At 36.7% G+C, this 72,089-nt stretch overlaps 2 protein-coding genes across 2 annotated transcripts; both read right to left on the minus strand.

Moving 5' to 3' along the window:
• Positions 1-15,000: 15,000 nt before the first annotated feature.
• LOC114278421 (late embryogenesis abundant protein At1g64065-like) lies at positions 15,001-15,630 on the minus strand. Its single transcript, XM_028220467.2, has one exon. It carries the CDS (start codon positions 15,628-15,630, stop codon positions 15,001-15,003), a length of 630 nt encoding a protein of 209 aa, XP_028076268.1.
• Positions 15,631-47,818: 32,188 nt separating this feature from the next.
• On the minus strand, positions 47,819-48,460 carry LOC114278419 (late embryogenesis abundant protein At1g64065). Its single transcript, XM_028220465.2, has one exon. It carries the CDS (start codon positions 48,458-48,460, stop codon positions 47,819-47,821), a length of 642 nt encoding a protein of 213 aa, XP_028076266.2.
• Positions 48,461-72,089: the final 23,629 nt, after the last annotated feature.

Here is a 72,089-nt window from a genome sequence, read left to right on the forward strand (position 1 = left end):
CACAAATTTAGATAAAACAACATATCATGAGTTCAAGTCAAGTTCTCTAAATCCCCAGCGGAGTCGCTAGAAATCGTAGACTCGACTTTCTTTGCGCCCCCACCTTTCGGAGAGGCGCGAATTGGTCCTATAGTTCGGACTCTTGTCACGATTCTGAATCTAATCTCACAAAGTGCAATGTGAGACTGATAAACACCAAAAAGTCCAATCCGACAAATCATTTTGGAAAATTGATTTTGAATCAAATAATGCCAAAACTAGACTGCTTTGCCATATTACAAAGTCGCCACCTAAATATTTTATTTTGAAGAAATTTAGGAAACCCTGACTCGTGCCAAAGGCCACGTGTCCGTCATCACCAAAGTTGCCTCGGCTCGGGAACTTGGGTACGAGAGCGGAAGGTCCTGAAATGAGTACTCTCGCTCGTCCGATCAAAGATCGGCCTCTACTAAGCATGATATGTTGTTTTATAAACCTTATGTGTTCTTATCCAATTATTAGCAAACTTTACTATGTGACGCACACAAGCAAGTATAGACTAAATTGTGAGAATTGGAACGAATTCAACTCATGTTTGTTTTCGAAAATGGTTTGAAAGTGTCACCCTCAAGTGGGCTAAAGCGTGGATTTGCCACCCTCAAGTGGGCTTAAAACTCACAATTATCGAATTGTTTTAATTCAAACAACAAAACCTTCATCTACAGGCATTCATGCAGTTAACCACTTAAGCAAATAGCCTCATGGCAAGCGTGCTATCATGGCAACACTCACACTCACGCAAGCATGCTAAAGCGTAAAACTTACCGAGTACTCCAAGCCAAAACAAAAGCTAGATAGGAATATGCATGATCCTAACTATATTAAGATGCCTAATGCAACACATACAATATGCAACTAATAGGCTCGGCTATTCTAAGATGGTATATGAATGCAACAATTTGATAACGTATTCAAAGAAGTGTTGAAATACGTTGCAGTTTGAATGATACGCCGAGCCTCGGTGCATACAATACGAATGAATGATGCAAACATGCAAGCATAAGGTATGCTAATCGAAACATGATCCCTAATCTAACCATCAAAAGCAGATAAATAAAAGGGAAAAATAAGTGGGGTTGGAAGAAATGTACACACGCATGCACACTTATTACAACATTACGCCCTCTCGAAAGAGGGTCCAAATAAATAAGCTAAGCTACACTAAGCTAAGCTAATTATTACAAAACAAAACTAATTAACTAGTCTAAACTAATTAATTATTACAACACAATGAATAACTAGCTATGCTAAGCTAATTAAAATACTACAACGATTGAATCGAATAATTAGCTACGCTAACTAATTGAAACAATTAAATGGCCTCGAGGGCGAGGGACACATGCATGCTCGGTTGGCTTCCTTCCGAAAATCCATCGCCTTGCCTTTGGATGCCTCTGTTTGCACTTTGCTTTGATCTCTGAACATTACACCAAATTCCAGACTACTTATGCTCCACCTCAGGAACACTTTGAACAACTTTTCCACTGATGGCCGGTCGGCCACTGTTTGTGGCTGTGGTCGGCCACCATTTCCCTGGAATTCTCCTTTTTGCTACAATGGAGAGGACACAGAGGCAAAGCACTGTATTCTCAAACAATATATGTACTATCACTACAAGAAAAAGCAGAATTGGCGACTAAAAATAGAATTTTTGTCGCTGAAAGTAGCAGAATTGGCGACTAAAATGGAATTAGTAGCCAAAAATGAAGACTTTTGGCAACTAAAACAGTTTAGTAGCCAAATGTATAGTTATTAGCGACTAAAAATTAGTTTAGTCGCCGATTATATGGGTTTTAGTGACTAAAAAAATTTTAGTAGCCAAAAGTGAAGGTTTTTGGCGACTAAAAACATTAAGTAGCCAAAAGTATAGGTTTTGGCGACTAAAAAATAGTTTGGTCGCCGATTATACGTGTTTTACCGAAAAAAATAAATTTTGTAGCCAAAAGTGAAGGTTTTTGGCTACTAAAAAAAATTTAGTAGCTAAAAGTGTACAATTGGTGACTAAAATTCACTATAGTCACCAAAAGTGGAGGTTTTGGCGACTTAAAATAAGTTTAGTCGCCAAAAGTGGTTATTGTTAGGTGGGAATGAATTTTTTTAGCGACTAAAATATAATTAGTAGCCAAAACTATAGAATTGGCTACTAAAAAACAGATTTAGTCGCCAAAAGTGGTCTCATTTTTTTTTTAGTAAATAATTTATTTTTAACATAAATTATATTGAATAAAAATAATTATATTTATATATATAGTTTTATATTGATACGGGTCAATATACTATATAAATAATATATGTTGCATATATATTCATGTAGTGTTGTAATGGCATAGTGGAGAGAGTGTGTTGCTAAAGGTTTGGAATGTGGTGGGAGGTTGGTGGTCTGAATCTAAGAAAAACCATAAAAGTTAGTTTTTTTTTCACGGAATAACCTTTGGCGACTAAAATTATTGGTCGCCAAAAGTGTTTCTTTTGGCGGCTAAACGGTTTGGTCAGCGATTCATTGACTATTGGCGACTAAAAGATTAGTCGCTAAATGTATAATTTTAAAAAGTGTAATTCACTATTGGCGACCAAAACTTTGGTCGCTAAAGACCTGTTTTTTGCCGACTAAAAAAGTTTTAGTCGCCAATACCTCCGGCGACCATGTTTTCGCGACAAAACCGGCGACTAAAAAATTTAGTCGGGGAAACTAAAAATTTAGTCGCCAAAGGTGCTTTTTCTTGTAGTGTATTACCCTCCTTATCATTTCTCAAACTCAAAGGAGTGTAATTCTTGGCTCCCAAGCCACCAACCAAGCATTTTCACTGCATGATGGCCAAAGAGTCAAGCTTGTACAAAGTCAATGAATGCACAAATAAGACTCTAAGTACCACTACCCTATCATGCATGATCAAGGGTGATAGTGACCAAGAAACGTGACATGGTTCATCACTTTGAGTATAAAACGTCCCACATTTCTTGTGTTTGGATTAATGTCTGATCCAAACACATGCAATGCAACACAAATTCTTATCTTGTTCATATTTTACTTTGCTCATTTTGTTTACACATTTTACATTATCGATTAATCCTTTAATCGATTAAGTCCAATGTGAAAGTCCTCTAATTAGAAAAATGACCAAAGCCACAAGTGCCTTGAGCATGAAAGAGGCCTCATGCTGTTGGTTAGGAGGAACCCTCAAGAGGGGGTTAAAACCGCTAGGCATGAGAGCCTCCAGTTCACACTCAAGCCAACAAGGGGCTCAAGACTACTTTCAAAACAAATTAAAAAGTGAAGAATAGAGGAAGGTTGCAGACTTTTCAGTGCTGAAATGGCATGAAAAATGGCACTAAATCATGCAAGCAACACATGCACAACATGTTCAAAAGCCAAAAGCATTAAACTAGTGAAGAGCACTACACTAGAGGCATGCAATATCAAACTCAAATGACCAAACCAGCTCAAAACAGAGCTAAAACATGCCAATCAAAGGCTCAAATATGCTAGGATTGAAGCATAGAAGGCAAGAAAAACATGCTCACATATTAGGCTACAAACAAGGCTCAAGGCACAACTCTCAAAAGCAATGAAAGAGTGAAATAAGTGAGAGTGTGACAAAGCTATATACACTAAAATCACATGCTAAATGATGCTACAACATGCAAGCAACACATGCACAACATGTTAGAGACCTCAAAGCACTAAGCTAATGAGGGTATTTGCACTACAACCATGCAAGGCAAGGCTCATATGACCAAGACAGCTCAAAACAGAGCTAAAGTAGGCCAAACCAGTAGCTAAAACATGCTGAGATCAAGCCACAAAAAGATAGAAAAACATGCTCACATGCTAGGCCATCTGCACTTGCAAACAAGACACAATGAGGGGAGGCCACCCCCTCCTATTTTGGACCTCAAAACAAAGTTTTTACCACTGAAATTCTAGAATTCAGTGGTTAAAAGGCCAAAAAAATGTTGTTTTGAAAGTTTGAAAAATGGTACAAAAGGCTTCACAAGCCAAAGAGTAAAAGAGGAGACAACCCCCCTAACTCAACAAGGCTTAAACCATCATTTTGGAACCTTAAAAACAAAGTTTTTTATGGTTGAAAAACCTGGTCAAAACAGTGTAAAAAGATGGCCAAGCAATTGAATAAAACAAAGCTTTAAAGAGGTAAGCCTTATACCTTTGAAGCACAGCAACAAACAGCCAAAGTTCTGAGCTACAACCAACCTTAGAAGCTCAAACAAGGCCTCCAAGAACCTCAACTCCAAGATGAAGGTGTTTGGTCAAGGGGTTGTATGCAAATATGTAGAGAAATCTCACTTTCAAGCACAAAATACGGAGAGAGAGAGAGAGAGAGAGAGATGATTCTAGAGAGAGAGAGAGGAAATTTGCTCACAAATTTTTGTAACCCCTCAAATGGGGGAGAGACCCCCCATTATATAGAAAAATAAGCCAAAAGCTTGTATTAATCCCTTCATACACGTGTGTGGAGATGAGCATCAGTGATCAACAGCTGGCACAGCTGGCAAATAAATATCTGAAAAATGAGAAAAATGGCCGTCGGCCATCATTAGTAGCCGACCGGCCATCAATGTAGCTGATCGGCCACCACTGATGGCCGGCAAGCACAAGCCATGGACGATGGACATTGGGGGTGGCCAACAAGCCACCCTCTCCTCCAGATTCAAAGCAACAAGCTTTTGGTCCACAACTAAGCACAAAACAGATAAGATTAGGGGCTCCAAGGCAAAGCGCTTAGCCGAGACCTTCAGAGACTCAAAACGAACACGAGCGAGCACAATCATCGGGTGTTCAAACAATGACGTCCAAGTCTTGAGGACAGTCAAAAATGGGGTGTCTACAACTTTCCTTGATCAATCCATGATAGGGAAGAGGTTTAAGAGTCTTTTATGTTGCATTTATTCAATTGCACACCTTGGTTCATAGGCCATCATGCAATGAAATTGCATCGATTGATGGCTTGTAAATTGAGCTTGCCACTCCTTTGAGCTGCTTTGATGATAAGGAGAGGTAAGGTGTACAAACATACCTTGAGAATACCCTGTTTTGTGCTCTGTATGCTTTCTGTTGTAGTAGGAAAAACCAAGCTTCAGTGGCCGGCAGGCCACTAGTTCTGGACGACAGGCTATCATTTAAGGCGGCAGGCCACTATTTCTGGCTTGCCAGCCACTTTTGTCAAATTGAGCAGCAACCTTTTTGGAACAAAATAGAGCAAAGGCTGAGGTAAAAAGATGTTCTGCTATGCAACAAAAGCATTCTGGCAGCAAAACAGTGGACTTTTTGGGTGGAAATCTGTGTATGCATGAGCATTCCTCGCTTCCTGAGGCTGATTAGTTAGCTTAATTATTTATTTCATGTTGTATTCATGATGTAATTAATTAGTTAATTCTAATTTGTAATTAATTAATTAATGTACTTAATTAGTTAGTTCTGTAGACTAGTTAATTAATTAATTGGTTTTGTAATAACTTGCTAGCATAGTTAATTTATTTGTTGTTGTAATAGTTACTTAATTCATTTTGTAATAGCTAGTTAATTAGTTTACCTAGTTAGTTCATTCGGATCCTCCTACGCGAGGGCACAGTTGTAATAATGTGTATGTCCTCCAACCCATGTCTTTCTCCCTTTTATTTAACTGTTTATGATGGTTAGTTTAAGGCATCATATTTTGTTTAGCATCTCTCATGTCTTGTATCCATTGTCTTGCATGCATTGAGCTCAACGCATCATTCTAACTTGCATTGTTAGTTAATACTTCTTTGAATACGTGCTTAGACCGCATGCTATCAAATTGATTCATATGCCATATTAGTAGCCGAACGCAATAATTGCATATTGTATGTGTTGCATTAGTCACATTGCATAGTTAGGATCATGCATTATTCTAACTCTGTCATCTTTTTTTGCTTGGAGTACTAGGTGAGCTTTTACTTGTTTTAGCATATCGCATAAGTGTGGTTGTTTCCATATCAAAGCATGTTCACCATGAGGCTAAGTGCTTAAGTGATAAACTGTTTGAATGCCTGTGGATGAAGGCTAGCTGCTTGAATTGGGATAGTTTGAGTAATGTACATTTGAGCCCACTTTTTCAAATGGCACAGTCACAAACTCTTTTCAAAAACAAACATGAAATCAAATGTTTCAATTTTTGTAAATTAGTCTATACTTGTGTGTGCATCACATACTAAGTTAGTCTAATAAATCGGAACAAGAGCATATAATGTAGATAAGATTCACGTCATGATTAGTAGATGCTGATCTTTGATCGGGCGAGCAGGGGTGCTCAATTCATAACATTTCCCTCTCGTACCTAAGTTCCCGAGGTGAGACAATCTTGGTAATGACAGACACGTGGCCTTTGGCATAAGTCATGCGTTTCCTAAATTTTTCAAAAATATTTAGGTGGCGACTCTGTATCTAGCAAAGCAGTCTATTTTTGGCATTTTGATTCAAAATCGATTTTTCAAAAGATTTGGCGGATTTGGACACTTTGGTGTTTATCTATTTCACATTGCACTTGTGAGATCAAATTCAGAACCACAGGAGTCCGATACTATAGGGCTTATCGTCTTCCGAAAGGAGCGTGAAAATTTGAGCTGCAGTAATCCAGATGCCATTCATTGGAGTGGCATTACGCGGGTTTTAGGTTATGTACGCTACACCCGTGATTATGGGCTGCATTATACCAGATACCCAATGGTACTAAAAGGGTATAGTGACGCTAACTGGATATTTGATATAAAGGACTCCAAATCCAGTAGTGGTTATGTGTTTACCCTTGAAGGGGCAACCGTGTCTTGAAAATCTTCCAAGCAAACGTGTATATCAAGATCAACGATAAAATCTAAGTTTATTACATTGGATAAAGAAACTGAAGAAGATGAATGCTTTGCCAGTTCGTTGAGGATATTCCATGTTGGCCGAAACCTGTGCCTGCTATCTGTATTCATTATGATAGCCAATCAGTGATTGGACAAGCACAAAGTCATATGTATGATGGAAAGTCTAGGCATATCCGTCGTAGAGATAATTTCATACGACAACTACTCTCTAATGAAGTTGTCTCTCTAGACTATGTAAAGTCTAAGAAAAACATTACGGATTTGCTAACCAAAGGGTTAACTCGAGAGTTAGTAGAAACGTCGTCACGAGGAATGAGGTTAAGGCCTTTGGTAATGTTATGGAAATAGAAAACTCAACCTAGTTGACTGGAGATCCCAAGATCTAGTTTCAAAGGGACAACCTAATTCCGTGTAATGGGTGAGTCACTGAAGAGGTAAATCCTCTTGCCCATTCGTTTGTATAGTGATACCCTATGGGGATGGAGGGTTAAGTTAATGCTTTTAATGACCTAAGTGATATGAATAATCAACCGTGTTATAATGAGATACCTTATATAGGTCACCTATGTGAGTGTGAAGTGGAGCCGCTTCTTTAAAATTGGTAAGATCGAATTCTTTCAAACCACTCACAGAACTAGGCTAATGTTCCAGGGCCATATCGGACACCAATGAGAACAAGAACAATGGTTGGACTAACTCTTGTGTGAGGTCTATTATCTCTGTTTACACAAACAACAGAACAGTTAAGACATCACGTTCACTGGTTAGCCAATAAATCTAATAGGCTTTCACTACAAAAGGTTCAAGGCCAACAGCTATCTTTTCTGATGCAAGGTTAGTCTGTGTGCTCTCTCTCCGAGTCTTTGTTGTAAATGTTGTCCATTTTTCTTTATTCGGTCAATTTTTATTCATGTGGGGAATTGTTGGAAAAAATGGTTTTATGGTGACTTTAATGTGAAATTAAAGTAGTTCACAACCATTGGTTGAAGTGAGATTAAATGGGTTTAGATTCTTTGTAATAAGGTCTTTACACCACAAAAAGAATGACCTAAAACCATTATGATTTGAATGAAAATTTGACTTATTAAGTTGGCCTCATGAAAAAAGGTGTTGGGAAAGGTGGCGGTAAGATTATACATAATATACATGTGTATAAAACCCTGTAACTCCTTTGTATTCATGATGAATTAAAGCCATCAATTTTGCAATTTATGTCTTGGGAGTTTTGCAAAATTAAAACCTGCATTTATTGCAGAAGCCTTTTCCTGTCTCCCTTCATGTGTATAAAAGGAGACCCTCTCCTTCATTCTTCTACACAGAAATTTTGCTCTCATATTATAGTCAAGTCAGTCTTCTCCTAATATATTCTTCCTGTATGAGAGAGTGTTGTCATTGTTGGTTCGTCAAAGCTAACAGAAGGTGCTTCTGCGTTAGCCAGTCTAAATCGTCGTATTCTGGGAGACAAAAGTCGAAGTATCTCCAGCACCCACGGTGAGGAGGCTAATCTGTTTTAAGGAGATTGTGGTATCACACAGGCTTCAGTGTGCGCTTCTATTCCTTATTTTTGTTATATGTATTTCTGTTCATAAAGTTGTATGGTATAATCCCATGATTTCTTTTCCTGTAAATCAATTTCATTTCATATGAATCTATTTGTTTTATTTAATTGCATAATTTGGACAACTATATATATATATATGCAATTGGGCCCAACTCTATGAGACTATTTCAAAAACTTGACAATGAGACTAAAATAGAAGGATTAAAGTAGGATTGTAATAAAAGTATGAATACTATGGACGAAAATATAATTTTAATAAAAATATAAGGTACTAAATGTAATTAAAATTTTTAGTCCACACAAATATGAGATTCAACAATACTATCACCTATTTGTTTTTGTTAGATTTGGAAATGACATTACGCAAATAAACTCAACTATAAGGGACTCGAAATTTGAGTGACTGATTAAAACAATTAAGGCTTGGTTTGGGTACTCAAAAAAAAAGGTTAAAAAGTCAAAAAATTATTCAAAAAGTTAAAAAATTATCATTATTCATCCAAAAAAATATTAAAAAATTAATTTTACACAATCTTCCTTTTCAAACAACTCTGACGGCGGAGCTGGGGGCGGGAAAAATTGCACTTATTTAGGTGTACAAATAATACGGTGTTGTTCGGCCCGTGGGGGCCCATCACGGGTTCCTTTTTAATAATCTAAACCGTTCAATGTGTAGAACTCGTCGAGTACTATATGCCTATGAAAAATCACACCGATCAGATATCGGTAACTATATGATCAAAGTAGTTAAAATTTATAAAATGGATGGTGTTAAAGTTAACGGTTAAAAACAAACTAATCCGATCAGATAGCTATCGATATCCGATCAACGTGATTTTTTACAAGAATATAGTACTCGACGAGTTCTACACATTGAACGGTTTTGATTAGCAAAATGAGACCCGTGGTGGGCCCTCACAGGCTGAACCACATCTCCAATTCAATACTTGAAAAGCAGGAAATCATTTCCCAGTGTCTAGTCTGCCGATGCTGTCCCTCAATTCATCCTATCGTACAGGCTATTTCATCTAATCTTCTCATATACACTAATTTATATAATTTTTTAATACACATTTTTTCGTAAAAAGTCAAAAAGTTATCCCAAACAACCATCTTTTTTTCTTCAACTTTTTAGTCCAAAAGTTAAAAAGTACATTTATTTAGGATACCCCAAACAATCCCTTCTCAAATTGAAATTAAAGTACATGAATGCAAAAATAAATTTTACTCGTTAATTAATTATTAGTGTTTTAGCTTAAAAGATGCAAAAGTATTTTTTTTTTTTTTGTTTTTAAATTTGTGAGAGATTAAAGAGGGAGACCCCACAAAAAAAAAAAAATGATGGGTTCGAGCTTTAATAAAAATTAAGGATATTTTGGTCTTTTTAACAGTTTACTTCAACATTCACTTTAGTTCCAGCTTTCTTTCAAAGCCAAAGCTTACTTTCACATCAAAAGTTAGTTACTGGCATCTTTTGAAGATAGGAATATATATTATCTTTTTTACGTGGTTTTTAAAAAGAAATTAATAAGTTAGTGTATTTTTTTTATTTTCCCCAATAAACCATTATGTACTACGTAAACTAGACTAGAAATTTTATTCTGTTTTAATATACTTGTTGAAAAAAAAATCACTAAAAAACAACTTCAAACATCCACTGAAATAATTAAAATAGAGCAAATGTTTGATAAATATCTTTTACAAGCATGGAGGGTCCCCCTTTGTATGAGAAAAAGGCTTAAAATCTAAAAGGGGTCAATAAGCTCAAGTTATTAAACAAAAACCGTGAAGTTGAAAAGGGCATTCTCACTTAACACTTTTTTTATTCAGCCATCACTTAGCAGTTGATCTAAAGAAACAAGACGAAGAAAGTCTAGAGAAAATCCAGATCCAAGAAGTTGATGGGTGCAAGTTCGACCTCCTCAATTGTCCAGAGCTCTTATTTATTTTTCTAATTTTGAATGGCAAGAGATTCCCTATCTCAAAATCTTTGTCATCCTGTTCATCCCCCTTTTTCCCCCACCCCCTTTGACCCCCTCTCTCTCATTGATTACCTTTTCTTTTTCTTTTTCTTTTTTTTCCTGCTGCTCCAATCACCCCCTGCCACATGGCAAAGGGGGTGAGGGGGTGACCCCCAAAAGGGGGTCCCAAGCATTATTCTTTGAAATTAAGACCGTGAGTGAACCGAAAAAGCAACTAGGTCCAAAATTAGTAGTTCAACTATGCACAAATAAAATATACTATCAAAATTACAAAAATATATACTATATTGTCAATTTATTTTTAATTCAACTTTTAAAATTGTACGCTTTTTTTTTTTTTTTTTTTTTTTGTACAAGTCATTGTAATAAGTTTTTAATGATGCAAAATGAATAAATGGCATGAGCTATCTGTAGTTCAGTGATCGGATCATGGCCTTTCCTACTATCAAATCTCCATTTTTCTACAAAAATAATAAATAAAAAAATAGTTTTTGTGAGTGTACAATTATCTAAATCAAAACTTGAACAGCTCAACAGTTGAACCAAATGATCCAAATCAACATTAAAAATATGGCTCGTGTCTCTAACATATTCTCAACTGCATGATCATATTTTTTATATTTTGAGAATTTTACCATACCTTACAATTTGGAATGCGTTGATAGAGGGACAGGAATTTTTGCGGCAAAAGAACTATGGCCATTTTGAATAACTCAGCCAATTTGACAGGTCACGCTGACTAGTTTATGAAAAAATTAAGGGGAAATTATCAATCAGAGGTAATTTGAAAAGTTTAAAAATTTTATAATTTTAATTATTAATGTTGATAAAATTTGTTATTATTTTGTAATTATTTTTTAAGCTTTCGACTGATCTGAAATTTTCTTAAAAATTAATATAGTCAATCACATCCAAAATGATGTGCTATAAAATTTAATTTTAGCAAACCAATTAACGTTATATTAAAGGAATCTTTTCCTAAATTTGACGGGTTGGCTGTGTTTTTAAAATCTAAGGATAAGATTTTAATATCTCGAGTTCAAGTTGTTAAAAAATACTGTATTATTGATTGATTGATTGTAAGATTGTTGTGTAAATTACAGATGGTGAGGTACTAATTATATAGGAGAGGATTGGGGAGTAGGTGAGTGTGTGTGGTAGGTGAGTTGAGTGGAGGTGGTAGGTGAAGTGGGTGCTAGTGGAGATGGTAGGTTGGTAAATTCTAACAGCCCCCCGCAAACTCAAGGAGGATAGAAACTAACCAACTTGAGTTTGAAGAGAGGAACAAAACAAAAAAATACATAAAATAAGAAAATACATAAAAATAAAAATAAAAAAGATAGGGGACACTGTATGGTCGTGTCAGACCGTTGGTGAAGACTCTGAAAGGTGGTGCCATAACGTGGTAGAGGACACTGGATGGTGTGCCATAACGGTGTAGAGGACACTGGATGGCGGTGTCATAACGGTGTAGAGGACACTGTAGGGTGGTGTCATAACGTGGTAGAGGACACTGTATGGTGGTGTCATAACATTGTAGAGGACACTGTACGGGTGTGCCATAACGTTGTAGAGGACACTGGATGCTAACCGGAATCAAATGTCGGGACAGTTTATAGGGTCATGTCGGACCGTTGGTGAAAGTTGCACCCTCAAAAGGTGTGCCCAATTGTATCAAAAGGCGTGCCATCAAAAGGCGTGCCCACTTTATCAAAAGGTGTGCCGGATTCATCATGGCGAGGCACGTGAGTGCCTTGGTTGGCGTGCCCGTTTGTCTGGCGTCAAGAGGCGCGCGATGCGCGTGGCTGCCTCGGCTATAAGACGGAGGCTGAGGCGGAGGCAAAAACACCTGCGAGAGATATGCTGAGAGAGAGTTCTGAGAGAGATTTTGTAACACTCTGTTTTCTGAGAGAGTTTGCTGAGAGAGATACTGTGTAACACTCTGGTGCCCAGAAAAATGGCTTCGTCTTCGTCTTCCCGTGGACTGCTCACCCTCTTTCCCGACCTCAACGAGTCAACAAGAGAGATAACTGGTGCGGTGGCACTGGAAACTCAACCAAGCGCCCCGGAGTTTACTCCGTTGAACTTTCCGATGCGGTCTGTGGAGCAAAGAATGGCAGTGCTGTCAGATGTGGAGGCCAATCAGTATACTCTGAAGGCATGTGTGGAAAGCATGACGGCGGTCACAAATTTGTCGAACCGGCTGCAGAGTAGGACAAATGAGGTGCAGCATGTAAACTCCCAGCTGGCTCTGCTCCAACGCATGTATAAGGATGCGCGAGCAGAGATAAGCGTGCTAAGGGCAGAAAACAAGGAACTGAAGCGGAAGACCACCGTGATGTTCCGTTTTGGAGGGCCACCAGATGCGGGAGTGGAGGAGCAGGGTGTAGTGATCATGCCTGGTGGTCTAGGAAGCATGGAGGCAACACCGTCAAGGGCCGCCCAGGACGGAGGCAAAAAGAAGAGACCGGCGGTAGAGTAGGTCGGTGGGTTCTGCAGAAAAGAAAACAAAGCTGTTGTTGTTGTGATGTTTTGTGTATTTTTGTTGTTGTTTTTGTGTTTTTTTGTTTTGTTTTTTTTTTTTTTTTTTTTTTTTTTGTTTTTGTTTTTTTTTTTTTTTTTTGTTTTTTTTTGTGTAAAATGTGGATCGGGGTTGATCCCGATAAGAATAAAATGAGTGGATTGTGCAACAAATATGGAAATTGTGGGTTGTTTGTGTGTTTTTTATTATTATTATTATTTTTATTTTTATTTTTTTTTTTTTCTTTTACGTGTGCCCCCTCCTGACAAAACAAAAACAATAAAATAAAAGAAAATAATAATATATATATATATATCTATATATATGGGGTAGTGTAAAAGATGGGTTTGAAAAATAATGGGTATGAAGGATGTGATTTTAGTGGGAGTGATGATTATGCTGGGTTTGTGTATCAGTGGCGTGCGTAAAAGATGGGTTTGATTATTAAAGAGAGAGAAAGAGAATGAGTTGTGGGATGAGGATAATGGCAGTCCAGTGAGGAAAAACAAAATTAAAAAAAGAAAGGTGTTGATGGGGGAGGAAAGTGGACCTCTCTCGGTGGGACTATTAAAAAAAGAAAAAGCAAGATGGGGGATGGGTTTCGGCACTTTGATAGCCTGACCAGGGGCCTTATTGACCAGAGCAAAGCTGGGAAAGCCCTCTTCATCCGTCACTCGTGGACGGATCTGCTCATCGTTGATCCAGTGCTGGAAAGGATCGGAGTGATTGGAGCGGACAAGGATGACCTGGCCGTCACGGATAGTGAGAGAGAAAGTACTCTCTGCTTGGGGGACAACCCTAACAGTTGGTATGGTTCGCCTGGGCCGCCTCCATACACAGTTGGTGGCGGTGGTTCGTAATATGACGGCGGATGTGGTGGTGGAGGCCCGTCGAAGGAGGGTGGCGCTGGTGGTGGGTACTCTTCGTCTCGTTCTTCCCTGCGGATTGGGCACAGAATCGGTCGATCATTGTCAAGAGGCTCAGTTGGGTGTTCAAGGGGTTTAAACTCAACTGCAACTTCAATCCCATGAGCAGCAGTTACTGCTGCACCAGTAATAACTGTAGCTGCACCTGGAACCTCTGAATTAGAGGGCAAAAATTCCCTCTCATCAATTGCACTTTGGGTTCGTCGGTGAATATTTCTGTTGACAGAAAATCTAGAGAAGATACCCACCATTCTCGGCTCTTCACCTCCCCAACAACAAAACAGTTCACCTAAAAGGTCGAGCTCTGATCGTGTCTCTCTCTCTCTCTCTCTCTGTTTTGAGTGTAGAGAGAGAGAGGGGAGACCATGCCCGAGGGAGGGGCTAGGACAGTGACTGAGATAGAGGAAGCTAGAGAATGTGTAGAGGTCCGGCGGTCGGCCAAGGCAAGGCTGCCGCCCGCCGGTGAAGCAGAATGACCAGGTTATTAACCTTGCTCTGATACCATGTTAAAAAATACTGTATTATTGATTGATTGATTGTAAGATTGTTGTGTAAATTACAGATGGTGAGGTACTAATTATATAGGAGAGGATTGGGGAGTAGGTGAGTGTGTGTGGTAGGTGAGTTGAGTGGAGGTGGTAGGTGAAGTGGGTGCTAGTGGAGATGGTAGGTTGGTAAATTCTAACACAAGTCTCTCAATGGATCATAAAAAGTTTGATCAGTTGTTAATTTTAGAACATCAAAGGATCAACTGTCCAAATACATAATTCAGGCCTAAATAGATTAGGCTCGGCAAGAGATAACTGTCAACCAAAAAAAAAAATCTTTTATCCTAAACAAATGAGTGCTGTCTATTCACTATCTTCATCTCTGGTGTATCAAACTTTCAAACTATAATGCTATGAATTTAAAGATTTTTCCTTTAACATTCAATAAGTTGAAATTTAATTAGAATGCAAATCACAAAGTAAAGAGTAGTCATAAGAGGGACTATAGTACCACACATGTACCCCCTCCCTCTCCCCTACCCTCCCTATGAAAAACAAAAGTACATATATATTTTGAAAATCAAAAATCCAAACACATAACATGAAACATATATATATATATATATATATATATCACTTAGCAGTGCACATCTTGAAGCTGTTGTGCTTTGATATTGACAATCGTGGTGCAATTCATTTGGATAGACCTCTTTTTCTTCATTATCAACATTAGTTGCACTTTTCCACTCAGATTAGATTGGCTTCTCAGAGGCAACAAACCTAAGCTTACTTCATTTGCAAATTGTGAATTGCTCGCTAGGCTAGTCGGTGCAATAAGGTCCACAGTAACATTGAACTTCTTGGTTGTTTTCAGACCAGCTTTCGACTCAGGAATACCAGCACTCCCAAATAGTGTTTCTCCGTAGTAGAAATCAATAGTGGTGTTGTGGAATTTATAGGGGCCGAAATTGGGATTCTTGACCCCAATTTCTGCATACATCTTCATGTTAAATGAAGGGCTTGTGACATTAATGGTCTCGAACGTTGCAGACATAACCCTGAACTTGGGAGTTTTGACTTTCATTATGGTTAAGCCAAACACTATTCCCATAACGATTTGTGACACTGTGAAGATAATAAAAAATGTCAAACGCTTGCGTTTCTTGAGGCGAAGCTCTTCAGCCTCTGCTGATGTTAGTGCCTCTTCATCGCTTCGGGCAAAACCATTGGCTGGGGCCAAGGGATATTCTACTTTCTGCTCCACCATTCCTGCCATAGAGAGAGAGTGAGAGAGAGAGAGAGAGAGAGAGTTTAGCTGATTTTGTAAGAGGGTTTAAAGGAATGAAGGGTGAGTTGTGGCTATGGAGTTTGAGTAATATATATAGGTTCCTTGCATGCTTGTGACTGTCTCAAGAAAAGTGATGTTGAGGATATAAATATTGAACACTTTGTTGGACCGCTTGTTAATTAAATTTAAAAAAAGGACTAAATGTTTGAAATTTTCTAGTATCTGTTGAATCACTTAAAATTGGAAAAATTATCTTTAAGTGGTAATTCCTTAAAAGGATTTTTATTGATAAGTTCAATTTAGAAGTGTTTTAATCCAAGAAGTCCATGCAGGAATTTTTAAACCCATTTAGTCCCATGTATGTATAGTTTTATTCCATAAAATCCATTTTCTTGATTTACACTATTTTCTTGGACACTTATGCCCTTATATTTAATTTTGATACCCTTATAAATATTTTTTCAAAGATTAGCAATTTAATGATGCGAACATTCATATTTTAAAATTCACATTTGTAGGAATGTAAATTGGCCCGTGGGCGGCCCGAAACCCGTCCGCAAGCCAGGGCGGGCCCCCGGCCCGTTGACAATGTGAATATTCACATTGACATATTAAAATTCACATTAATAGGAGTGTAAAATTGGCCCCCGTCCTGTGGCGGCGCGAAACCCATCCGCGGCCCATGGGCGGCCCGGGGCGGGCCCGGTCCGACCTGTTGACAATGTGAATATTCACATTAACATGTTAAAATTTACATTGATAAGAGTATAAAATTGGGCCGCGGCCCATGGGCGGCCAAAAGCTCGCCCGCAGCCCGGGGCGGGCCCGGCTCGACCCGTTGACAATGTGAATATTCATATTGACATGTTAACATTCACATTGATAGGAGTGTAAAATTAGCCCGCGCCTCGTAGCTGCCCGAAACCCGACAACGGCCCGTGAGCGGGCCCGGCCCGGCCTGTTGACAATGTGAATGTTCACATTGACATGTTAACATTCACATTGATAAGAGTATAAAACTAGACAGCAGCCCAGGGCGGGCCCGACTCGGCCCGGCCCGGCCCGGCCCATTGACAATGTGAATATTCACATTGACATGTTAACATTCACAATAATAGGAGTGTAAAATTGGCCCCCGTCCCGTGGCGGCGCGAAACCCGCCCGCGGCCCAGGGCAGGCCTGGTCCGGCCCGTTGACAATGTGAATATTCACATTGACATGTTAACATTCACATTGATAAGAGTATAAAATTGGCCCGCGGTCCATGGACAGCCAAAAGCCCGCCCGCTGCCTGGGGCGGGCCCGACCCGGACCGTTGACAATGTGAATATTCACATTGACATGTTAACATTTACATTGATAAGAGTGTAAAATTGGCCCGCAACCCGTGGGTGGCCCGAAGCCCAACCGCAGCCCAAGGCGGGCATGGCCCGACTCGTGACAATATGAATATTCACATTGACATGTTAACATGCACATTGATAGGAGTGTAAAATTAACCCGCGCCACGTGGCTGCCCGAAACCCGTTCACGGCCCGTGGGCGGCCCGGGACGGGCCCGGCCCGGCCTGTTGACAATGTGAATATTCACATTGACATGTTAACATTCACATTGATAAGAGTGTACAATTGGCCCGTGACCCGTGGGCAGCCCGAAGCTCGACCTCGGGCCAGGGCGAGCCCGGCCCGTTGGCAATGTGAATATTCACATTGACATGTTAACATTCACATTGATAGGAGTGTAAAATTAGCCCGCGCCTCGTAGCTGCCCGAAACCCGACAACGGCCCGTGGGCGGGCCCGGCCCGGCCTGTTGACAATGTGAATGTTCACATTGACATGTTAACATTCACATTGATAAGAGCATAAAACTAGACAGCAGCCTAGGGCGGGCCCGACTCGGCCCGGCCCGGCCCGTTGACAATGTGAATATTCACATTGATATGTTAACATTCACATTACTAGGAGTGTAAAATTGGCCCCCGTCCCGTGGTGGCGCAAAACTCGCCCGCGGCCCATGGGCGGCCCGGGGCGGGCCCGGTCCGGCCCGTTGACAATGTGAATATTCACATTGACATGTTAACATTCACATTGATAAGAGTATAAAATTGGCCCGCGGCCCATGGACAGCCAAAAGCCCGCCCGCTGCCTGGGGCGGGCCCGGCCCGGCCCGTTGACAATGTGAATATTCACATTGACATATTAACATTTACATTGATAAGAGTGTAAAATTGGCACGCAGCCTGTGGGCGGCCTGAAGCCCGACCGCAGCCCGAGGCGGGCTTGGCCCGACTCGTGATAATGTAAATATTCACATTGACATGTTAACATGCACATTGATAGGAGTGTAAAATTAACCCGCGCCACATGGCTGCCCGAAACCCGTTCACGGCCCGTGGGTGGCCCGGGACGGGCCCGGCCCGGCCTGTTGACAATGTGAATATTCACATTGACATGTTAACATTCACATTGATAAGAGTGTACAATTGGCCCGTGACCCGTGGGCAGCCCGAAGCTCGACCTCAGGCCAGGGCGGGCCCGGCCCGTTGGCAATGTGAATATTCACATTAACATGTTAACATTCACATTGATAGGAATGTAAAATTGGCCCGCAGCCCGTGGGCGGCCCGAAGCCTGATCGCAGCCAGAGGCCGACTTGGTCCGACCCGTGACAATGTGAATATTCATATTGACATGTTAACATTAACATTGATAGGAGTGTAAAACTTGTCCGCTACCCGAAGCTCGCCCGCGGCCCGGGATAGGCCCGGACCCAAACCTGGGCCACCCCGGGCCTCCCACGGGTTTCGGGCCGCCCATGGAATGCGAGTCAATTTTACACTCTTATCAATGTGAATGTTAACATGTCAATATTAATATTCACATTGTCAACAGGCTGGGCCGCCCACGGGCCGTGGGCGTGTTTCGGGTAGCCACGGGGCACGGGCTAATGTTACACTCTTATCAATATGAATGTTAACATGTCAATGTGAATATTCACGTTGTCAACGGGCCAGGCCCGCGTCGGCCCGGGGCCGGGCTTCGGGCTGCCCACGGGTCACGGGCTAATTTTACACTCTCATCAATGTTAATGTTAATATGTCAATGTGAATATTCACATTGTCAACGAGCCGGGCCAGGCCCGCCCTGGGCAGCGGGCGGGCTTCGGGTCGCCCACGGGCCACGGGTCAATTTTACACTCCTATCAATGTGAATGTTAATATGTCAATGTAAATATTCACATTGTCAACGGGCTGGACCGGGCTCGCCCCGGGCCGCCCATGGGACGCGAGTCAATTTTATACTCTTATCAATGTGAATGTTAATATGTCAATGTGAATATTCACATTGTCAACAGGGCGGGTCGGGCCTGCCCCAGGCCGCCCACGGGCCGTGGGCTAGTTTCGGGCAGCCACGGGGCGCGGGCTAATTTTATACTCTTATCAATGTGAATGTTAACATGTCATTGTGAATATTTGCATTATCAACGGGTCGGGCCGGGCCTGCCTAGGGCAGCCCACGAGCCGCAGGCAGGTTTCGGGCTAGCCACAGGCCGCGGGCTAATTTTACACTCCTATCAATGTGAATGTTAACATGTCAATGTGAATATTCACATTGTCAACGGGCCGGGCCGGGCCCGCCCCGACCCGGGCCCGGGCTTCGGGCTGCCCACGGGTCATGGGACAATTTTACACTCTTGTCAATGTTAATGTTAATGTTAATGTTAATATGTCAATGTGAATATTCATATTGTGAACAGGCCCGCCCCGGGCGACGGGTTGGTTTCGGGCCGCCCACGGGCCGCAGGCCAATTTTACACTCCTATCAATGTGAATGTTAACTTGTCAATGTGAACATTCATATTATCAATGGGCCGGGTCAGGCCTATTTTGTTGGCTTGTGGGCCGGCCCAGCCCGACTGAATTTTTCCGGACACCCACGAGGATCGACATGAGCTGGGCCCCTACACATTTACGATATAAACATTTATATTGACGGTGTGAACATTTACATTAAGGGTATTTTGGTAATTATGTCACCCATAGGACTTATTGAAACATAAAAAAAAATGTGAACTAAATGGAACATAAGTAGATGAAAAGGGTATTTTGGTCTTCTTATCTCAAATTGGACCTAATGGAATAGTCAAAAAGAATATGGGTTGGATGGAATAAAGCTCTTAGAAAATGGATTTATCAAAAAAACTCCCTTTCTTAAACCCATTACACATTTATAAAAAAGTTTACAATTTTTATTATTAATATTTATAAAATTTATCACTTTTTGGTAATAATTTTTCAAAGGACAAAATTCACTTTACCCTTATCTAGTTTGAGGCCAAAGCACTTTGCCCCATTATGGTTCAAATATAGCCTGAAAATTCTCAATTGTTATAGACCAAAGCGTAATTGTTAATAATGTTAACTATAGATGTAAAATAATTTTAATACCTTCAAATCTTATACATTTTTTGTTATTTTCTTTCTCTCTCACCACTCATACACATAATTTACAATGTCTAACATTAATTCAATTAAATCACAATTAATTATAAATTATAAATTATTCATTCTAATTTTTATTTAATTATATTTAAGATCAATTCTTAATTAATATTTATTTATATTTTTATTTAATTATATCTTAAATCAATCTTTAATTATATTGCATATTTTCAATCAATATTTAATTATATTTTAATTTATTTTATTGTAATTAAGATATTAATCTAATTTTAGGTTTGGAAAAAATAGAGGTAAAATTATCTTTTTATTGTATTAATTTCACTTTATTTTTTCAGAAAACCAAACCCACCCTAAAAAATGGCTTGTGTGATATACCTTCCGCTAGTTTGAATAGAAAAATTAATAGTGACACTTTAGTCTAAAGCCACATGGGGATTTTCTCGCTATATTTGAACCGTAGAAGAGTAAAATGCTCCAATCCCAAACCGTGGAGGGTATAATGAAGAGAAAATTGTTGAAAAGTGCCATCTAAGAAGAGTATAAGGAATTAGATCTAGTGAATATTTTCTGTGAGTTTTTTTTAAGGTCCCTAATATTACAATTTTAGGAGATAAAGGATATCTCAAACTTTCATACTATCTCAGGTCTCTCAAAACACATGTGCCTCTTCCCTCCAAAATTATTGGACCAAAATATCTTTGCATTTTACATTCAAACGTCTTTCACTTTTTGAAAAATTTTAAAACTTAAAATTCAATAACTTTTTATTTAGATGTCTATTTTAACAAATATATATATGGAATGCTCTTGTCGAGATCTATTAAACAAGATTCATAACGAATGTAAAATTCAGAAGAAAAAAAAATAACAAAATTTCACTAAGTTAGAAATCAACATGAAAGTAAATTTCTCTAAATACATTTACATAAAAATTTTGACGAAAACCAAATATGTTAGAGAAAATCAGCATGAAAATAAATTTCTCTGACTACACTTGCAGAGAAATTTTAGAGAAAATCAAATGTGTAGAGAAAATCGACATGCAAATCAATTTCCCTTACTACATTTCAAAGAAATTTTATAGAAAATCAAATGTGTAGAGAAAATCAACATGCAAATCAATTTCTCTTACTACATTTGTAGAGAAATTTTAGAGAAAAATTAAATGTGTTAGAAAAAAATCATCATGCAAGTAAATTTCTCTAACTACATTTGTAGAGAAAATTCAGAGAAAATCAATATGACAGAGAAATTTCAGATATAGGTCTAGTGAAATTTCATATTGCAAGTGCGTGATGGCCAAAGAAGATCAATATTACATAGAAATTTCAGATATAGGTTCAAGTGAAATTTCTCTAATATAAGTCCGGTGAAATTTCAAAAAAAATTCTCTTCACGAATAAATTTCTTTGGTATAAGTCCAGAGAAATTTCAATAAGTCCTCCAAATTCTCTATTATAGGTCTAGAGAAATTTCTACTAAGTTTAGAAAAATTTCAGCAAGTCTTCCAAAGTCTCTGGTATAGGTCCAAAGAAGTTTCTTCTATAGGGCCAGTGAAATTTCTCTGGTATAAGTCCAGATAAATTTCCACAGGTTCTCCAATTTTTCTAGTATAGGTCTAGAGAAATTTCTGATATAGGTCCAGAAAGATTTCGACAGGTCCTCCAAATTCACTGGTATAAGTTCAAAGAAAATTACCTGGTATAGGTCCAGCGAAATTTCTATGGTATAGATCTAGAGAAATTTCAACAAGTCTTTCAAATTCCTCAATATTTGTGAGTTTATTGTTGTCCATGATCATCCACTCTTTATTCTTCAACAAATAGATCAAAAACTCATCCTCATAGTAATGGACAAGGTCAACGGAGCGGACGTGGTCGCAAAAGCGGCGGAGGGGATTCGGAACTTAGCGTCAAAAAGATGGACAACGTCGGTGGTGATGAAACGGTCGTCGGAATGGAAGGAGGCGGATGTGGCGATATCAAAGAATGAGAAAATAGTGGATTTGGGTTCTATGGTTTGGGAAGAAAAGATTATGAGGTAGTGGAGATATCCAAATCCGTAGAGAGAAGAGAAAAGATAAATGGAAAGATGGTACCAGAGTGGAAGCTGGCAGCAGTAATGAAATAGCCGTCGGAGTGAAAGAAGGCGGAGGTGGAAGTGTAGGACAGTGAGAAGATGGTGGATTTAGGTTTTAAGGTTTGGAAAGAGATAGATTAGAGATGGATGAGAGAGAAAGAGAATAAGAAGAAATACCCAAATATATAGAGAGAGAAGAGAGACACAAATATGTAAAGAGATGAAAGAGAAGAGTGAGGGTAAATGTCACGACCCAAACCCGCCCCTGTAGGTTTAGCATCGTAATCGGCCAGTAATCTATGGATTACCGAAGGCCTCTGAACAGATTAGGAAATAGTAAGGGGCTGCGGAAGCAATTATACAAAATAGACAACATCCAATGAGCTGTGATAACATACATGAGACAGAACATTTCAAAACTTATATATATACATAAGCATGCTAGTCAAGGACCCCAATATTTACAAAATTTTTACAAAAGTGCACTTCCCAAGACCTGACTTTACAAAGTAGTCACAGAGACTAACATAAGCACAAAAATAACCATGGAAATAGACTTCAATCAGGACCTCCTCGGGATGCACAACGGTTGGCTGACAAAAACAGAAACCAAGGCCGTCAACTCTGGCCATGGTCACACGCCAACTCACCTACATATATAATATAAATTGTGAGCGAAGGCCCAGTGAACAACAATAAAGTAAAGGGGTTTCAATGAATGAGTCCGAAAAGATTCAGAAATTATAATTTTAGTTTCATATCAAAATCATAATTTGTCCAGATCATATACAGACAGAAATCATAAGTCATGCGCAAGCATACGTGATACATACATTAGCTTTAACTGAACAGAACAGAACGTATACAGGTGAGGTTACGAATAACCAATTCCATAAAGGAACCTCCGAATCCGGGTAACAGAACAGAACAGAAATATACTGAGCCCCCGTGACAGGGCCTCCAGTACGAGTAACAGAGTGCTAACAGATTAAGTTCCCTAAAGGAACCTCTGATACCGAGTAACAGCCAACAGATATCACATGATGCTAAGGATGTCACGAATACATATCAGAAATTGGACAATCATTCATTGAACAAAACATATCATTTCAGAAAACCGATCTCATTTTATCACACAGAAAATAAATACAGTTGAACATAACTTTACTAAGTTATTACTCACAGTTGGCCTTGAGACAGACAGACGGAGCAGATTGGTTAACAGTGTATGGCGCGTGACCTACAGAACACATAACAGATACACACTTAAAACATACTTTCGAATTGAACACAACCTGTTTCGTTTGCTCTTAATGTGTTTCTAACCTTCAATCTTCATTATGGAGTCTTAAACATGGCCTAGGAATGCCTAGGATGGAATGAGGATGCAAGAATGCATTGGAAAACATTTCATAAAATTTACTGAAATAAGGTCCACGCTCGAGCGTGGCCCCATAAAACAACATGTTAAAAGCATCATTTTAAGAAATCATGGCCAAAGAGCAAACCAATTATGCACAAACTCAACTTAAACTTTATAGATGATCCAAAACATGACATGTATGTGCATTTTTGAGCTAAGGCTCTCCAAAACATGAACAAATGCTATCAAACAACATGAAACTCATTGTGTTTCCAAAATTAGAATGAAATCAGCACATGCATGAGGAAATTCTTGAAACTCATCCTTCAAAATGCTATGAAACATGCATGCATGCATGAATTAATCTTCAATTCAACATTTTAACCCAATTCCTAGCTTTAGACACCAATTAACCATGAACCATGAAAGAAACAATTCAAATTCAAGTTCAAGGGGATGAAATCTCTACCTTAAGTCTTGAATTCTAGGTGTAGAAGCTCAAATATGCAATTCTTCTTTAATTTCTTCTAAGTCTCCAAGCTAAATCTCTTGTTGAACTCAAATTCTCCTACTTTTCCTCTCTCTCTCGAATTGGTCTAAGAAAGAATGAAGGAATGATGCAAAAAGATAAAAAATCTATTAATGGCCTAAAGTGCCCACTAGTGGCAAAGATGCAATTAATTCAAGTTGATGTAATTTAACTTTATTTAATCATACCAAATCAAATTTAAATTAAATCTACCATAAAATCACATAAATCCTAATTAACACGTAACACTAATCAATTTCGGAATCGGGCGCTGATAAGGCTTTCAATTCGCAGTTCAAAGTCAAAACATGAACAGATCGTTCTACACCGAACAGATAGAACACAAAAATCAAACAACACACATGAATATTAATTCCAAATTCCTCCTAATCTACTGTTAGGCATAATTAAGTGCGAATTAACATTAATCAGAGGTCGGGTTTATTACAGTAAAGTTGGTATTTTTTTTAAATAAAATAGAAGTAAATGATGTGAGAGACCTTATCTCTCTCTCACTCATACACACACACACACACACACACACACACACACACACACAAATTGTGAACCTCTTCTACTACCAAAAATTAGAGAGGGATGTTAGACTAATTTTTCATTTTTCTTTTTTTGTTGGTGAGAGATCCATCATTTGTTAAAAAATTTGACGATCAGTCCTTTTTTTTATTTTGAAAGACATTTTATTTCCAATTTATCCCTTGATTTATCTCTTGACTTTTTTTTTTTTACTATCTGTTTAAATTTATATCTATCTATTCAAATTATTTTTTAATTGTTCAAATTTTTTTGACTATCTGTTCAAATTTATATCTATATGTTGAATTTTTCTCCCTATCTATTCAATTTTCCCCTTATATGTTCAACATCTATGGGTTTGTCTCCCTATCTGTTTAAAATCTGTGGATTTCTCTCTATATTTGTTTAAAACCTGTCCTAATTTTTCCTATCTGTTGAAATCTATCTATTCAAAACTGAACAGATCCAATACAAATTCTTTTAAATGTACCTGTCAAAAAAATTTTTAATCAGTTGCAATATGTTTTATCATAATCATCATCATTAACAATAACAGCAAGAACAACAACAATTAACAATAAATAAATTAAAAAAAAAAAAACAGTCCACCAATCTAAAAATAATCTTTGTCCAAAGCCTAGCCTAAAATTAGAAGCATCACTTATGTTGAAGCATAACATCATCCTAGTGTTTATTTGTTGAAAAAACAACACACTATCTGTTGAAGCATAACCTTCATTATCAACCAAAGATTGAAAAGATTCCAAACACATATTTGTGTTGTGATTTGTTCAAAAGGCTCAAATCTGTCGATGATCTGTTAGTTCAAAAAAAAAAACAATTCCATGATTTGTTAAAATTTGATGAACAACAATGAAACAAAGATTTGCAGAGAGGATGAGAGATCAAATATATACACAAAAAATGGAGAAAAAAAAAGAAAGAAAGATAATGAGAGAAAGGAAAGAAGAAGAAAAAAAACAATCATTTGAACAAAAATAAACAGTAACCTAGTAACACCAATGCAGAGAACAATGCCACCATAGATACATAAATATATCACATAAATCATCTAGTAGTGGTCTCAACGATCAATCAAAGAAGTGGATCAAACCACTTCTTGGGGCTAGATGGCACACACTTTATTACATATAGTTTTAACCAAAGTGAGGTTTAAGGCGAAGCAACTAGTGGTTTTCGTCGAGATCGGAGAGAGAGAGAGAGAGAGAGAGAGAGAGAGAGAGAAGCAGTAGCAACGTCCATACGAAACAAGAGTAGAATGAAAACCACGACCATAGCCTTCCGTCGGAGCTCTCTTACACCATATAATGAACCAAAGTTTGGGTAAAGAGCTTTTCTCTTCTACATCTCTCAAGTTCGCAGCTCTAAGAGCTTTTGTTTACTAGTCCTGAGTCGCCCTCCACCTGTTCGACAAAATGTCTCATTGAAAACACTACTACTGAGCTGTCATAAGATGATTAGAGAGAGAGAGAGAAATGGGGGACAAAGAGAGGGACAGAGAAAGTAGCAAGCTATCATTAAAAAAGGGCAAACTAGCCAAGAGCAAATTAGCCAAGAGTAAATCAAAATGCAAAGTTGCCAAGTGCTAATCAACCAAGGTAACCTTGAAGAAGTTTGATAATCAAGTAGATGCTCAACTATCTACCAATGAGATGTCTACTATACTCTCCCACATTCTACACCTATCCGAAGACCCCCCAAATCTCTCTTATCTAGAGATTTTGGGGGACCATGGCAAGGGCCCCCAAATGAAAACAAAAGAGGATTAAGGGATGCAGAATCGGAGGATAGCTCAATCGAGTGTGATTGTGTCGATCTATGTTTTTGTGGAAATCTTCGTACACCACGGTTACAATTGAATATGGAAATGAAAGTCTCAACTGAGCAATCATCAGAGCAGCATCAAACACCTAATGAATGGAACACACCAAATAGAGTGCTAACTGATCTTGAGCACTAGCCAAAATTGGCCATTGTCTCCACTGGCAGCAAACGAAATGATAATGTCAAATAAACTTGACTCACTCAGTGTTGATCAAAGGAGAGAACTAATGGACACCAAACAATGAAAAAGTGTTGAAAATGTGCAAGCTTGTAGCAATGAGGATTTGGTTGAACTACATATGGAAGACACACAATCTGGTAAGGGTAAATGTCTTGATGGTGATACACCTGCCATATCAGGTAAGCCTCTACAAAGCTTGGAGCTCTTTAGTTAAAGAAGAGATTAACAAAGTGTCAAAATTAAAGTATAAAATAGGTGTCCATAAAATTGAGAACGTAGTAGATGGCATATACAATGTTCCTATTAAGATCTCAAAAAAAAGGCTTTTCCCATTGGGAAAATGTCTTGGTTTGATACTTCATTGATAAAAGATTCTCTTTCCATTATGTAAAAACTTAGGCAGAGAAATTTTGGAAAAATTTGCTTGTCTCCATTGATAATGGCTTTTTTTTATTTTTAAAGTAAATAATGAAGAGGCTATGGACAAAATTTTGGAAATGGCCCCTAATACGTTAGGGCTAGATTAATTGTTGTTAAAAAACGACAACCTAGACTAAAACTAACAAAGTGTGAATTTTTGAATGTGTCGTTATGGATGTAGTTATATAATGTTCCTTTGGAGCTTTGGACTGAAGAGGGTTTGGGTTACATTGCTAGCATCATGGGAACTCATCGTTATTTAGATGAGCCTACTTTCAAATGAAGCAGACTTACGTTTGCAAGAATATGTATTGAAGTTCCAGCAAATAAAAAGATCCCTGAGTCTTTCAAAATAAATCTTCATTATGGTGACCCGTATGATATTCGAGTTGAGATTCCATGGAAGCCTCAAAGGTGTGATGTTTGTAAGACTTTTGGTCATACCATTAATTTGTGCCCTCAAAAGCCAAAGACTTTGAATCATTCCTCTTGCAAACAAGAGTGGAGAACCAAGGAGATTAAAATACAAATTTTGACTAAATGGGAAGTGGTGAAGAAAAAGGGAAGAGATGGTAGGCAAGGTTCAACGATAGTGGTACGCAAAGAGAGGGAGAGATACGCAATCTTCCACCCCCTCAACATCTAATACCTTTAATGTCCTTAAAATGTGTGATATGGGTGAGTTGAGGAATGGAGAATTAAGTCAAGAGTTGTTATGCCAAATGAAGAGCCTAAAAAATATAGAGAGTCCATTTCGAAGTGATCCCAGTAATGGGGAGACTACAAAGGAGGATAATAGAAGAAAATTCAAAGTGAAACTTCATAACTTGAAGATTGCTAGAGGAACATTTTGAATCCTTTTTGCTGTGAATGTTATGTTTGTCTTCTATAGGCTTTGTTTTGTTTATTTTAAGAGAGTAGTTTGTTTTTGTTTCTTTTTGTTCTCCCTACAAAAGATATGTATTGATCTTCATTGTATATCTTTCTTTTTAGGTTATAACATGACTTACTTATCTAAAAAAAAGATTGTAGTTTCATCCCTAGAATCGTCATCGGAATCGACACACGCTATTCTCCAGATCGTTGACAGCCAGATCTATGTGGATCTATGTCGATCCATACAAATGAGCGATCTTTGGTACTAATAAGAGAGAGAGAGAGACGGGCTGTGGGTTTAACATCTACGTCGATCTACCAAGGTCTTCGGAACTAACATCAGAGGCAATGGCAGAGAGGTGGAGGAGATGACGATGGCTAGGGTTTAGATCAGAGGAGAGAAATGATGGAGAGAGAGAGAGAGACAATGAGGGCTATTTCCCTCTACCGTGACGTAAACTGGACGTAGGCAGGAGCCATAAGAGCGACGGCCGACGAGAGCCACACGAGTGATGGCTGACAAGAGCCCCTCGAGTGGTGGCAGGCGACGATCAAAACCCTTACCACCTTTGATATGAGAGAGAGAAAGAGAGAGAGAAAAAAAAAACAGACAAACAAACAAACAAAAAAAACAATGATAATAAGTTGGGTAAATTACATTTACACCATCTGAAGTTTGGATTTAATACATATCATCTCTTGACGTTTGGAAAATTACACTAAACCCTGTCATTGTAATTATTTAGACGGAATGAAGATATTGAACTCATGTACTCTATATTTTCTTGCTTTGCTTTACTTTCTCTATTTTTTTTTTCTTTCATTTGCTTTAATTTTTTTTTTTCAATATAACTTTTTCTATTTTTCTATTAGCAGTTATTGCCTTTTACATAAGCACAGGGGGTTTGTAAAATGAGACTATTAACCACAAGAGTAGGAAGGTAATTTTCAAAAAGTCTGGAGGTGGGATGTAATTGGACCAAATCTTAAGGGGTGTTAGTGTAATTTACCCTAATAAGTTTACAATGGGTAGATAGATTATAATGGGTAATTTGGTCATTTTACATAGTTTTAATCTTTAGACAAAGAAAATTTAAATTTAGACCTTTGGACCAAAAGCCCCAAAATGAATTTATCCCTTTTTCAAAATATGGACTGAACTAAAATTTACCTCCAAGCCCTATTTGTTTTTAGAGTTGAAGGATGAGATTGAATTAATAATGAGGTGGGATTCAAAAAGATTTCTAATTGTTAGTGCTTGAACTTGAAAGATGGTGTAATAACCCTCACCATTGCTTGCCGATAAACATTGATTACCGTCAAACTGAACTTATTACGACTGATAATTGAACTGATTAAAATACTGAACTGACTGATTGGAATCTGGAATTAATTGACTGACTGTATCTGTTTAAATGCATACTCCATCTGTTTGACTGTTTACTATCTGTTCATGTTTTAGTGTTTAAACTGCTAATTGAAGGCTTTATCGGCGGCCGAATCCGAAATTGATTAGTATGTCTTGATTCGTAGAATTTATGTGATTTATGGTGTATTTATCTAAAATGTGATCTAGTATGACTAAATTAGATTAAATATTGATCAATTGCTTAAGTTGGCCTTATTTACCACACTAGCCTTAGTGGCCACTACTTGATTCATTGTGAGCTTCATTACACCTGAGCAAAACACTTCTTCAGCCCTTTCGTGGAGACCCTTAGCCGACCATAGAGAGAGAGAGACTTGAGGAGTTGATTTCGTCTCCATATTGCTTAGAATTTGAAGGAAATTGAAGTGTGGTTGCTAATCTAGTTCCCTTGCCTTTAATTGAAGACATAGGTAAAAGAAATCAAACTTTATTGATGTGTTTGAGCTTGATTCTTGCATGGTTTATGTCAAAGTTGAGAATTGAGCCATGGATTAGTTCTAGCATGTTGAAATAGAGCATAATTCATGCATGCATGTTAGTATTGTTGGATTTTGAGTTGAGTGCATGGTAAATTGTCACATGCATGTCCATGTTTTGAGTGTAGGCTATGTTTTCATCTTGTTTGTGAATCAATGGGCTCATTAGAGCATGTTTTGAAGCTTGAAAGTCGTTTAATGATCATGCATGTCATGTTTGAGGATTATTCTTGAAAAATGGTTTGAAATTGGGTTTGAATTAAACACCCTTGGGCTTTGATTTCTCAATTGAGCTTTGAATCATGTTATTCCATGTGTTTACAAGTGTTTTTCCAGAAATTAGCCCAAGAGGATTGAAAATTATGCTTTTGAACTTGGTTTTTGGCTTGGAGGTGCAATCTGGGTTTTCCAGATTTTGCACTCCCGCTCGAGCGGGGGAAAGTGACGCTCGAGCGTGGAATCCGAGCATCCAGTATCTCTGCACTGTTTTACAATCCGCTCGAGTGGAGGACTGGGTGCTCGAGCGGAGTCATGTGTCTCAAGCTCGAGCGGGCGTCGAGCGTCCGTCGAGCGGAGATTTCACCCATCCAGTACTTTTGCAGTACGCTCGAGCGGGGGATTTATCGCTCGAGCGGGTACCCTTGTCTGCATGTCCGCTCAAGCAGAGTGACTTACACTCGAGCGCGACCCCTGTTTTCTGAAAAATCTGAAAATGCTTTTAAAGGTACATCTTTGCATCCTCATCCCATTCTAGGCATTCTTAGACCTAGTTTAAGACATTTTAATGAGGACATAGATGTAGAACACACCGAGGCAAATTAGGGATTAGGTTATTATCTTTCCCAACTGTGTAGCTTAGTGTGTGTTCAATCTGTTAACTGTGTAGGATTGGCTTTCTGAAGAGATGCTCTAGCTTACTGCAGCCCAGAACTCTGTGAGTAACATCTGTGTAAAGATATGTTCAAAATGATTATCTTCTGAACAATCGAACTGTACTGCTTTCTAAACTGATTACTGTTAACTGATTGAATGTATGTCCTATATTCTGAACTGTATTGTGGCATCCTTAGCACCTACTGTTTACTGTTACTGTGACAGAAATCTCTGTCGGTCCCTCGTTGGAACCACTACTGTTACTGACTGATGGCCATCATTTACTGCTCGGTCTTTTAAGACCTACTATTTACTGTACTGTTATGCTAATGGATGTACCACATATGACTGTACTGACTGAACGACTGAAATACTGATTTAATGAACTGTTTTCATTACTGTAAGGACATTCATTCTTAACCCCTTTACGCATTATGTTATTCACTGGGCTCTAGCTCACTGCTCATATATATATGTAGGTGTACAGGCACCAGACCGCGGCTAGGAGCGTCAGGGTTACTCTAGTTTTGTCAAGCCAACTACCGTGCCTCACTGCGAGGTTCCAAGCCTATCATGCTAAGGTTTAGGGGTATTTTAAGACTCCCCCTTCTGTGCTGTCTTGTTGTTTTGTAATAACCGAATGGATTGTATAGACTGAATGTTTACTGTACTATTATATAGGGATTGAGTCCCTATTCTGAATGATTGTATATATATTGTGTATACCTTTCCACTGAATGTAAATATGTTTGGAAAGTCTTTTTTTTGCATACAGAGTGTCGCAGCTCATTGGGCATTGTTTAATTACTTTATTGGCTTCCGCCAGACCCTGTACTCTGTTTTACTGTACTACTGTTAAGCAGGTCTTCGGTAATCTCGGATTACTGGCCGGTTACGGTGCTAAACCCATAGGGCTGGGTTTGGGTCGTGATAGATGGATAGGAGCTTTAGGGTTATTTTGAAAACTGACTATTTTAATTGATTTTTTATTTTATTTATTTTATTTATTTATTTATTTATTTATTTTTGGGTACAGAAACACGTATAGAAAAGTAAGAAGACGAGTTGACTTTTTGTAATGACTTTTTAATTTTTAAATTATTTTAACCTATTATGAATAGTGATCAAGGATGCATTGAGAAATTAATTAAAAAATAAGGATATTTAGGCCATTTTATACAGTTTACCTCAACATTTGCGTAGTCAAAATTATGAATAGTGATCAAGGATGCATTGATAAATTAATTAAAAAAATAAGGATATTTAGGTCATTTTATACAGTTTGCTTCAACATTTGCTTAGTCAAACCTTGCTTTCACATCAAAAGTAAGGACTCTTTTGGTTAGTGTTAAAAAAATTAAAATTGATTTATTTAAATTATATCATAATTGATTTATTTAAATTATATTATTTTTTTATTTTTTTATATGTTTTTTTTATAATAAATAAAAATATTAGCTAATAAAGCATACCTAAAACAACCTTAAAGTAACTCATAATGTACGGCATAAACTAGATTAGAAATTGTATGCTTTTTCTTTTCTTTTTTTTTTTTAAGATAGGAGAAATTGTATTCTCTTTCATTGGCCTTTTATGACAATCTCCAACAAAGACTTAAACCAAGTCGTTCGGCATAGTCTTTCTTCTTCTTCTTTTTTAAATTATGTTAAAATTTTTAATTTTCAAAAGAATGATTCTGGTTGAATATCAAACACTAAGTTACAACTCTATATATACACATCACAAACTGAATTAGAAATATCCTTAACTAACACATCTAACTAAACTAACAATATTTAATTACAACCATACTAACTAATATCTAGCTTGTTTGGTGAGTAGGATATCATATTCCTATTCTGGAATTGAGATCATTCCAAAATAGATGAATTTTGACTGTAAATGAATTTAAAAGTTAAAGTATAAAATAATTTAAAAGGTTCACTAAAAATTTAAAAAAAAAAAAAAAAACCCAAAAAGTGAACTTTTTTTTTCCTTCTCTTTTTAAAATATTTTACTTTTCTAGTTCATCTAAGTATATAGTAGAACTCAAAAGTGTAAAGCTTTTTAAAAAATTAAAAAATTAAAAATTTCACTATAAACAAAACAAAACAAAACAAAAAAAATCAGCGCCAAACACCTATTGAAATAATTAAAATTGAGCAAATTTTGGATAAATATCTTTCAGAAGCATGGAGGCTCACGAATGCGAAAATGGCTTAAAATCTAAAATGGGTTAGCAAGGGCTGATTATTCAACAAGGATCAACAGAGTTGGAGAGAAAATTCCTTCAGTACTTTTTTTATCCAGTTATCATGTTGCAGTTAATCCAAAAGTAATAGATGATGGAAGTGTTAGAGAGAATTCGAATCCGATAATTTGTTGAGTGCAAGTTCTACTCATCAACTTTTCAAGAGTTACTATTTAAAAAATAAATAAATAAAATAATAAAAAAATTGAATGGCATGAGATTCTCTATCCCAAAATCTCTATTCAATGTTTTGAAAACAATCCTTGAATAAATTGGAAAAGCAACTAAGTACAAGATAAGTGGTTCAACTATCAAATCAATTAAAATTAAACGGTCATGTCATAATTATCTTATAAATATATTAATAATTATACACAAATAAAAATATACCATATAAAAATATATACCTATATAATCAATTTATTTTTAATTCAAATTGTAAAATTTTACGAACTGTGGTTTGTCCGAAATCATTGTAATAAGTTTTTAATAATACAAAATAAATGATATAATATATATATATATCAACTTATTTAGCATGAATGGTGTGTAGTTCAGTTAGTGGTCAGAGCATCGCCTTTTCTACTATCAAATCTCCATTTTTCCATAATAATAATAATTTGTGTCTTGTTTTTTTTTTTTCAAATATAAAAATTGTGAGGTCAAGGGATTATTGTATGGATGTAAGTTGCAGTAGCAGGGGAGTTTGTTCAATCGTCGAACTTCTCTTGGTGCATTTCACCATCTTATATCTTTGATTTCATATTTTTAATTAATTTTTTCATTGAACAAAAAAAATAATTTCTATAATAATAACTAATAAATAAAATAGTTCTTGAGAGTGTACGATTTTAATAGTTTTATCTGAATCAAAACTTGAACAGGTCAATAGTTGAATGCCAAAAGAACGATGGCCATTTTGAATAACTCAGCCCATTTGACGGGCCAAGCTGACTAGTTTATGGAAAAATTAATATACGTCACATCCAAAATGATGTGCTATAAAATTTAATTTTAGTGAACCAGTTAGGGTTCCATTAAGGGAATCTTTTCCTAAATTCCATGGGTTGGCTGAGTTTATAAAATCTAAGGGTAAGATTCCAATGTCGAGTTTAAGTTTGGAGATGTTACGATGGTCGAGAGAAAGTGAGAAAAAGTTATGTATTTTATATATATTGAATTGAATTGAATTGAATTGAATATAATAGGAGAATCTGTATTTATAGGCTGAACACAAATTTAGATAAGTATAGAAAGAGATAGAGATAGAGATAGAGAGAGATAGACTATATCTACAACACAAAATGATAAGTATAAATCTAAATCTAATATATACATTAACAGACCCCCTCAAACTCAAAGTGGGTAAGTATCAACCAACTTGAGTTTGGAAACTAGATCACCGAAACGACTAGGGGAATGAGCAATGGTGAAAATATCAGCAAATTGATCAGCAGAAGAAATAGACACTACAACAAAAACATACTTTAGTGGCACTACACTAGTGGCATATTTTTAGAAAATGCCACAAAAAATGATATTTAGTGGCACGTTTTTTAAAAATACCACAAAACGACAAACATAAAAGGCTCTAGTGACATTTCAATGAACAAGTGTCACAAAACTACAACAAAAACATACTTTAGTGGCACTACACTAGTGGCATATTTTTAGAAAATGCCACAAAAATGATATTTAGTGGCACGTTTTTGAAAAATGCCACAAAACGACAAGCATAAAAGGCTCTAGTGACATTTCAATGAACAAGTTTCACAACACTACAACAAAAACATATTTTAGTGACACCATACTAGCGGCATGTTCTTAAAAAATGTCACAAAAAGAATATTTGGTGGCATTTTTTAGAAAAATGTCATAGAGCCACAAACATACAAGGCTCTAGTGGCATTTCAATTAAAAAAAGTGTCACTTCACTACAACAAATTTACACTTTAGTGACACTACACTAGTAGCATGTTTTTAGAAAATGCCACAAAAATAAAAATTGGCATTAAATGTTTTAGAAAAATGCCATAGAACCACAAAACATATAAAGCTCTAGTGGCATTTCAATAAAGAAATGCCACATCAATTTTATGACATTTTATAAAATAATGACACAAAAAATTATGTTCGTGACATTTACCAACAGATGCCACTAAACTTTAGTTGCAATGGCATTTTTTAAAAAATGTCAGGACACTAGGTAGATGCAAATTACTTTTTATGGCACTTAGGTGAAAAGTGTCATAAACAAATATTTTATAGCATTTTGAGAAATACCACTAAGTCAAAAACTTTCCAAGCTTATAATGACATTTTTGAAAAAACAAAAAATGTCAATATATTTTTTAAATTTTTAAAATGCAGTAAATGATTAAAAATAAATGAATTAAACTCAATATACATTACAGGAAAAAGCATATTCGGCGACTAAATTTCCTGACCAAAAAAATTTGGTCACTGAAAGTATAGCTTTCAGCGACCAAAACAGCATTAGTTGCCAAAAGTAAAGCTTTTTGGCGACTAAACAATTTTAGTAGCCAAAAGTCTACAATTGGCGACTAAAACTAAGTTTGGTCGGTGATTATATGGGTTTTAGTGACTAAAAAATTTTTAGTAGCCCAAAGTAAAGCTTTTTGGCGACTAAAAATAAGTTTGGTCGCTGATTATATGGGTCTTACCGACTAAAAAAAAATTAGTAGCCAAAAGTAAAGCTTTTTGGTGCAAAAAAATATTTTAGTAGCCAAAAGTCTACAATTGGCGACTAAAAAATAAGTTTAGTCGCCAAAAGTGGTCATTTTTAGAGCGGGAGAACTAAAATCTTAAGGCGAGAATAAAATTTTTTGGTGACCAAAATTTTGGTAGCTAAAAGTGCATATTTGGCGACCAAATCCGATTTTAGTCGACAAAAGTTAAGTTTTTTAGCAACTAAAAAATAATTAGTAGCCAAAAGTATTTTTTTAGTCGCCAAAAGTGGTCTTTTTTTTATTTTGGTAGTAAATAGTTTATTTTACATAAATTATGTTCAATAAAATAATTATGTTTATACATATACTTTTATATTAATATGGATGTATGTACTATATAAATAATATATGTTGCATATATAATCATGTGGTGGTATAGAGGTGTAGTGGGAAGAGTGTGGTGTATATGGTTTATGGTGCGGAAAGTTGGCGGTTCGAGTCTCCACAAGAGCATATCAAATTGTTCTACAACGAATTATCGTCATGAATGGCACTTGATAGCGTCACGAATAGTGTCTACCATGACATTAAAGTGTCACTGAAATGTTTTAGTCTTGATGGTGTAATGACACTTACAAGTGTCACTAACTCTTTTTTTAATGGCGCTTGATAGTACCACAAATAATATCTACCATGACATTAAAATGTCATTGAAAGTTTTCAGCCATGATGGTGCAGTGGCACTTGCAAGTATCTACCATGGCACCGATAAAAGTGGCACTTGTTCAAAATGCCACAAGACCAAAAAATGTCATTAGAAGAATAGTTTTGTGGCACTTTCAAATGTCACTAAACTAAGAAAATGTTGTAGTGAGAAAGAAGACAAACAGTGCCACGTGTAACATGGTGTCGAATGAAATGACAATCAATCTCAATATGTTTGGTGCAATCATGGAAGACATCATTGTAAACAATTTGAATGGCACTCTAATTGTCACAATAAAGAAAGATGGCACCAGGGAAAAAAAACACCCATATCAGTAGGAGCCAATGAAGCCATAAAAGTTCTTGAGTAGTGTCAACAAGAGCACGATACTCATCCTCAGTACTAGAACGAGCAACAAGAGTTTGCTTCTTGCTGCGCCAGGCAATAAGAGAGTCACCCAAGAAGAAACAAATCCTGTAGTAGAACGACGACCAGTAGGATCCCCTGCCCAATCTGCATCAGAAAATGCGTATAATTGTAGAGATGAGTGTGCAGAGTAGTGAAGACCATGAAACATAGTTCCTTTGAGATAGCGCAAAATACGAATCAGAGCATTATAGTGCAGAGAGCGAGGAGCAACCGTGAACTGACTGACAATGTGAACAGCATAGGCAATGTCTGGACGAGTAACTGTGAGATAAACAAGACTGCCAACTAGCTGATAATATAAGGTAGCATCAGACAACAGGTGATCGTCAAGAGGTGTGAGACGAGTCTGAGGATCAACTGGGGTAGGGGCAGTCTTGCAATCGGTAAGACCAGTACGAGCCAAAAGATCAGAGGTATACTTGGCCTGGGTGAGAAAGTAACCAGAAGAATCATGAGAAATTTCCAAGCCAAGGAAGTAACTAAGCAAACCTAAATCTTTCATCTCAAACTGGCGACTGAGGAACTGTTTGAGACTAGAGATACCCATTGTGTCATCCCCGGTGATAATCATATCATCAATATAGAGAAGAAGAAGAATAACACCACACTCTGTCTTGCGTATAAACAGAACAAAATCATAGGCACTGGAAGAGAATCCAAAGTTACTAATGATATAACTAAACTTGGCAAACCAAGCATGACGAGCTTGTTTCAAACCATACAAAGCACGGAAAAGTTTACAGACCTTGGTGGACGGAACTAAGGAACCAAGAGGAGGCTGCATATAAACTTCCTCAGTGAGATCGCCATTGAGAAAGGCGTTCTTGACATCAATCTAGCAAAGACTCCAATGGCGAGCAACAGCAATGGCAAGTAGGCTACGAACTGAAGTAAGACGAGCAATAGGAGCAAATGTTTCCCCGTAATCAATCCCATATTCTTGAGTAAACCCTCGAGCAACAAGACGAGCTTTGTACCGCTCAATGGAACCATCAGACTTTAGATAAAGCTTATACCTGGGATGTAGTTATGTCACGACCCAAACCCGCCCCTATAGGTTTAGCATCGTAACCAGCCAGTAATCCTTAGATTACCGAAGGCCTCTGAACAGATTAACAAAATTAAGGGGCTAGCGGAAGCTAATACATAAATATAGTTCTCCAATGAGCTGTGCTGACTTATATGTAACATAATATTTAAAAACTTTATATACATAATCAAAAGTCATTCATACATTATACCCACACACATTAGAGTACCTTAAGTACAGCCAACAGAACAACCGAGTCTTATATATACAGAAACAACAGAACTTAAACACTTGAGACACTCCAGGAACCTCCATGTGAGGCACAAGGGTTGGCTGACAACAGAACACAGATCCAGATAAAAGTCTTCAGGCTCGATCTCCAGAATGCCCACCTATACATATATATACACACAGTGAGCTAAAGTCCAATGAATAACGTCAATGTAAAGAGGTTAGTGAACGAAATCCGAACATATCATAAGCGTAAAACAGATCATAGCATAATTATTCTCGTATCATAACATAATAATAGTAGATCCCATAGAACACATTACATAACGTCTTCCGACTAGAGTAATCGGTTCCGGATACCGATTAAACACATATCACCACAATGAAGTGGCTAACGAGATCTCGTAATCACATGAATGTCATGGACCCGCATTAACATGCCGTCCCCCATGACTTGGGACTATCTATGGATGCCATAATAGATTTCAAACATAGAACATTCGTTCACGAAAACAGATATCATTTCAGAAATGGTGACTTAATATAATTCATTTGAAACATAATTCATATGAACGTATCTTTACAATAACATTACTCACAGTGGTTCTCGCAAACGGTCAATCAATCTCCAGACGTTGACCTACAGACACAAAAGCACATAACACAAACATATCTTGTCATTACACATTCAGGTAGCCATTACGGCTTAGCTTTCATTACAATAGCTCATATTCTTACTTATCACATTGCTTAAAACACACTCTTATAAACTCTTAACTTAGTACATTCTTTACTTAGTGTGTTTCTAACCTATACCTCATTACTATGGCTTAACTAAGTCTTAGGAATGCCTAAGATGCAATGAGGATGCCAAAACATGAGTTAGAACACTTAGTCAAATTTCTGAAAACAGGGTCTCCGCTCGAGCGTAACTTTCCTCGCTCGAGCAGACATGCAAACATGAAAGGGGTCGCTCGAGCGCAGATTCCTTCGCTCGAGTGATCTACAAAAACATGAAACTTCTGGGAGCTTGCATTTCACGCTCGAGCAGACTCACGGTCTCTTGAGCGGAAGTGCACGCACTCAGAGCGGTCGATCAAGCGTGAACTCCTACGCTCGAGCGTAGATGCAGAATCTGGAATTTCCAGATTGCACCTCCAAGCTCAAAACTCGAATTCAACTCATCAAAACACATCTCTTGGGCCCCAAAACTTGAGATAACCTAGTAAACTTGTAAAATATGAAGAATGAAGGATCATTTCATAAAATCATGGCCCAAGAGTTTGCCAAAAGTTCATAATTCATCTTGAAATTCAAGAAACAAAACATGCGTGTAAAATCTTTTCTTCAAACCTCATGAAACTAGCAAATTGAGCTCATAAGCTCCATGCATGTAAGAAATTCTTCCCAAAACATGATTTTAAGTGAAGGAACATGATAATTCAAACATGGATGATATGAATCATGTTCAAAATAATGAAATTAAACTAAACTAAGCATGCATGTATGAATTACAACTCAAATCTTCATTCAAAACTTATTTTATGCAATTAAACTCATGATCTTGATGAAATCTCATGCTAATAACTTAGATGCACAATTTAGAGGTTGCAATCTTACCTAAAGTCTTCAATAGCTAGATATTTGCACAATCTTTGACCAATTCAAGCTATAGCCTTTAATTTCTCCTTAATCTCTACCTTTATCTCTCTAGGATTGCACTCTCACTCTCTCTAAAATGAATTCTCAGATTTTGGCACTCAAGGAATGAGGGGAAAAGAGCTAAATGTGTTGAATATATAGTTATGATGCTAAAATACATTAATTGGAACATTAGGCTAACCAAACACAACCTAATTAATCGTTCTGAATCAATTTTTAATTAAATTTTTCAAATGGTTCTAAAAATTCCAAATAACACATTGATGTAATCAATTTCGGTTTCAGACGCCGATAAGGCTTTCAATTTTCATATTAAAACGGAATTCCAGACAGATATTTCTACAAGTAACACATAGAAAGCCAAAATCATACAAAATACAGAATAAACACATAATTTCTTTTAATCCTCTCATTAGCATCATTAACTACGGATTAGCAGCTAATTACGGATCGGGGTTATTACAAGTTGACCTTCTACCTGGCAAAAGTGTTGTTAGTTGTAAATGGGTTTACAAGATCAAAATTAGAACCTCGCGCCCGTTTGTGTTGCTTCTTGGGGTATGGGATTGAACATAAAGGTTATCGTCATTGGGATCCTCTTTCTCGTCATCTTCATGTCTTTCGTCATGCAATATTTTGGGAACACAAAATGTTCTCCTCTATATCTAAGTTTCATTTGTCCACTCCTCTCACTATACCATTCTTTACAGATCCATCTCTTCTATTTGATGAGCTTGATATAGACACTGTTTCTGACATGATGACTCCGGCCCATCCTGAGGATTATGTTCCGTCTCCTATTCTGCTACTCCACTCCCTGATCCTTAGCCGATTTCTGTACCTGCTCTTGGTCCTGCTCCACCCCTCAGTGAGCCTCATACATCCCTTGATTCCACTACATCATCTTCTACACCAAAGGTACCTCTTCGTCATTCAACTCGAGTAACACAACCTTCTGTACTTCTTCTTGATTTCATTGTTGGTTCCACTGCTTTTTCTTCTCATAAGCCTACTTCCTATCAAGAGGCTTCGTCTAACCCTCTTTGGCAGCAAGCTATGAGTGATGAACTGTAGGCTTTAGATAAAGCTCATACTTGGGATGTAGTTGACCTTCCACCTGGCAAGAGTGTTGTTAGTTGTAAATGGGTTCACAAGATCAAAACACACTCTGATGGTTCCATTGAGCGTTACAAAACTCATCTTGTTACTCAGGGGTTTACTCAAGAATATGGGATTGATTACGAGGAAACATTTGCTCCTGTTGCTCGTCTTATTTCAGTTCGTAGCCTACTTGCTATTGTTGTTGCTCGCCATTGGAGTCTTTGTCAGATGGATGTTAAGAATGCCTTTCTCAATGACAATCTCACTGAGGAAGTTTACAGACTTTGGTGGACGGAACTAAGATGGTAAGGGAAGGAACACGGTTGATAGTATAGACTCCTATGAGAGCAATTTCTTCCCAAAAACATTTAGGAAAGAAGAAGAGATTAAAAGAGCACGAACAGTGTCGAGGATATGGCGATGTTTGTGCTTAGCACGACCATTTTGTTGGGAGGTACCAGGACAAGAATAATGAGAAAGTGTACCATTTTGACGAAGATATTTTAAAAAATGAGTTTCTTTGTATTCTTAAGCATTATCAGCACGAAAAATTTTGATAGTGAAGGAAAACTGAGTTTTGACCATGTAAGAAAAATCATAATATATTTGGTGTAACTCGGAGCGAGATTTCATAAGAAATAACCAAGTAAAACGAGTGAAATCATCAACAAAGATAACAAAGTATTTAGATCCCCCATAGTGGTATTAGGTGAAGGCCCCCAAACATCAGAGTGTATGAGATCAAAAGGTATATGAGACATAGAGGTACTAGTAGTAAATGGCAAGGCATGCTGTTTTGCAAGTTGGCAAGATAGATAGTCTACTTTATCATTTGGAACATCACCTAACTGACCACTTGAAATGAGAGAGCATAAACGACCAAAAGACATGACCTAACCGAGAATGCCATAAAGCAAGAGGAGAACTAATAGTAACAGAAGCAACAGTCTCAACATTAGAGGGATTAGAAGAGGGAATGCGAAGGTGGACGAGCTCGTATAGATGTCCATGTCAATAACCTATCCCAAGGGTTTGTCCTGTCTTCGGATCCTACACAACACAACCAGTAAAAGAAAATAGAACAGTGAGGCCAATATCACAGAGTTAACCAATAGAGATAAGATTATGGATCAGATGAGTGTGAGGGAGAGAGACATTAGAGGTAAAAATATGATCGACACGACTAACATGCATTTGAGAACCATCAGCAGCATGAATGCTAGGTAAATTAGAAGGACATGTAGTGGAAGAAAACAGTGTAGGGTCAGAGGTCATATGGTTGCAACAAGCGGAATCAAAATACCAAGAAGAGGTACCTGGAGTAACTTAGAGGATAGTAAAGGGTGTACCAGATGTAGAAATAACCTTTTTCACAATAGCTTTAATGTCCTGAAGAATATAGGGTGGTGGCGGGGCAACAATGGATGAGAAACCAGAGGCAACTGTAGTAAATGCAAAATGTCTCGAAGAATGATCTCGGCTGTATATTGTGGAGGGTCCAGAATAGGGACCGTGCTGAGGATAACTATCTGAACGAGCCATGAGGTGATTAAATAACAAATCACAAAGAAGATCCAGTGATGGCGGAGTAGAACTGGATAAAACAGAGTGCACCAGTGAATTCGAAACGTCAAAAATAAGCGAAATCACCAAAAAAATAGGCAAAATAAAGAGAAGGGCCAGAGATGATGTCAACAGGGCGTAGATGACGTCAACAAAAGGCGCGGCGCACATTACCATAACAGAGGCACGGCGGAGGATAACAGAGACGACGCGCGGCTCACATTAGTATGACGGCGCACAGAGAACGCAAGAAGGGCTGACGTCAGGCTAACGTGAGCGGCTACTGAAAGGCGCGTATGTCAGTGGTGATGGAAGACTTAACACGCTGACGATAAAAACGGCACGTGAGGGTGCATCTGGTGGTAACCAAGAGAGAATTCCGAGCACGAGGATGGAAAATTTGTAAAAATTTGGTCAACAACAATGACAAAACAGTATTGTTGAACAAATAATGGTATAATCTCGAACCCTGTGCTCTGTGCTTTGATAATGCCACTGTGTATGGACAACAAGGTTGCAAACGAACCGAACCAAGCCGAGCCGAGCTTTGCTGAGCTCGACCTTGCCTCGTTTAGGTATCGAGCTCGTTTATTGAGCTCGAGCTCGGCTTGATAAAAAATTAGGCTCGAGCTCGGCTCGGCTCGACTCGTTAACATTAATGAAACTCGAGCTTGACTAGGCTCGACTCGATAATTTTTTTTTAATATTATTTATATTATTTAAATAAAAAAAATTATTTATATTATTTAATATATAAATAATATATTTATTATATAATTAAAATAAAGATAAACGAGCCGAGCTTGACAAGCCGAGCTTATGCGAGTTCGAACTCGGCTCGTTTACTAAACGAGCTTAATAGTTGAGCTCGAGCACAGCTCTTTTACTAAACGAATCGAACCAAACCAAGCCGAACCCTTAACAAGCCGAGCCAAACTTGTTCATGAACAGTTCGGTTCATTTACAACCCTCATGAACAATATGTAAGAGAAAGAGGAGTTAGGATTTAAGACATGTGCTCTGATACCATATTACAATGGTTGAGAGAAAGTGAGAAAAAACTGTGTATTTTATATATATTGAATTGAATTGAATACAATAGGAGAGTCTGTATTTATAGGCTGAACACAAACTTAGATAAGTATAAAAAGGGATAGAGATAGAGATAGAGATACAAGGAGATAGAGATAGAGAGAGATAGACTATATCTACAATACAAGGAGATAAGTATAAATCTAAATCTGATATATAAATTAACAGCAGATTTGTGTAATTTTTATTTTACTGCATTCAATTGTTAGTTCTCTGTTGTTCAAATACAAAATTCAGGCCCAATTAGAGGATCAGGATCCCCTCCTTAATTTCTCTCCTTAACTTCCTACTTACTGGGCCATTGAGCCCACTTTTGGGCTCAATTTTGATAATCCGAACCGTTCACATTTTAAGATTTGTTGATTATATCATACTTGTAAAAAATCAAATTAATCGGATTTCAAAAACTATGGTTGTGTTTGGTTCAACTTTTAAATCATGATTCTACACTCAAGTTCGAGTGCGGCGTTTGTTTATGGTTTTCAAAACACATTTCCGCACCCGTATTTGAAAAATAGTGTACCCGGATGTCCCCCGGACGTCCAGCCGATTGACCGGAACAGTGTCCTTGAATTTTTTTTATTTTTTTTTTGTACTTGTTATTTTTATATGTTAAATAAAAAATATTTTCAATTTTTTTTTTAATTTTTTATGAGTTTTGAATAGAATTTTGGATTGTGTTTGGTTATGAGTTGTAAGTTTTTGTATAAAAATTATGTCACATCACTCAATTCAAAAACTCTTTTCAAAACTCTTTTCAAAATTCATTCACCAAACAAATTTTCTACACTTAAATCATAATTTCAAAACTCACAAACTCAAAATACTACTCAGTGTGTTTGGTTTGAGTCTTTTGGATTAAGTTTTTTAAAAACTTAGTTTTTTGATTTTCGTGTTTTTTTTTTTAGTGAATATTTTTAAAATTTTAAACATTTTTTTTACTTTTTTAGATGCACCTTACTTAGATATATCTAAAAAGTAAAAAATTTGTGAAAAAATATTTTTAAAAATTAATAAATACATAAAAATGCAAAATATGTACGGAATTCTCATATTTTTTTTGTATTTTTGATATTTAGTGAATTTTTAAAAGATTTCTTTTACAAATTTTTTACTTTTTAGGTATATTTATGTTAGGTATGTCAAAAAAGTAAAAAAAATTGCTTAAAATATTAAAAAAATTCAGTAAAAACAAAAAAAAACGGAAAACAAGAAAGTAGAATTTTCTGAAAAGAGTTTTTGAAAAATTTTCTAAAAAGATTTTTTACAAAACTCTACCAAACGCAACCTATGTGTTCGAATCATCGAACTACAAACCATCACTACAACATTTTCTAAGTTTAGTGACATTTGAAAGTGCCACAAAACTATTCTTCTAATGACATTTTTTGGTCTTGTGGCATTTTGAACAAGTGCCACTTCTATCGGTGCCACGGTAGATACGAGTGACACGGTAGATACTTGCAAGTGTCACTGCACCATCATGGTTGAAAACTTTCAATGACATTTTAATGTCATGGTAGATATTATTTGTGGCACTATCAAGCGCCATTAAAAAAAGAGTTAGTGACACTTGTAAGTGCCATTACACCATCAAGACTAAAACCTTTCAGTGACACTTTAATGTCATGGTAGGCACTATTCGTGACACTATCAAGTGCCATTCATGACGATAATTCATTGTAGAACAATTTGATCCGCTCTTGCGGAGACTCAAACCGCCAACCTTCCGCACCATAAACCTTATGCACCACACTCTTCCCACTACACCTCTATACCACCACATGATTATATATGCAACATATATTATTTATATAGTACATACATCCATATTAATATAAAAGTATATGTATAAACATAATTATTTTATTGAACATAATTTATGTAAAATAAACAATTTACTACCAAAATAAAAAAAAGACCACTTTTGGCGACTAAAAATATTTTTTAGTCGCCAATTCTATACTTTTGGCTACTAATTATTTTTTAGTTGCTAAAAAACTTAACTTTTGTTGACCAAAATCGGATTTGGTCGCCGAAGATGCACTTTCAGTTACCAAAATTTTGGTCACCAAAAAATTTTATTCCCGCCTTAGGATTTTAGTTCTCCCGCGCTAAAAATGACCACTTTTGGCGACTAAACTTTTTTTTTGTCGCCAATTGGCTTTTTCAGGCTTTTTTGGCTATTTTAGCCACAAAAAACAAAATAGGCTATTTTAGCCATAACAAACAAAACATCACATCCAACCTATAATCATTACATTCTTCTCTCACAAAAAAAGTCAAAAAAGCCAAAAAGCCAAAAAGCCCTTCCCAAACCAAGCTTTTTAGCCCAGGCTAAAATAGCCAAAAAAGCCAAAAAGCCAAAAAGCCAACCCACTTCCCAAACGGAGGCATAATTAGTGACCAAACTTATTTTTAGTCGCCAATTGTAGACTTTTGGCTACTAAATTTTTTTAGTCGCCAAAAAACTTTACTTTGGACTACTAAAAATTTTTTAGTCACTAAAACCCATATAATCACCGACCAAACTTAGTTTTAGTCGCCACTAAAATTGTTTAGTCGCCAAAAAGCTTTACTTTTGGCAACTAATGCTGTTTTGGTAGCTGAAAGCTATACTTTCAGCGACCAATTTTTTTTAGTCAGGAAATTTAGTCACCGAATATGCTTTTTCCTGCAGTGTATATTGAGTTTAATTATTTATTTTTAATCATTTACAGCATTTTAAAAATTTAGAAAATATATTGACATTTTTTGTTTTTTCAAAAATGTCATTATAAGCTTGGAAAATTTTTGGCTTAGTGGCATTTTTCAAAATACTATAAAATATTTTTTTATGACACTTTTCACCTAAGTGCCATAAAAAGTAATTTGCACCTACCTAGTGTCCTGACATTTTTTAAAAAATGTCATTGCAACTAAAGTTTAGTGGCATCTGTTGGTAAATGTCACGAACATAATTTTTTGTGTCATTATTTTATAAAATGTCATAAAATTGATGTGACATTTCTTTATTGAAATGCCACTAGAGCCTTATATGTTTTGTGGTTCTATGGCATTTTTCTAAAACATTTAATGCCAATTTTTATTTTTGTGGCATTTTCTAAAAACAAGTTACTAGTGTAGTGTCACTAAAGCGTAAATTTGTTGTAGTGACATTTTTGTTGTAGTGAAGTAACACTTTTTTTAATTGAAATGCCACTAGAGCCTTGTATGTTTGTGGCTCTATGACATTTTTCTAAAAAATGCCACCAAATATTCTTTTTGTGACATTTTTTAAGAACATGCCACTAGTACGGTGTCACTAAAATATGTTTTTGTTGTAGTGTTGTGACACTTGTTCATTAAAATATCACTAGAGCCTTTTATGTTTGTCGTTTTGTGGCATTTTTCAAAAACGTGCCACTAAATATCATTTTTGTGGCATTTTCTAAAAATATGCCACTAGTGTAGTGCCACTAAAGTATGTTTTTGTTGTAGTTTTGTGACACTTGTTCATTGAAATGTCACTAGAGCCTTTTATATTTGTCGTTTTGTGGCATTTTTCAAAAACGTGCCACTAAATATCATTTTTTGTGGCATTTTCTAAAAATATGCCACTAGTGTAGTGCCACTAAAGTATGTTTTTGTTGTAGTTTTGTGACACTTGTTCATTGAAATGTCACTAGAGCCTTTTATGTTTGTCGTTTTGTGGCATTTTTCAAAAACGTGCCACTAAATATCATTTTTTGTGGCATTTTCTAAAAATATGCCACTAGTGTAGTGCCACTAAAATATGTTTTTGTTGTAGTGCATTTTTTAAAGAAATTTAATAAACTGTTTTCAGAACATAAGTTTTCTGATATTTAATCAACTTAATTTTTTACAAGTATGATGAACTCAACAAATCTCAAAATGTGAACCGTTCAGATTATTAAAATTAGGTCCAAAAGTAGGTCTAATGACCCAACAACTAAGAAATTAAGGAGAGAAGTTAAGGAACGGATCCTAATTCCCAATTAGATTAGGCTCAGGCGAGATATACGTGAATTATTAAGGGGGAAAAAATGAATCTTTAATCCTAAACATATGAGTGAAGTCCATTCATTATCTTCATCGTTTACTGTATCAAACTTTCCAACTATATAGCTATGAATTTAAAGAATTTTTCAAAAACATTCAAGATGAAATTTAATTAGAATGCAAATCGTAAATCCAAAGCAAAAAGTAAATAATAATCATATAAGGGGCAATAGTACCAAACATGTAAACCCCCCTCCCTTCCTATGAAAAACAAAAGTACATGTATTTTGGAAATCAAAGAACTAAACACACCACGAAATGTATATATATATATATATATATCAGTTGCAGTTGAGATCCTGGAGCTGTTGTGACTTGATATTGACATCCATGGTGCAATTCATTTGGATGGACTTCTTCTTCTTCATTATCAACATTAGCTCCACTTTACCACTCAAATTAGATTGGCTTCTCAGAGGCAACAACCCTGAACTCACTTCATTTGCAAATTGTGAATTGCTCGCTAGGCTAGTCGGTGCGATAAGGTCCACTGTAACATTAAACTTCTTGGTTGTTTTCAAACCGGCTTTCGACTTGGGAATATTAGCACTCCCAAACAGTGTTTCTCCATAGTAGAAATTAACAGTGGTGTTGTGGAATTTATAGGGACCGAAATTAGGATTCTTGACCCCAATTTCAGCATACATCTTCATGTGAAATGAAGGGCTTGTGACATTAATGGTCTCGAATGTAGCAGACCTAACCCGAAACTTGGGAGTTTTAACTTTCATTATGGTTAGACCAAACACAATTCCCATAACGATCTGTGACACAGTGAATATTACAAAAAAAATCAAACGCTTCTTGCGTTTTTTGAGGCGAAGCTCTTCGGCCTCGTCTTTCTGTGCCTCTTCATCGCTTCGGGCATGACCATTGGCTGGTGCCAATGGATGTCCTGCTTTCCGCTCCTCTCTCTCTGCCATCAAATTTGTTTGATTTTCGAAGAAAGTTAGAGAGAGAGAGAGAGAGAGAGGAGGGGAGAGATTTCTTGTTCACTAAAAAATCTTTTTTTTTTTTTTTTTTCACTAATAGCAAGCAAGTAGCTATGTAAAGAAGAAAATGGTGTTGGTGTGGCAGTAAAGGGTTTGCTAGTAGCTATATATAGGGGGGAGATCACTTTCCTGCAAAAACACTTTCCGGGAAAATGTGTTAAGGCAGGGGGAATAGGACTGAAAAATATCTTATGGTGCACCGAAGCGACTGGCAACTTTGAACATTTGACATTGGGGTTCTTTTGAGGTGTACCACTAATACTAATAGACTAATAGGTTAACAAAGACCTGTACCATTTCAACGAAATTATATGCATATATGCACTGAATATATCGGGTAATATATAGGGTGATTAGAGTACGGTCCTATGATATTTTTAGTATTATGATTAGAAGAGAAAGTGGAATATTATGATTTTGTATTAAGTAATTAAAAAATATAAAGAAATATAATGAATGATAATTAATAAAATAGTATGAATCCCTAATATTTTAAGAATACTTAATTATTATTTTTTTATTATAATAATCATAGAAACTTCCATGTGGAATTGATCTTTATGACATGAAAGTCCAACGGTAAGGAAAGCAACACCACCTTGTAAATTACACTAATCTCCTTCGAGTTTTAAAAAAAATATAATAAAGTTTATAATTTTGATATAATTACATAAATTTCTTAAAATTTAATTTATATATAGTATTGCATCACCTCATCAATAATTCATTAACTATATTGAAGGAAAAATGATGTTTTCATTAAATTTACACCGAAATGTATATATTTAATTATCTATCTTGTCTCCAAGACCATCTACATTAATTTTACTCCCTTTAGTCATACTAAAAAAAAAAGACATATAATTATATCAAAACTATATACCTTATTATATTTTCTTCAAGTCTTACAGGAGATTGTTGTGTAATTTACCTTTTTTTCTTTTTTCTTTTTTTGTCGCATAAGTCCAAATAATATAATTAGTTAGTTTATAAATATCATAATATTTAAATATTATCACAGGCATATAATAATCACACAAATTACTGTAGAAAGGCTCATAAACAAATACAAGAAAGAAAAAATTCACATAAGAATCAAATTCCCCACCTCCTAAAATGCTTGAGAGCCTTGTCAATCAACTAACCCAATTGGTTGAAGTCAAAAAAAGTAGGCAAGCTTTAGCCTTATAGAAGTAAAATATCCTTAGTTTTCCTCTCATTTTAGTTTAGTTTTTTCTCTAAATTATCATAGTATTGGATTCCAAAGTTAAAGATTAAGATGATTTTAATCAGTGAAATACTCATAAGAAAAAAAAATGAAAAATTTACCTATAAATCTCATCTTGAGGAATAATGATTCGTTTAGTACTAAGGATTTCTTATAGACCAATTAATCACATTGATTTTGAAAAGGTAGATTTAATATATTATTTAAAAATTAAATTTATAATTATACCCTTATTTCTTTTCTTTTCTTTTTTCTTTTTTGTAATATATTTCTATTATGTTTATTTCTTCTTCTTTTTTTTTTTTTTTTTTTTTTTCTTTTGTGCTACAAAGGTAAGATACAAAACCTATGAAGATCAATTTGGGATGAATTTTTATATGAAAATCTTTTTTGTTTGGAAAACATTTCAAAAGAAGTATAAAAATGACTTCAAATATGGAATTCTTCAACCATTCTAAAAGGATGTAGAATTCTTCAAACATTTCAAAAGCAGTTCAAAAACTTCTTAGTAAGCTTTAGTCAAATGTATAATTTCAAACTATAACACTCCAATGTAATACTCAAATGTAACACTCCAATGTTACACTCTAATATAACATTAAAAAAAACTCCTTAGTGTAACACTTTAATGTAACACAAAAAAAATCTCTTAGTGTACTTTTTCCAAACGTAACACTTCAAAAAAAAAAAAAGGATGTGAGATTCTTTAAACTATTCTAAAAGAATGTGGAATTTTTCAAACCAATCTAAAAGGAGTACAAAAATTCCTTAGTAAGTTTTGAGTAAATATATAATTTCAAACTGTGAATATTACGTTTGGAAAAAGTACACTAAATAGTTTTTTAATATTTTGTGTGTTACATTGGAGTGTTACATTTGGAATTACAGTGATTGGAGTGTTATGTTTGGAAAAAATACACTAAGAGTGTGTTTGATTGGGGGGGATAAGAAGGGGACTATCCATTGTTGGGATTGTAATCTGGAAGAAGCTTTTTTGAAGAGAAAGAAAGAAAAACAACTGATAAGATATTATTTAACAAAATGAATAGTTATATAGACACCATAGTATAACCATCTTAACAATCTAACAAATAGTTGTTAAGAGGATTTTCTAACATACACTACTATTTGACTAATATGCACTAGACTACTCTTAACCTACACACACTGTAATGTATGGCACAACTGCTGCTGCTTAGACTTAGTAGATGTAGACAACATATCCTTGTGCTGCTGCTAGTGGTTAGACATTGCAGACTTAGACCTGTCTACATTGGCACTATTGAGAAACATGGTATTGGCACTTGAGCTGTTGGGAAGCATGGCATTGGCACTTGAGCTAGCACTTGAGCAGATCTCTAGTTATATAGACACCATAGTATAACTGTCTTAACAATCTAACAAATAATTGCTAAGAGGGTTTTCTAACATACACTACTATATGACTAATATGCACTAGACTACTCTTAACCTACACACACTGTAGAGGTATGGCACAACTGCTACTGCTTAGACTTAGCAGACGTAAACAACATGTCTTTGTGCTGCTGCTGCTGGTTAGACATTGCAGACTTAGACCTGTCTGCATTGGCACTATTGAGAAGCATGGTATTGGCACTTGAGCTGTTGGAAAGCATGGCATTGGCACTTGAGCTGGCACTTGAGTTGCACTTGACATCAACCCCCTCAAGCTGAAAGTGGAAAGATCAACTAAAAGCTTGGATTTGAGAAAAAAAAAAAGCCGCCAACAGGGAGAGCTTTAGTGAACACATTAGCAATCTAATCTGAAGATGCGATATGTCAAATGAGAAGATGTTTAGCAAACACCTTTTCTCTAACAAAATGATAATCAATTTTGATATGTTTTGTCCAGGCATGAAAAACGGGATTAGAGGCCAAAGATAAGGCAAACAAATTATCACACCAAAGGACAGGAACAGAGAAAGTAAGATGCATATCATGCAGCAACATTTGAAGCCAAGACACCTCAGCTGCAACTTGAGGCATGGACTTGTATTCAGCTTCAGTAGAAGACCTAGCCACAGTGGGCTACTTCTTAGCAGTCCAAGAAACCAGATTTGAACCCGGATAAAGACAGATACCAGATGTAGATCGTCTATCAGAAGGATTACCAACCCAATCAGCATATGAAAAGGCATAAATATCAAAAGAACTGGGAGAAAAATGTATACTATGATGTAGGGTCCATTGAACAAATTTGAGCAGGTGTTTAACCTTAGCAAAATCATCTTGAGAAGGTGATTGCATATGTTGACAGGCCTAATTCACAGCAAAGGCCAAATCTAGGCGAGTGATGGTCAAATATTGTAAACCACCAACAAGACTTCTGTAGAGAGAAGGATTAGAAAAAGCTGGGAAAGAAAATGAAAATAGAGAAGAAGAAGAAGAAGAAGAAGAAGAAGGACTAAGAGGTGAAGGGACAGGCTTACAATCAGACATACCGGGTTGCTGAAGCAACTTAGAATCATAGTGAGACTGAGATAAGAAAGAACCAGAAGAAGAAGCAGTAACAAAAATACCCAAAAAGAAAGAAAGAGAACCCAAATCGTTGAGAGAGAAAACAGAGTGAAGTTGAGAGATTAAGGACTGAATATGAGAAGAAGAGCTACCAGTAACAAGAATGTCATCAACATAGACCAAGAGATGAGTAAGAGTAGTAGCAGTAGATTGAACAAACAAGGAATTACCGCAATGACTAGTAACAAAGCCAAGATTAAGCAGAAAAGAGGAAAAAGTAGAAAACCAAGCTCTGGGAGCTTGTTTAAAACCATAAAGAACCTTGTTCAATCTACACACATGTGTAGAATACTGAGGATCCTCAAAACCAGGTGGTTGAACCATAAAGACCTCTTCTTCAAGCTTGCCATGAAGAAAGGCATTAGAGACATCCAACTCCTTAATAGACCAATTAAAATGAAGAGCAAAACAAAGGAAAACTCTGATGATTGGTTGCTTGGCTACAGGGCTAAAGGTATCTAAGAAATCAACACCAGCTTCTTAAAGATAACCTTTGGCAACAAGTCGAGATTTGTACCTAGTAATAGAGCCATCTGAATTCTTTTTTATTCAAAAGACCCATTTACATCCAATGACATTTTGATGAGCAGAAGAAGAAACAAAAGACCAAGTCTTCTGAGTTTGAAGAGCCTGAAATTCTTCAAGCATAGATTGATGCCAATGAGGACACTGCAGGGCCTCTTTATAGTTTCGAGGCTCAGTGTCAAGAAAAGTAGCAATCAAACCAACTTGGGAAGAGCCTGCTGTCTTACTTCGAGTGAGCATAGGATGAGAATTAAGAGAGTAAGAAGAAAGACGAGGAATAATAGGAATAGTAAGATCAACCAAGTGGAGAAGAAGATAAAGGAGAGGAGATAAAACCAGGATTATTTAAGACAAAATGGGAAGTAGAAGAGAAAGAAGTAGAAATAGGAACTGAAGTAGAATCAGAATTATTTGTTGGATGAGAGGATGGGAAAGGAATAGGAGAAGAAGCTGAAACAGAAGAAGAATGGATAGGAACCTGGGAAAAAGACAAAGATGTAGTAGTACCCTAAAAGAATAACTTAATGGCAGATTTGGAAGAAAGAAAAGGTGGTGAAAAAGAATCAGTATAAGCAAAAGGAAAAGAACATTCATCAAACACTACATGTTGAGAGATGTAGATTATACCATAAAGAGGATCCAAACATCTATATCCCTTATAGCTTGAATGATAACCAATGAAGACACAAGCCTTGGATCTTAGTTGTAGTTTGTGAGAAATATAAGGTCGCAACCATGGATAACATTTACAGCCAAAAACTTTGAGAAAACCATAGTCTGGAATCATCTGAAACAACACCTCATAGGGACTGAGATTACCCAATATAGGATAAGGCATTCTATTTATCAGATAGACAGCAGTAGCAAGGGCCTCAAACCAGAATTGCGGAGGCACTAATGATTGATCGAGCAGTGTGATGGTTGTCTCAATAATATGTCTGTGCTTTCTCTCAACAACTCCATTTTGAGATGGAGTATGAGGACAACTAAGCTGATGAACAATTCCAGAAGTTTTGAGAAAAGCCTCAAATTGACCACTAGTATATTCTCCTCCCCCATCAGCTCTTAGAATTTTAAGAGAGGTTGAAAACTGATTTTCAGCATAGGATTTAAATTCTAAGAACTTAGAATATACTTCACTTTTATAAGGAAGAGGATAAAGCCAGGTAAAATGACTAAAATCACCAATAAAAACAACATAGTAAGTAAAAGAAGCATGCACTTAAATGAAAGGGCCCCAACATCTAAGTGAATTAGAGTAAAAGGAGCATGAGTTTTATTAGTTGAAAGTATAAAAGGGAGTCTATGACTCTTAGACACACAACAACAATGACAAAAGGTATTACAATCCTGATGACTAAGAGACAAGCCACTTTTATTTGCAATAGTATGAAACACAGCAGAAGAACGATGCCCTAGTCTCTTATGCCAAACAGTAGCAAGAGAACTAGTACTAGGAAAAGCTTTAGAAGAAAATGAAGAAGGAAACTGGTAAAGGCCATTTTGATGATGTCCTTTACATAGCACATTGTTGGTGAGCTTGTCCTGAATCACAAAGGACTCGCTATCAAAAGTAATGCTACAATTATTATCATAAGTAAGCTGATGAACAGATAAAAAATTGGATGATATTTGTGGAACATAAAGAAGATTGTTAATCCTAAATTGAAAAGAAGGAGATGACAATATACCAGTGCCAGAGTTACGAATGGGAAGTGTATTTTTGTCACAACCCAAACTCACCCCTATGGGTTTAGTATCGTAACCGGCCAGTAATCCGTGATTACCAAAGGCATGCTTAACAATAAAGACAGTAATACAGAGTAAGGGGCTGGCGGAAGCCAAACAATAAACAAAAGATGTCCAATGAACTGTGGAAACCTGAAATGGAAAAGACTTTTATGGACAAAACCACATTCATAACCATAAACATATGTATACATATCAGATACACATAACATCCATGTTAGGGACCTAATCCCCTCACCATAACTGTACAGTCAAGTCTTAAACAGTCGATACATAACAGAGACAAAAGGGTGAGTCTAAGACACCCCAAAAACAGCCTTGGCTTGAGCAGACTCGGAACCTCGAAGTGAGGCACAACGGTTGGCTGGACAAAACATGAGCTTAACTCGACGCTCCTAGCTTCGGTCCGGTGCCTGGCCACCTACATACATATATAAATAGTGAGCTAAAGCCCAGCGAATAACAAACGTGTAAAGGGGTTAAGAATGAATGTCCTTTCAGTAATTAAAACAGTCGTTTGCATCAGTAGATCAGTTATTCAATCAGTGGCTAATATTTCATGCCATATCAGTCATTCAGAAATCATGGCGATCATACATAGTACATCCAGTAGCAGAACAGTATAGTAGGTCTTAATAGACCGAACAATCAGTTGATGGCCATCGAAACAGTAAACAGTATTGGTTCCAAACATTGGAACTAACAGTGATCTCTGTAACAGTAGCAGTAACCATAACAGTACAGTAGCAGTAGCAGTAGCAGTGACAGTGACAGTAACAGTGACAGTAACAGTAACAGTAAGTTGCTATAGATGCCACGAGTTCAGTTCATAAAATAGGACAAACATTCATTCAATAAACAATGTCACCTCGGAAAGCGATACAGTCGATCGTTCAGAAAATAATTATAATTGAATATATCTTTACAACATTGTTACTCACAAATTACTGGGCTATAGTCAGGCTAACCAGCGTCCACGAGTGCCAACCCTATACAGTTGCAGAACGAACACACACTAAATTACACATTCGGGATTAATAACTTAGCCCATATCTTGACTTGGTGTGATTCTATAACATTATCCTCATTAAGATGCCTTAAACACGGCCTAGAAATGCCTAGGATGGAATGAGGATGGAAAAAGGCACTTAAAAATATTTTTCAAAATTTGCTAAAACAAGGGTCTCGCTTGAGCGTGGCTTTCTCCGCTCGAGTGCACATGCAGACAAAGAAGCTCCGCTCAAACATGACTTCCCTCGCTCGAGCAGACTGCAAACTCATGAAAGAGTACTGGTTGCACGTTTTTCATGCTCGATGGACGCTCAATCCACGATCGAGCGTGAGACTCAGACCCTCACTCGAGCGGACTGCAAAACACATGAACTTCTGGGCATATGCATTTCACGCTCGAGCGTGACTCTCTACGGTCAAGCGGAAGTGCATGGATCCCCCAGCAGGTGAAGATACAGCTAACAAATAGTTCATGGGTTCCAGTGGTCTATTTAATTTTCGTGAAAAAGCATGCGAGATAAACGAATGTGTAGACCTCAAGTCAATCAGAATATAAGCATTTTGGGCACAAATTGAGAGTATACCTGACACAACTGTCTCGGTGTTCTGCACGTCTCCCGGTACAAGTGCAAACACTCAGCCTTGCCTTAAAGGTTCCTTTACAGTAGCTTTAGGAATGGGTTTTGGTGTAACAGTTGATGCTGCGGCACTAGTCGTGGCCCTACTAGTGCCTCGAGACGTGGAAGGACAATCTTTAACCATGTAACCTACCTCGCCACACTTGTAACATGCCCTAGAAATTTTGTAGCAAACCCCTTTGTGCCTCTTGCCGCTTTCTGAACAAGGTGGTATGAAATTGTTGCCCTGGCTAGAACTGCTCGATGACCTAGTGTTTTGCTTCTTGTTCAATGAACTATTCCGACCTTTCTTAAAATTAAAGCCCTGTCTCTTACCCCGCCACTCAGTCACTGGCGTTTTAGTTTGTTTCAATGCTGCCACATTCGTCTCAGCTATTAATGCCCGGTCAAGAACATCCACATATTAGAGTAGTTTCAAATCGTTAATCCAATCAAGTATCTCTACATTGAGCCCGCCTTCAAACTTCCTGGCCTTTTTATAATCAGTGTCCACCATGTGTGGTGCATATCGAGCGAGTTCGGTGAATTTTTATTCATATTCAGCTACTGACATGGTGCCCTGCTTTAATTGCTCAAATTCAGTCACTTTGCGGTTCCTGACACACTCAGGGAAGTATTTCTCATAAAAAGCTTCGTTAAATTGAGTCCAGGTCATGGCGTTGTTAGTATCACATTTAAGCATCCACCCCCGTCTAGCCTCTTCTTGTAAGGTAAATGTAGCCAGTAAGACTTTGTGTGCCTCGGAACAAGGAAACACTTCAAACAGCTTTTCAGTTTCTAATATCCATGCTTCGGCCTTTAGTGGATCAAGACCTCCTTGAAATGTTGGTGGTTTCATTTTGTTAAACTTTTTGCGTCAAGGCAATCACGTCATCATTAATATTTAGTTCTGGCTGTACTGGAGGAGGTGGGGGCTATTGGTTCGGTTGTTGCCTTAGAGCCTCAATCAACAGTTCAACCATTCTTTCCAATCTTGTCATTCTTGCTTCAAATGATTCAGATTCATCAACATTTCTTGCATTCTCCATTTCACTATATGCAATACGGTAATAATAAACATAGGAAAATTGCTTACTTAAGCACATTAGCACATATATTCATAACATGGCCACACACACTTTCTCATGCTCATGCAATGCCCTACTTACTTTTCTAGGGCATCCTATAGCTCATTTGGACACGTGTGTGCGGCATAGCTCGTGCTCTAATACCACTCTGTCACGACCCAAACCCGCCCTTATGGGTTTAGTATCGTAACCGGCCAGTAATCCGTGATTACCAAAGGCCTGCTTAACAGTAAAGACAATAATACAGAGTAAGGGGTTAGCGGAAGCTAAATAGTAAACAAAAGATGTCCAATGAGCTGTGGAAACCTGAAATGGAAAAGACTTTTATGGACAAAACTACATTCATAACCATAAACATATGTATACACATCAGATACACATAACATCCAGGTTGGGGACCTAATCCCCTCACCATAACTGTACAGTCAAGTCTTAAACAGTCGGTACATAACAGAGACAAAAGGGTGAGTCTGAGACACCCCAAAAATAGCCTTGGCTTGAGCAGACTCGGAACCTCGAAGTGATGCACAACGGTTGGCTGGACAAAACATGAGCTTAACTTGACGCTCCTAGCTTCGGTCCGATGCCTGGCCACCTACATACATATATAAATAGTGAGCTAAAGCCCAGTGAATAACAACCGTGTATAGGGGTTAAGAATGAATGTCCTTTCAGTAATTAAAACAGTCGTTTGCATCAGTAGATCAGTTATTCAATCAGTGACTCATATTTCATGCCATATCAGTCATTCAGAAATCATAGCAATCATACGTGGTACATCCAGCAGCAGAACAGTACAGTAGGTCTTAATAGACCGAACAGTCAGTTGATGGCCATCGAAACAGTAAGCAGTATTGGTTCCAAACATTGGAACTAACAGAGATCTTTGTAACAGTAGCAGTAATAGTAACAGTACAGTAACAGTAGCAGTAGTAGTAATAGTAATAGTAACAGTAAGTTGCTATGGATGCCACGAGTACAGTTCATAAAATAGGACAAACATTCATTCAGTAAACAATATCACTTCAGAAAGTAATACAGTCGATCGTTCAGAAAATAATTATAATTGAATATATCTTTACAACATTGTTACTCACAGATTACTGGGCTATAGTCAGGCTAACCAGCGTCCTCGAGTGTCAACCCTACACAATTGCAGAACGAACACACACTAAGTTACACATTCGGGATTAATAACTTAGCCCCTATCTTGACTTGGTGTGATTCTATAACATTATCCTCATTAAGATGCCTTAAACATGGCCTAGGATTGCCTAGGATGGAATGAGGATGCAAAAAGGCACTTAACAACATTTTTCAAAATTTGCTAAAACAAGGGTCTCGCTTGAGCGTGGCTTTCTTCGCTCGAGTGCACATACAGACAAAGAAGCTCCGCTCGAACGTGACTTCCCTCGCTCGAGCGAACTGCAAACTCATGAAAGAGTACTGGTTGCAAGTTTTTCACGCTCGATGGACGCTCGACCCACGATCGAACGTGAGACTCAGACCCTCGCTCAAGCGCGGATTACGTCGCTCGAGCGGACTACAAAACACATAAACTTCTGGGCATATGCATTTCACACTCGAGCGGAAGTGCATGTACTCAAAGCGTACGCTCGAGCGTGAAGTCCTCCGCTCAAGCGTGGATCAAAAATCTGGAATTTCTAGGTTGATCCACAAGCACAAAACTCAAGCTTAAAAGCTTCAAACTCGATTTTCCTGGGCCAATTTTCTGGAAAATACTTAGAAACTCATAATACAACATGTCTTGAAGATCATTTCATAAAATCAAGCCCAAAGGTGTGACAATTGAACACAACTTTTAATGTAAACATGAAGAACAATGCAAGAACATAACATGCATGAGTTCTCATGAACTCTAATACTCCAAAGCATGATCAAATGCAAGATTGAACTCAAAACATGGTAAATTTCTAGAGTACAACCATAATATGGACATGCATGTGGAGATTCCAAGAAGACAACCTCAAATTTGCTTGATATGATCATGCATGTATGAATGAACTCTCAAATCAACACTTTAAGCTAAACTTTGACCCTAATCACCAATCTTCCCATGAACCAAGCATGAAATGACTTAAACTCACAAATAAGAGAATGAATTTCCTACCTTAAGTTTTGAATTCCAAGTGTGATAGCCCAATATTGCAATTCTCCTTCAATCTCCTTAACTTTCAAGCCATTCTCTTGTTGAATCAATTTTTTCCTCTTACTCTCCTCTCACTCACGGTTTGGTCTAGAGGATGGATGAAGGATGATGTGCCAAACATGTAAATCAAGCCGCAAACAATGTTTTTTGAAGGTGGCCCACTAAATGGCAAAAATGTAATAAACTCAAGTTAATGTGATTTAACATTATTTATTCCAATTTAATCATTCCAAATTGAATTTTTAATTAAACCTACCATAAAACCCTATAAATCCTAATTAGCATATAACATTAATCAATTTCTGAATCGGTCGCCGATAAGGCTTTCAATTCGCAATTCGAAAATTAAAACATGAACAGATCATTTTGTAACAAACAGATAGAAATACAATTAAACAATACACTAATGTAATCAAATTAGAATTTCATCTTAATCAGTTATGTATCATGCTTAACCACAGATTAACGCTAATCAGAGGTGAGGGTTGTCACAGTCTTCCCCCCTTAAAAGAGTTTGGTCCTCCAAACTCGAATTACCTTCATTTCAGAAGAACACTGGATCCAGGGGGAACAATTCAGGATATCTTTTCATCATATCGTCTTCCCTTTCTCAAGTGGCATAAACGCCACCGTGGTTTTGCCAATCCACATTCACTAACGGGATTTCCTTATTTCTCAACTTCTTGATTCGTCGGTTTACAATCTGAATAGACCGTTCTTCATAAGTGTAATCATCGCTCAATACCACACGAGTAGGCTCAATAACATGGAAGGGATCCCGAAGATAATCCCTCAACATTGAAATATGAAAGACATTGTGCATATGCTCCATTTCAGGAGGAAGCGCCACTTGATATGCCACTGGATTAATCTTTTCAATGTTTTCATACGGCCCAACATATCTTGGTGCTAGCTTTCCCTTAGCCCCAAAACGAGTCTGTCCTTTCATTGGTGTCACTTTAACAAAAACATGATCACCCACTTCATATTCCCTGTCTCGCCTTCGCACATCCGCATAACTTTTCTGTCGGCTTTGTGCGGTTTTCAGTCTTTGTTGGATCAGTTTCACTTTTTCTGTGGTCTCATGTACAATCTCGGACTTCTGCCCAACAAATAGGAGATCGACATTTTCTACCATATAAAGCCTCGGAAGGCGCCATACCAATGCTCGAATGAAAACTGTTGTTGTAGGCAAATTTGGTTAAAGGTAAATGACTTTCCCAATTTCCTTGGAAATCAAGAACACACATCCGCAGTAGGTCTTCCAGAGTCTGGATGGTTCTTTTCGATTGGCCATCTATCTGAGGATGGTATGCACTACACAGTCTCAATTCAGTACCCAATGTCGTTTGCAAACTTTCCCAAAATCTCGATATAAACTTCGAGTCCCTATCTGAAACAATGGACACAAGCACTCCATGCAATCTAACAATCTCATCAATATAAATTGTAGCCAATTTATCCGCATTATAAATTGTTTTGACAGGTAAGAAGTGAGCAGATTTAGTCAATCGATCAACAATAACCCCAATTGAATCCATACCTTTATTGGAGCGAGGCAATCCAACAATGAAATCCATAGTGATATGTTCCCATTTCCACTCCGGTATTGGCAAAGGTTGAAGTAACCCTGCGGGCCGTTGATGTTCCGCTTTGACTTGTTGGCAATGTAGGCATTTTGATACAAACTCGGCAATTTCTTTCTTCATTCCCGGCCACCAGAAATTTAGTTTCAAGTCTTGATACATTTTTGTATTTCCTAGGTGGATAGAAAGTTTTGAATTGTGGCCTTCTTGCAAAATTCGCTTTTTCAATTCGGGATCATTTGGTACATACAACCTCCCTTGGAATTTCAACACTTCATTTTAAAATCTGAAATCTGGCCTCGATTTGGATTCTCGTTCATCAATGATCTTTTTCAAAAGGTCATCTTCTTGTTGTTTCTCTTTGATCTCCTCAATAAGTGTCGGTTGAGCGGAAATAGCAGCTAATGTCCTACCTTGTTCACGCAAAACAATCTCAACTTCAAATTTTTCAAAATCAAATAGCAGTTCTTTCTGTCCAGTGAGTAAACAGGCCAAATGTCCAATTGATTTCTGCCTAAGTGCATCACAACGGTGTTAGCTTTCCCCAGATTGTACAAAATTTGCAAGTCATAGTCTTTTATCAGTTCTAACCATCTCCGCTGTCTCATGTTCAACTCTTTCTGTGTAAAGAAATATTTTGAACTCTTGTGATCGGTGTACACCTCACATGTTGCCCCATATAAGTAGTGGCGCCAAATTTTCAATGCAAATACCACTGCGGCAAGTTCTAAGTCATGAGTTGGGTAATTCTTTTCATGTGGCCTCAGTTGTCGGGAAGCATACGCAATAACTTTACTATTTTGCATTAATACACATCCCAAACCCTTATAAAAAGCATCACTAAAAATAGTAAATCCATCCGTACCTGAGGGTAGGGTGAGAATCGGTACAGTCACAAGTCGAGTCTTCAATTCTTGGAAAGCTGATTCTCTCTGGTCGGTCCAGTCAAATGGTATTCCCTTTTGAGTTAACTGAGTCAATGGTAGGGCAATCTTGGAAAAATCTTTCACAAACCTTCTGTAGTACCCGGCTAAACCCAAGAAACTCCGAACTTCAGTAACATTAGTTGGTCGAGGCCAATTCACCACTGCTTCAATCTTCTGTGGGTCAACTGAAATACCATCCCTACTAATCACATGCCCCAAAAACATAACATTATTGAGCCAAAATTCACACTTTGTTAGTTTTGCATACAGTTTCTGTTCTCTTAAGGTCTGTAAAGCAATCCTCAAATGATGTTCATGTTCCTCCTTACTCTTGGAATAAATCAAAATGTCATCTATAAAAACAACCACAAATGCATCGAGGAATGGTTTGAAAATTCTGTTCATAAGATCCATAAATGTAGCAGGCGCATTGGTAACTCCGAAAGGCATAACAAGAAATTCATAACGTCCGTACCTTGTTCGGAAGGCATTCTTTTCAATGTCCTCTGCTTTACTTTCAACTGGTGATATCCGGATCTATGGTCAATTTTGGAGAAAACCTGAGCACCTTGCAATTAGTCAAATAAGTCATCAATACGAGACAATGGGTACTTGTTTTTCACTATCACTCTGTTCAATTCACGGTACTCAATGCAAAGCCATAATGAGCCGTCATTCTTTTTCACAAATAAAATCGGTGCACCCCACGGTGAAGTACTGGGTCTGATAAACTTCTTATCCAATAGTTCTTGCAGTTGAATTTTCAATTCTTTCAATTCATTCAATTCAGTAGGTGCCATTTTGTACGGGGCTTTGGAAATCCGATGTGTACCCGGTAACACCTCAATGGTGAACTCAATCTCCCTATCAATCAAATCCCCTGGCAAATCACCTAGAAAAACGTCTGGGAATTCTCTGACTATAGAAATATTGTCCACATTAGCTTTAGTATCAGCAGGTACAGTCAATATGCAACATAAATACACTTTACACCCCTTTTTAATAAATTTGAATGCTTTCATGGACGAAATCAGATATGGGGGAGGTATTACACCAACTCCATTAAATACAAATACAGGTAAACCAGGTGGACGAAAAATAACTTGCTTCGTTACACAATCTATGGAAGCATGATATTTTGCTAACCAGTCGATTCCCAAAATTACGTCGAAATGGTCAATATTCAAAGGCAGTAAATCAACATACAAAAGTACATCCCCAATAACAATCTCACATGCAGGATACACATAAGCACAAGTCATGGATCCCCAGCAGGTGAAGATACAGCTAACAAATAGTTCATGGGTTCTAGTGGTCTATTTAATTTTCATGAAAAAGCATGCGAGACAAACGAATGTGTGGATCCCGAGTCAATCAGAATATAAGCATTTTGGGCACAAATTGAGAGTATACTTGACATAACTGTCTCGGTGTTCTGCACGTCTCCCGGTACAAGTGCAAACACTCGGCCTTGCCTTAAAGGTTCCTTTCTAGTAGCTTTGGGATTGGGTTTTGGTGTAACAGTTGATGCTGCGGCACTAGTCGTGGCCCTACTAGTGCCTCGAGACGTGGAAGGGCAATCTTTAACCATGTGACCTACCTCGCCACACCTATAACATGCCCCAGAAATTTTGTAACAAACCCCTTTGTGCCTCTTGCCGCATTCTGAACAAGGTGGTTTGGAATTGTTGCCCTGGCTAGAACTGCTCAATGACCTAGTGTTTTGCTTCTTGTTCAATGAACTATTCTGGCCTTTCTTAAAATTAAAGCCCTGTCTCTTACCCCGCCACTCAGTTGCTGGCGTTTTAGTTTGTTTCAATGCTGCCACATTCGTCTCAGCTATTATTGCTCGGTCAAGAACATCCACATATTTGAGTAGTTTCAAAACGTTAATTCGATCAAGTATCTCTACATTAAGCCCACCTTCAAACTTCCTGGCCTTTTTATAATCAGTGTCCACCATGTGTGGTGCATATCGAGCGAGTTTGGTGAACTTTGATTCATATTCAGCTACTGACATGGTGCCCTGCTTTAATTACAAGAGGAAGATTGACCAAAATACTGCTGATTATGATGAGTTGGAACAGGTGATGCAGCTAAAGCATTGTCTATAGTTGGATGAGAATTAGTAGTCGCAGAGAAAGCCACAGTGTGCTCAGAAATGCCATGCTTGTGACTATTTTCAACATGTATAGCTTCATAACACAAGAGAGAATAGAGTTAATCCATTGTAAGCACCTCTGATTTCGCTCTAATGGTGGTTTTGAAGGCATTTTATTCCTTGGGTAAGCTATTGAGTACCAGAAGAATGAGATCTTTATCACAGGCTGGAGAAGATGCCAAAGCATGTTGTTCAACAAGATCTTTGATTTCTTGAAGATAGGTTTCCATAGATTTGGATTTCTTTGAAGTAGTGCTCAAACGATTCTTGATCTGATGAATATGAGAGCGAGAAAGTGATATGAATCTTTTCTCAAGAGTAGACCACACATCACAACAATTCTTCAAATGAAGAATTGAAGAAAAATATAAGGAGTAAGAGTTGCGATTATGCAACTGAGAAGACAAGAATTAGTCAACTTCCATTGCAGAAACTCAGGATTGGAAATTGTGTTACTATCAGAATCAAGAGTGTTAGCAGATGGACATACAGTAGATCCATCAAGAAAACCAAACAACTCTGTAGCTTCAAAGAAATTTTGAATTTGGCTTCTCCAAATTGAATAATTTGAAGCTTTGAGTTTGACTGTAATCAAAGAGTTAAGATTGGAAACAAGAATAAGAACATTTGTAGGCAATGATGGCTTCTCTGTTTGAAGCAACATTGTTGCTCGTGAGAGCTTTACCGCTCTGATACCATGAAAAGAAAGCGAGAGAAATAGTTGAAAAGATATTATTTAACAACATGAACCAACCAAACTTTACAACAGTCGAAAAGATATTATTTAACAAAATGAATCAACCAAACTTTACAACAGCAGATCTCTAGTTATATAGACACCATAGTATAAACGTCTTAACAGTCTAACAAATAGTTGTTAAGAGGGTTTTCTAACATACACTATTATTTGACTAATATGCCCTAGACTACTCTTAACCTACACACACTGTAGAGGTATGGCACAACTGCTGCTGCTTAGACTTAGTAGATGTAGACAACATGTCCTTGTGCTACTGCTAGTGGTTAGACATTGCAGACTAAGACCTGTTTGCATTGGCACTATTGAGAAGCATGGTTTTGGCACTTGAGCTATTGGGAAGTATGGCATTGGCACTTGAGCTGCACTTGTCATCATTTTTATCCGACGTTTGTTTTTTTCTTAGTCCGCCGGACATGGAGTCCGGCCGGACTCCTTATCCCATATATATGGGGGGGGTATGGGACAATTTTCATTGAACTATTTATTGTTGGGATTAGAATATGAAATGACCATTTTGACCCTCTACCATTTAATTTTGTATTATATTTAGTAAAATTCAATAAAATTTAAATGTCTCAATGTAAAAATAAAATAATTTTGTTTAACTTTTTATTGATGTTTTATTTATTTAATTTTTTAAAATAATTTTTTATAGATATTTTATTGATATTTTATTTTAAAATTTTGTTTATGTTTTATTTAATTTCATTATTTAAATTTTAATAGATGTTTTATTTAATTTCATTGTTTAATTATTATTATTTTTAAAAATAAATTTATTTAAAATTTTAATTTAAAGAATAACATATATTTGTATTGATATTTTATTTAATTGTGTAAAAAATAAAATCAAATAAAATTTTATTTAATCTAGCTAAAAATAATTAAAATATTAAAGATATGTTTAATATTGTTATTACTTAGTAAACAATTGAAAAAGGGTAAAATAGTCTTTTGCTCATTTATCATATCCAGTCCGTCTAACCACACATTAGATTCACTAAAAACAATCATTTCTAAACATCTAATCCCATAAAAAAACAAGCACGGGATACACATCCAATCCAACCAAATAGTTTGGCGGATTCACAGTCCTAGGATTCAAGTCCGATGGATTCTAATATTCTCTTGTCCAATCCGTCCAATCAAACACACCCTAAAGTGTTTTTTTTTTTTTTAGTGCTACATTATTACAATTAAGAAAAGTACACTATGAATTTTTTTTTGTATTTTTGTGTGTTCTGTTTTGAATTACGTTGATTGGAGTGTTATGTTTGGAAAAATTACACTAAATTTTTTTTTTTATGTGCTACATTTAAGTGTTACATTTGAAAAAAGTACACTAAGGACTTTTTTGGAGTGTTACATTGTTACGTTTGGGAAAAATACACTACATAGTTTTTTTTTGTATTTTTTTGTGTGTTACATTGAAATGTTACGTTTGGAATTATATTGATTAGAATATTATGTTTGAGAAAAGTACACTAATAAGTTTTTTTATATGTTACATTAAAGTGTTACATTTGGAAAAAGTACATGAGGAAAATTTTTTAGAGTATTACGTTGTTACGTTTGAGAAAAGTACACTAAGAAATTTTTTAATGTGTTATATTATTGGAGTGTTACATTAGAGTATTACACTTTTGTTCGTAATGTGAGATTTGTTCCAAAATGAGAAAAAAATCCAAAACCTCTATAGTGTGGATTGTCCAAATATGTAATTTCATATTTAGAGAAACTCACTTTTATCCCTCAAAAATTAAATTCAAATATGTAAGTGACTACCATTTTGTGTAATTTTCACTTTAATGGAACATTTAAATTCATAAAAAAATAATTTAAAAATAATTTTTTAAAAAAAAGAAAAAGAACTAAATAATTCATAAGATCACATTTTAAAATTTATTGATACTTCATTCAAAAAAAAAAAAAAATTTAATACAATGATAACATCATATCTTACTTATACAAGATATCACTATCCTTAATAAGAGGAAATGGCATGGCAAATGTGTGAAGAAAATATATTCAAAAAAATTCGGATAAATTATGTAAATGGTTCATATAGTTTACACGATGTGTTAATTTGGTTCATATTGTTTCAATTTACTCGATTTTGCCATTTAATTTAACAAATTGCATCGTTTTAGTCTAATAAATAACGGTTCTTAAGTTTGATGGACGGAAAGTCTGCACAATGTATTAATTTGGTTCACTATAATTTACATAATTTGTCAATTTGGTCCCTATTGTTTTAATTTGCTCGATTTTGACAAGGACCAAATTGATACATTGTGTAAACTACAGGGACCAAATTGACACATAGTTTGACTTTACATCCACTAAACTTAACAACCGTTATTTATTGGACTAAAATGACACAATCCGTTAAATTAAGAGATTAAATCAAATAAATTAAAATAATAAAGATTAAATTGACACATCGTATAAACTACAGACACTATTCATATAATTTACCCAAAAAATTATTACTTAGACGAAGAAGTCTTTGCAAGAACCATGAGGATGAAGAGAAGGTACAATTGCAATTTTGAATCTGAATTGAGTTGTACAATATCTTTGACCATAGTGAACTTCTTTTTATTTCATATATACTTCATGATTACATAGGCTCGCTAATTCAGCTAATTAAAAATTCATATCCGGTCTTATGTTTAGACGGATATATTTATTTTAGAGTATAATATCATGAATTAAGATCTCTGCAGTTCATTTTTTTTTCTTTTAAATGCAATGATCTTATAATAATAATGCAACGACTTAAATTGTAGGTTGAAACAAAACAGGTCATTTTGAGATCCATAAGTTAAAGAGATATCTTTTATAATATTATTTTGTTTCAATTTTAAATTTGAATTATTAAATTATATTATTTATTGGCTGGTCTTGTTGTGATAAAAATCACAATGACGACATAGCAGAAAAATAATGGCAAACATAGGCAGCTCAAAAGCTATCTAACAAAGCTTTCATAAAAAGTTTGACCCATCACCGAGTGGTGTTTGAGTAGTGGGTTTTTTGAGGTTTTTATGTGGTTTCAGTATTTTAGTAGGATAGTTTAGTTCGTATGTTTAGGAAAATGAGATAGATTTTTTAAAAATTATTGTATTAAAAATTGTGTTTGAAATGATAGTGGAATGTAAATTGACCAAATTGCCCCTATTCACTACTAGAAAACAGAGTTTTTGAGTCGGCAGGCAAAAGTTTTAATTTTTTGAGACGGTAGATTGCCGACTCAAAAAGTGGTTAAATGTTTTAAAAAATTTAACTCATAATTTTCTCATTGATGCTCCCAAATTTTGAACCCACTCCATTTGAAAGATTTGACCCGAAGTCACCACACTAAGTCCACTTCACCTCTATACCTCTTTCAGATTTTAAATGAGATATATATTATTTATAGTATATACACTCAATATTAATATAAAAGTATATGTATAAATAAATATATTTATTAAATATAATCAAGTAAATATATATATTTTGGCTATAAAAATTTTTTTTTTTGTTACGGCATCAGTTGTCGACACAAAAAGGTCTAATTTTTTGCATCGGCACAAATTTACCGACGCAAAAGGGCTATGCTGACGCAAAAGGTCTATCTTTTGTGTCGGTAAATTCAACCGACTCAAGTAATGCTATCAAATATTAATTTTTTGTGTCGGCCAACGGTGCCGACGCTAAAGCGTTGGTATTTGCATCGGTAACTCTATACCGTCTCAAAAAGACTAACTTTTGCGACGATAAAATTTGCCAAATCAAAAAACCGACTCAAAAGACCGTTTCTTTAGTGGTGATTGCTATTTAGTTGCAAATTTTGGCCTTTGTCCACGTGGCCACCATTTACACCACATGACAACTTGAAAGCAGCTTGGACACGTGGCCACATTTAGCAACTTGTCAATTACACACGGTGCCATACACCAATTGGTACCATAATAAAATAAAATGAATTAATTTTTCATGTCTTCTTTTAGTTTTTCATATTAAAATTAATTAAAAATTGCATTTAATTGAGCCGTTGCATCTATTTCTCCAGAAAATAAAAACAATTTGTTTATCAACATTTACTTTAATTTTGACATATAAAAATTAATTAAATTTTTTTTTGGTTTGGTGAATTTGTGCACAAAAAAAAAAAAAAAAAATCACTTTCTATCTCCTATACGAGAATTCAATCACTTTTTCGTTCGCACACATCTATTCAACTACAATTAAATTATTTTCACAACTCCTGTACTCCAAAATTAGTTCGAAAATATTCAACCAAACAAACCAACCAATTTTCTAAACTATTTCCCTATAATTAGTTTTCAAAATTTACCTCGGAAAACAAAACCAAGCAATAATTTTGTATTTATTCGAATATTTTTTTATTCCAAAATATTTGTATCTACTTAAAAATGAATGAAAAAAGTACTGCGAATTTTCTATTTTGATTTATCTTTCAAATTCATTAATACTACGACATGAGTTTAATTGATTTTTTTTAAAAAAACATACAATTTCAAAAAAGGGAAATGGTGATTTTCAGATAATTTAGTTAAGTAAGAAAAGGAAAACTTACAGAAATAGACAAATTTGGTTGCCAACCCAAGAGTAGTTTACTTATAGAAGCAGTTAATAAAAACAGATATTAGATAAATTAAGAGTAGTTTACACAAGCAATCTACATTTAAATAGTAAATGACAAGATGTCCTACTTCAAACAAATTTAAATTTGCAACACACTTGCATTTTGTCGTTACACGAATTACAAATTTAAATCATTTGTTACATTGCAATGCGGAAATAAAAATTACAACTTACACAAACACATAAATTTTGTTCCAAGCATTTCATAATGGTCCTTAACTCCGTATGTGAAACAAATGGTCACGGATGCGCACGCGAACTCTTGCCATATCTACATCCGTATCCCCAACCAAGTGGCCATCATCCATATTGTGTCCTTCCGCGGCGGGCATGTCATCTGCAACAGAGCAACATCTGACATGTTCATTGTGTGCATTAGCAGTTATCTCCTGCCTACGGATGAAATTGTGTAAGGCCATTGACGTACCAACCAATGGCACCTGCACCGTCGCAAAATCATAGTCGGGCATGTTGTTCAGGAACTTCCAACGCGATTTCCACACTCCAAATGTTCTTTCCACCACGCTCCTTAATGATGCGTGCGCCTCATTAAACAATTCTCTTGGGTTATCGGATCGTCTACAATCCCGGAACTATGCTTGGTGATAACGAGACCCTTTGTATGGTGCCAAATACCCCTTCTTGTTTGGATAACCTGCATCCACAAGGTAATATTTCCCTACATTTAGTCAATCAATTTAAGATTTTGAACAAAATTAATAATGAGCACTCCATTTAAAATGTGTTACCTTCTTGGGGGTGCGGGAACAGTGCATGTTCGTTCTCAATTATTTCGTTGAAGATGCGACTGTCATGCATGCTTCCTTCCCACCCACAAGATGTGAAAATGAAGCACATGTCGAAGTCGCATACTACTAGTATGTTTTGGGTTGGATATCCTTTGCGACCGTAATATGTGCTGGCATCACGGGCAGGCAACACGGCTTCTACATGAGTACTGCCCAACGCTCCTATACAATGCTGTACCAATAACGTACATGACATGAGGTTTACGTACATTACATAAAATGAAAATTAACCGATAACAGCAACTAATATGCTAACCTTGAAAGGCACGTATTTCCCTCTGGATCGCAAATATGGATGCCTATTATTTTGATCTTTCATGGGCTTACAATGCACTTCTGTGAACAACTTTATCGCTTCCAACACTGCATGGAAATGTTACGACACAGTTTCTCCCAAGTGTTGGAAGCATTCCTGAAGTTTTCGGTTTGTGCAGCCGTCCAACGCATGGATGAACATTGCAACACTTTCTTCAATGTGTAATCCATGGGGTCTTGTAGGTACCCGTAAACCGAAGTCACTTCGCAATGTGTCACACAACGCTTGAAACACATACAGCGACATGTGCAAATTTTGTTCAAATCTGCCTATGTGCCCATCAAACAATTCTTGAATCCATGCACGACCGGTCAGAATAAAAGTTCGGCATGGGATCTTCTCCATGTACTTCAGGTAATATTCCATTGCATGCTGCGCAACGTCACCGATTACGCTTTTTTGTAGGTCTTCTTCTCCTTTGCGAGTTCAATGATTACATCATCGTAATTTCTATAGTTGCTACTTTGACATTTCCACATTATTCGTTGATGACTCCTACAATGCACACGACACAGAAATCAATTATCCAGTCGTAAACTAAGCACATTTGATCCAGTAAAGTTCAACCATAAAATTGGAACACATCAACTATCCATTACATTACATGCAACCATTAAAGTGAACTATGCCCAAAAATAAAGGTTACAACATGATCCCATATTGCGCAAGACAAAAGTACGTACCATTCACAAAAGTAAAGTAATAGTAACTACATCGCTGTGCAACCATACAAAAAAACAAAACAACTTAAAAAAAAGACCCACAGAACTAGTCCACAAAAAACCACAGTACATCAAAACCAAAGACGTCCCATTTTTGCATGAAAGACCAAACCAAAGTACTCACAGGCCTTTTGAAACTTGCAATACCGCAAGCCAACCGACTACATTCTCATCACTTGGCATGCACATCAATATTTCTCGGTAATCCGTGTTCTCTAACGCAGTGCAGGCGAAGTGGAACAGTGGGGTGCTGATGAAGTTCGGGATAGCCATAAGCCGTTGCATACATGGCTCAATGCCATACTTCTGTGATGCACCAGTTCCGTGCCTGACCGTTAGGCGCTTCTGTGCCTCAACCGCCTTAGACAGATGGTTAAAACTGTCCACAAGAACCAATGCTCTAGTAGAGACCTTCTTCGACTTTCCACTAGTGCTACTTCCCTTCTTCCTCTTTGTCTCGGGGTCTGCTTTTTCAAGCTGGACGGTGGGGGAGTTTGGAGGTGAGTTAACGATCGGTCTGTATGGCTCGGTAAATGGTGCCAACCCAGGAGAGTCCACTGAGTCTGATTCACCTTCGCCAACATCCACAGCCTTCTCCCCCAGTGTCCAATGGTGTTTAACAGTCGCCGTTGCACCGGTGAATACTTCACGCATCAAATCTTCATGGTCCAATGGTTTCGTCTTGAATTTGTAAGCGA

This window comes from Camellia sinensis, chromosome 8 (genome assembly GCF_055761805.1).
Source record: "Camellia sinensis isolate YWXY chromosome 8, ASM5576180v1, whole genome shotgun sequence".
In the NCBI taxonomy this organism is placed as follows: Eukaryota; Viridiplantae; Streptophyta; class Magnoliopsida; order Ericales; family Theaceae; genus Camellia; species Camellia sinensis.

What these genes read in the sequence shown, in the direction of transcription:
- LOC114278421 (XM_028220467.2), bottom strand. Translation starts at nt 15,630, where the DNA reads ATGGTGGAGCAGAAAGTAGAATATCCCTTGGCCCCAGCCAATGGTTTT.
- LOC114278419 (XM_028220465.2), bottom strand. Translation starts at nt 48,460, where the DNA reads ATGGCAGAGAGAGAGGAGCGGAAAGCAGGACATCCATTGGCACCAGCC.